We start from the raw sequence: 72,089 nt of genomic DNA on the forward strand, positions 1-72,089 counted from the left end.
AGTAACATGTTGTTACATGTTATGGAGTCCGTTCCACGTTAGAGAATACAAAGTATTGTTTGTTGTTAGGAGCCCTGGAGTAGGTTCCCACTCACTGGAACCCTATGTACAACAGAATGAAACACACTGCCTGGTACTGCGCCATGCTCACAACTGTTACGTTTGAGCCCATTGTTGCAGCCACTGTGTCCATCCACCTTGTCAAAGGTCTTACTCTTTTTTACTGACCCTCTACCTCAAAAAATTTTTTTTTTTTTTTCACCTTACCAAGCATGATGTCTTTCCCTGGGAACTCGTTCCTCCTGATAACATGTCCAAAGCATGTGAGACAAAGTGTCGCCATCCTGGCTTCCAAAGAGTACTCTGGCTGTATTTGTTCCTTTTTCTGGCAGTCCACGGTATATTCAATATTTTTTGCCCACACCCTAATTCAAAGGCATCAACTCTTCTGCAGTCTCCCTTATTCATGTCCAGCCTTTCACATGCATATAAGGAGATTAAAAATACCTTGGCTCTCGGGTCCTCGCTTCACAGATGACTAAGAAAAGGAGGAACAACGGTCGTGCCAAAAAGGGCCGCGGCCATGTACAGCCTATTCGTTGCACGAACTGCGCCCGCTTCGTGCCCAAAGACAAGGCCATTAAGAAGTTCGTAATTCGAAACATAGTAGAGGCCGCTGCCGTCAGAGACATTTCCGGAGCGAGTGTCTTCGACGCATAGGTGCTTCCCAAGCTGTACGTGAAACTACATTATTGTGTGAGTTGTGCCATTCACAGCAAGGTGGTCAGGAACCGTTCTCCTGAAGCCCGGAAGGACAGGACCCCCCCACCCCGATTTAGACCTGCAGCTGCTGCCCCACGTCCTCCACCAAAGCCCACGTAAGGATTTGAGTCCTTAAAGGCTGAGGAAAAACAAACCTGAAAGAAAATAAAATAGAGATTATACTTTAAAAAAAAAAAAACCTTGGCTTGGGTTAGGCGCACCTAAGTCCTCGAAGTAACATCTTTGCTTTTCTACCCCCTGAAGAGGTCTTTTGCGGCACATTTGCCCCATGCAATACATCTTTTGATTTCTTGGCTGCTGCGTTGTACATGGGCATTGGTAGTGGATCCAAATAAAATGAAATCCTTTACAACTTCGATCTTTTCTCTATTTAACATGATGTTGTTTATTGGTGCAGTTGTGAGGATTTTGTTTTCTTTATGTTGAGATATAATCCATACTGAAGGCTGTGGTCTTTGATCTTCAGTGCCTCAAACTCTTTGCTTTCAGCAAACAAAGTTGTTGGTTGTTAATAAGTCTTACTCTATTCATGATGCCTCGGTTCTTCATCATATACTCCAGCTTCTCAGGTTATTTGCTCAGCGTACAGATTGAATAAGTATGGTGAAAGGAAACAACCCTGACATACATCTTTCCTGATTTTAAATCGCACAGTATCCCCTTGTTCTGTTTGAACAACTGTCTCTTGATTTATGTACAGGTTCCACATAAGCACAATTAAGTGTTCTGGAATTCCCATTCTTCGCAAAGTTATCCATAAGTTTTTATGATCCACACAGTCGAATGGCTTTGCATAGTGAACAAAACACAGGTAAACATCTTTCTGGTAGTCTCTGCTTTTAGCCAAGATCTGTCTAACGTTAGCAATGATATCCCTGGTTCCAAGTCCTCTTCTGTATCCAGCTTGAATTTCTGGCAGTTCTCTGTTGATGTACTGCCACAACCACTTTTGAATTATCTTCAGCAAAGTTTTACTTGTGTGTGATATTAATGATATTGTTCAATAAGTTTGGCATTCGGTTGGATTACCTTTCTTTGGAATGGGCACAAATATGAATCTCTTCCAGTCGATTGGCCAGAAAGCTAGCTGTCTTCCAAATTTCTTAACATAGATGAGTGAGTGCTTCCAGCGCTGCATCTATTTGTGGAAATATCTTAGTTGTTATTCTGTCAATTCACGGAGTCTTGTTTTTTTGCCAATGCTTCACTGCAGCTTGGAATTCCCTCTTCAATACCGTGGGTTCTTGATCATATGCTACCCCCTGAAATGGCTGAACATCTACCAGTTCCTTTTGGTATAGTGACTCTGCACATTCCTTCCATCTTCTTTTGATGCTTCCTGCGTTGTTCAATACTTGCCTACAGAATCCTTCAGTATTGCAACTCCAGGCTTGAATTTTTTCGTTAGTTGTTTCAGCTAGAGAAATGCTGAGTGTGTTCTTCTCTTTTGGTTTTCTAACTCTAGGTCTTTTCACATTTCATTATAATACTTTGTCTTCTCGAACCACCTTTTGAAATCTTCTGTACAGCTCTTTTAGTTCATATCTTCCTTTTTCTTTAGCTACTCAACTTTCAAGAGCAGGTTTCAGAGTCTCTTCTAACATCCATTTTGGCCTTTTCTTTCTTTCCTGTCTTTTTAGTGACCTCTTGCTTTCTTCATGTATGATGCCCTTGATGTCATCACAAACTTGTCTGGTCACTGGTCATTAGCGTTCAATGTGTCAAATCTATTCTTGAGATGGGCTCTAAATTCAGGTGGGATATACTTAAAATTGTCTTTTGTCTCTCATGGACATGTTCTAATTTTCTTCAGCTTCAACTTGAACTTGCATATGAGCAAATGATGGTCTATTCCACAGTTGGCCCCTGGCCTTGTTCTGACTGATCATATTCAGGCTTTCCATTGTCTCTTTCCATATGTAGTCAATTTGATTCCTGTGTATTCCATCCAGTAAAGTCCATGTGTATACTCACTGTTTATACTGTTGAAAGAAGGTATTTGCAACGAATAAGTCATTGGTCTTGCAAAATTCCATCATGGGATCTCCAGTGTGGTTTTTAATCTCTAAAGCCGTGTTTTCCAAATACCGATCCTTCTTGTTTCTAACTTTCCCATTCTAACCACCAGTAATTATCAATGCATCTTGATAGCATGTTTGATCACTTTCAGCTACAGAAGTTGGTAAAAGTCTTTAATTTCTTCATTTTTGGCATTAGTAGCTAGTGTGTAAATTTGAATAATAGTTGTACTAACTGGTCTTCCTTGCAGACATATGAATATTATTCTATCACTGACAGCGTTGTACTTCAGGATAGATCTTGATATGTTCTTTTTGATGATGAATGACGATCAACTTGTTGTTCCCAGGATAGTAGACCATCTGATTGTCTAACTTAAAATGGCCAATAGCAGGCCATTTTACCTCAGTTTTTTTTTTTTTAATGCCTACGATACCGATCTTTATGCACTCCATTTCATTTTTGATGACTTCTAATTTTCCTAGATTCACACTTTGTACATTCCACATTTACAGCTCTTTCTTCTCGTTTTGAGTCACGCTGCATCAGCAGATGAAGGTCCTGAAAGCTTCACTCCATCCACATCATTAAGGCTGACTCTACTTTGAGGAGGCAGCCCTTTCCCAGTTGTATTTTGAGTGCCTTCCAACTTGAGGGGCTCATATTCTGGCACTATACCAGACAATGTTCTGCTGCTATTCATAAAGTTTTCACTGGCCAATTTTTTTCAGAAATAGACTGCCAGGTCCTTTTTCCTAGTCTGTCTTAGCCTGGAACCTGTGCACCAAGAGTGACCATACTGCTATTTGAAATACTGGTGCCATAGCTTCCAGCATCACAGCAACACACAAGCCATCACAGTAAAACAAACTGATAGACAAGTGGTGTAAAGTATTAAACATAACTATTTTTCTGGTATCTCAACCACATTTTAGTGACAAATATTCCTGGGTAAGGATTCACTATTTACTCTTTTTTAGGATTACAGTGTTTATAGCATTAGAAGTACTTACATGGATAAATAAGTAAAATAATCTCTTGACTATTTACCATATTTTATTTCTATTGGATGATGTCGTGGTAAATATTTAATAGTCTGAGATGTAGTAATGGACAAATGACTTAATGTTATCTTCAGAAACTATCCAGAAGACAATAATCCTAGGCATCTGTTCAGGGTATAATTCGAAGCAAAAATGTACATATTATTGGGGCAAATGGCAGTATGTGAAATATGCTACCATAGACTTGGTTACTGAAAGTTTGATATAATGGATTAAATCTAATGAATGAGAAACTTAGGAACTTTGTGTTTTAGGATAAAGCTGCCCTAAAAGAAAAACAGAACAGATTTGCAGTTTGTGAATTGTTGGAGCTGTGCAAAAGCAAGGGCAGAATAATTACACAGCCTCAAATAAGCATAAATCCAGTGGAGGTGCTAACTGTTTTCTGCTAGGATGCTTCCACATTAAGAAAAAAATTTTTAATGCTTAATTTCAGGATTTTATCCGTATATTTTACTTGTTAGTAGCAGTTTTATTAGCAAGATACAGCTTAAGGGAAAAACAATAATTCCTTGCATTTGTTTGTATAGTATTAGAGATTTTTCAAAAAATATTTTACATGTTATTTTCTCCCCAGGACAACAGTGTACAGTGTGGAAAGCATCTTATTCCCATTGTAAAGAGGAATAAACAGAGTAGGCTGTTCTGAGTTGTTTTTCTAGGTATTTACGCGGATCCAGACTCCTTCATCTGGTCTGTAGTTTTCTTTTTTGGACTTTGTGTTATTTTTGTTTATTGGTCTTGGTTTTTGATACAAGGCAAGGGATCCTGATGATCCCACATTGGAGAAGCCTGTAGAGGTCATAAAGTAAGTGATGTCAACAACAACAAAAATCCAAGAAGGAACAGAAGTTGGCCTGATTAGATTTAGCTTCCAGTGAGCAGGTGAAATGCAAGTGATTGGGGTTCAGTGGCTTCCTAGTTCTGTGCTCTTGATCAAGGGCTGCATTCAGAGGCAGAGGAAGTTGTTTGCTTCCATTTCTGACTTTGGTGTCAAAAGCCACCCAATCTTAAAAGAAAATTATTGTTGCCTTTTTAGCATATTTTTTTTCTTGTTATTACTCATTCTTTTGATTGATTCAGTAAGGGTTAATGTCAAAATAACCCTTAGGAGTGAGATGAAAAACATTAAATTGTCCATCAGCTTTAACACTTTGGCTGGAATGACATTCAACATCAGAGCTGCATTAGTTTACCTCATTATATAATCAGTCACTTATCAGAGGCCAAATAGAATGGGACATGAGGTGGGTATGTTTTGAAAAAGGTGGAGGCAAAAATTTGAAGAATGGGGCAGGACGGGGTAGACCCACTTAGGAAGTTTGGACAGCTTACTGGCATGTCAGTTAGAAAGTGCCAAGCAAGATTATTTAAAATCTGATATAAAACAAACGTGAAGTTCCACTAATACCATTTGTGCTTTTCTCAAAAGTTATCATTTTCTTCTGTTTTCTGATAAGGTGAGAAGTAGGAAGTTTGTATCCATAAATAAAGTCTAGGGCTTAATTTTTTAATTTGAAGGAATGTCATGGATCGAATTGTACCCCCCAAAATATCTGTCAACTTGATTATGCCATGATTCCCAGTAATGTATGATTGTTCATCATTTTGTCATCTGATGAGATTTCCCTGTGTGATGTAAATACTATCACTATGATATTAGCCAGATGGATTAAGTGGCAGTTATATTGATGAGATCTACAAGATTAGGTAGTAGCTTAAGCCAGTGTCTATTGAGATATAAAAGAGAAGCAAGCTGAGAAAGAGGGGGACCCATACCACCAAGAAAGCAGTGTCGGAATCAGAGTGCATGTATCCTTTGGACTTGGTGTTCCTGTGCAGAGAAGCTCCCAGACCAAGGGATTGATTAGAAGGACCTTCCTCCGAAGCTGGCAGAGAGAAAGCCTTCCTCTGGAGCTGGCGCCCTGAATTTGGACTCGTAGCCTACTAGACTGTGAGAAAATAAATTTCTCTTTGTTAAAGCCATCCACTTGTGATATTTCTATTATAGCAGCACTGGATAACTAAGACATGTTGTAAATCCTGCCATGATGTTAATAAGGCAGGATTAGATGTAGTTATGTTAATTAGGCAGAACTCAATCTACAAGATTAGGTTGTATCTTAAGCCAATCTCTTTTGAGATATAAAAGAGACAAGGGGACCTCATACCACCAAGAAAGAAGCACCTGGAGCATAGCATGCCTTTTGGACCTGGGGTCCCTGCTTGAGAAGTTCCTCGACTAGGGGAAGATTGATGACAAGGACCATCACTCAGAGCTGAGAAGGGAGAAAGCCTTCCCCTGGAGCTGGTGCCCTGAATTAGGACTTCTAGCCTCCTAGACTGTGAGAGAACAAATTTCTCTTTGTTAAAGCCATCCACTTGTGGTATTTGTTATAGCAGCACTAGATAACTAAGGAGTATGCTTCGTCTTGTTGTAGTTGTATTTAAAGAACTGTAGTTTATAGTTATATATAACTAAGTGATAAGCAAATATTTAGAAGTACAAATAATTTTGATATTTTAGAGTCATACTTATAGAGGTATTTGTTTTTAATCAAACTTTTCAGCCGCCGCTGCTGCCGCCACCGCCATGTCTGTTCCAACTCAAAGCAACCCTATGTATAAAGGAACGAAACACTGCCCAGTCCTACGCCATCCTCACAATTGTTATGCTTAAGCCCATTGTTGCAGCCGCTGTGTCAATCCATCTCACTGAGGGTCTTCTTTTTCGCTGACCCTCTGCTTAATCAAGCAATATGTCCTTCTCCAGAGACTGATCCCTCCTGACAACTTGTCCCAAGTATGTGAGACTAGTCTTGCCATCCTTGCTTATGAGGAACATTCTGGTTGTACTTCTCCCAAGACAGATTTGTTCTTTTGGCAGTCCATGGTATATTCAATATTCTTCTCCAACAGCACAACTTAAAGGCATCATTTTTTCTTCAGTCTTCTTTATTCATCATCCAGCTTTCACATGCATAGAAGGTGATCGAAAACACCATGGTTTAGGTCAGGTGCACCTTGGTCTTCAAGGTGGCGTCTTTGCTTTTCAACACTTTAAAGAGGTCTTTTACAGCAGATTTGCCCAATACAATGTGTCTTTTGATTTCTTGACTGCTGCTTCTATGTGCGTTGATTGTGGACCCAAGTAAAATGAAATCTTTGACAACTTCAATCTTTTCCCCATTTATCATGATGTTGCTTATTGATCCAGTTGTGAGGATTTTTATTTTATTTATGTTCAGGTATAGCCCATACTGAAGGCTGTGATCTTTGATCTTCATCAGTAAGTGCTTCAAGTCCTCTTCACTTTCAGCAAACAAGGTTGTTTCATCTGCATATTACAGGTTGTTAATGAGTCTTCCTCCAATCCTGATGCCCTGTTCTTCATATAGTCCAGCTTCTCAGATTATTTGCTCAGCATACAGATTGAATAAGTATAGTGAAAGGATACAATGCTGCAACACACCTTTCCTGACTTTAAACCACGCAGTATCCCCTTGTTCTGTCCGAATGACTGCCTCTTGATCTATGTAAAGGTTCCTCACGAGTACAATTAAGTGTCTCACAGTACTATTCTAAAAGACAACCACATGATACCATATACTTTTATACATTTCTTAAAATGTCCACCAACAAATGAGACAGTATTTAGAATTAGTACATGAACAAATTGAAAGGACAATTTAATATGTTTACTATAGAACTAAAGTGTTTCTGGGAAGCGAGACATTACTGGCAGCCCCTGGGTTAAGAATGAGATCTGTTTCTAACTGTCTTTATGTCTTTGAGTGGAATTTGTAGGTAAGTTGAACATATGGTCCTTATTTAGCCTTACCCACTACCCACTGCTTTTGAGTCAGTTGTGACTTATAGCAACCCCTTAGGGTTTTTGAGGCTATAGATCTCTACAGAAGCAGACTGCCACATCTTTCTCCTGCAGCGCTACTGGTGGTTTCGAACCGCCTACCTTTCAGTTAGCAGTTGATTGCTTTAACCACTGGGCCACCAAGGCTCTTTCAGCCTGACTTCAGTGCAAGTAAAGGCTCAAAGCCTTTTCAATGATTTAAAAGCTGCATGTGCAGCAAGTGAAGTGAATAATTTGTTGTAAGTAGGGGTTGGTTCAATCGTTTCAAAGCTAGGGCAAATTTACATAACACTCAAGGGCAAGTAAGAGTTGTCTGTAAATCTGTGTTGAGAACCCAGGAACTGCCTGTACTAGGACAAGGGTGGAGATGGTAAAACTGTGAGAGGAGATAGGAAAGAGAGAGGACGACAAGGATGCTATTTTTCACCTGACCGCTAGGTCCTTTGGTGTTGATTTGCTGGAACGTTGATGTGACCCATGGAGAAACATCCCTTTGTATAATTTAGGAGATACAGTTGAAGGAACTACGTTCATTTGTATTACCTGAAAGAGTTTGAGTTAATTTATGAAGCTATTGCTAACAGATTTTGCAGCTTAACTCTTGATAGGTTGATTTAGAGCCAATGATTTAATTCTTCTGCATGGCAAATTAAATAAAGCTAGCACAGGTCTGAGCTGTGATTTCTCAAGCTACTGTATCGTCTTTAGCAGAGACAATCATTTGTTAAGCTAATGGGAAATAATTGCCCAAGTACATTAGAAGAGACATAATTTCTTTCAGAGTTAATACTTTCCTCAGGATTAAATTTTCTTTCGCAAACCTAGCTATCAAGAACTCAGTAGAGGAAAGACCAGAAGGGGAAGCTATATACTAGAAAAAATAGACCTTCCGAATAGAACCAATATGTTATTGATAATGATTTTGGTTAATATAGTCCTATATCATCTTCATATCAGCTTTCTTGAGAAAATTCTTTGGCTTGGGTTATACTTCACATAGAAAACACCACCTTTTTTGGAAAAGTCCCCTGTTTAACCCAACAAATATGATAGCAAAGTAGGCAAGAACTGGAGAAAGAAGATAGGTTATTCAGCTGAAACGATTCTTGAATAGACTGGTATTTGATGTTTGAAAATGCTGCTCACAAACTGGGATCAATGTATACTTAGAATATATCGATCATTTTATTTCCCAAAACCTAATCTATAATGCAAGGAGCCCTGGTGGCACACAGTTAAGTACTAGGTTGCTAATCAAAAGGTTGGAGGTCCAAACCCAGGCAGTGGATCCAGTGGAGAAAGACCTGGCAATTGCTTCTGTAAAGATTACAGCCTAGAAAGCCCTAGGGGCAGTTCTAATCTCATATGGGGTTGCTATGAGTCAGAATCAATTTGACAGCCGTAATGACAACAATCTATAATGCACTTATGGTATCAAACCAGTCCAGAGAAATGTCAGCTTCCTTTCCTTTTTAGTTCAGATCCCAGCTGCCAGTGCAGCTATTTCTTTCTTACCTCCATCACCCAGGGCCAGGTCAGGGAGTACCAGTCCCTTCTCCCTCTCATCTCCATTCACCTGGGGCTGGGTCAGCAGGCACAGGTCCTGTCTCTACTTCTTAGGTTGATAATCTGTTGGAACAACTCACAAACTGCAGGGAAGGGGCTATCTTTAACCTAGAAGGAAAAGAACACAAAAACAAAAGGGAGTCCCAGAAGGGGACTTGGCACAGGGCCTTGATGTTCCCGGGAGCTGCACTCCCCTCTTGAGAGCAGAACATTCACTTTCTCCAATCTGGAAGCTCCAGTGAGCCTCAGTCTTCTAAGGCCTTTCATTGGCCTCACCACATGGCCATGATAGAGTACCTCATGCCTCCTGAGGTTTGGGCAGCATCGGGCCCCCAGGTGGTCCCTCTTGATCTAGTAACCCATCAAAACCCATTGCTACCAAGTCAATTCCAGTGGCCTCAGGTATGGTCCTGCTCTTGGGAACCACTAGGACCAAAGGCTGAATTGTTAACTCTGAAGGCTTTCACATCTCACAGCATTCTTTCCACTATTTCTATACAGATACAAATTATGTTATGGGTACTCAAGAAGAAAGAAAAATAATTCTTTATGTTTCTTAGAAGAACAGTTAAAAATGTCTGTGAATTTCAGTGAAGAAAAAGAAATGAGTGATGTAACTTGGGGTGAGTGGTGAAGGGCTAGAGGGTTCACAGGCTAGACTCTGGGACACATAGAAGGGAAGTCAGACACTCAGGCCAATGTTTCAGTGTTTTCTTGTCAGCAGGAGACCTGAGGTCAGTCTTCAATAAAAAAAAAAAAAAATTTTTTTTTTTTTTTAAAAAGTCTTCAATACTTCCCCTTAATACAGGAAGCTTGCTGTTGCCCACACACGACTTATGCTCTCTTGTATGGCACTTGTGGTTATGGTGTTCGCTATACCTAGCAGAGTTCTGGGCACTCAATTTGTTAAAATGTTGACCAGTTTTTACCACAAAGATGAAAGGCTGCCTCTTTCACAAAGTCTTCCCTAAGAACCCAGCCAGAAGGAGTTGTTTCTTTCTCTGAGCAACTGGTTGTTTACACTTTTAGGTTACTTACTGTAGTTCTCCTTGTGTTGAAGATATTTGGTTGTCCATGTTGGCTGTCCTATTCTGAGAGTTTTCCAGGGTAATTTTATTCTGTATGGGTAAGGAGACAGAGGACAGGTACTTTCCTAGAATGTTTGTGAGACCTAAATTACAGCATCCTTTTTGGAAAGCAATTTTGTACTAGTCATCAAAATTTTTAGCAAATGTCCACTTTGATCCAGTATGTGGAACAGCTGGGGCTTGGAATTCTTAAGTATTATCCTAATTTGGTTTCTACCACCCCATGCTGCCCATATTCTTTGCTCCTGTTTTCTGGGGGTAAGTTTTTCACATTTAACAAATAAAAACATATACAACATTTGGGACATACTTACACTAAAATATTATTTGTTTATATCTAAAATTCAAATTTTATATTATACTGGGCATCATGTATACTACCTGGTAACCTTATCTGGGGAGTGGGAAACAACCTAAGATGTAATGAGCACTTGCTTTTCTTTATTCCACTGTGTCTTCACAGCAACCCCGCAAAGCTGGTGGTTTTGTTATTTCTGTGGATGAAGAAATTGAAGCTTGGAGAGATCACATTCTCAGCGGCAAGGGTGGAGCACAGAAATTAAATTCTGGAGCAAGAACAGATGAATTTAAATGTTTGTGATTTCCTTTGAATATTTCTGAATTCTTTTGAGTGCCTTTTGTTTACATGATTTATCTCATTTCCTTGCCTTGGGGTGGATGGACACAACCATTCCTTAAAGAAAATCCTGAATTTTAAACAGAAACTCCAGATGGAAGCTAAAGCTCCTGTAATAGGACATGGTGGAGTTTGCAAAATGGTGGGGTGAGATGATCAGCAGGAGGTGACTGACAGGTTACCTGGGCAGGCCATGAGGATACCGAGTCAAATCAAATGTTCCCTTCCTCTTTTTCTCCCCTTTCCATTGATTGTTCTTTCCTGATTTCAGTAGGTATTCCCCAACTTCCACCAGCCTGAGCAAATAAAAGCCTAGTTATATTGGTCATAATGGTAAAAATAAATTGTTCTCTCCTCTTTCCTTCAAGGATTTGGGAAGTAATATTGTCCCTTTTTGCTTTTCTTCAGTGAAAACTAAATCTCTTTCTCCTGCTTTTCAGGTGATGAACTTTCTTCCTCTCACTGTGTGCACCGTATTTGCTTCTTGGAACGGCCCACTGCTCAGTCAATCCCCAGGAACTTTTTCACCTAACTCCCTTCTAACCCGTGAATGAAGTGGGTATGTGATTCCTGCCCTTTGGAAACATTAAGGCTAGGCTTATTGAACTCCAAATTTTTCCAGATGCTTCTCTCTCTCTGATCAGTAAGTACCAGTCAGATGATTTATACTGTGAAAAGAACAACTTTCTTGCTAAGAAAGAAGCTCCTTCTAGCCAACAATTATTGCCCTACAGGGCCAGTTTACAGCCCCCACCATGATGCTGCAGAGTTTGAGGGGTCCCTAGGGTATAACTGAATCTGTACACTGAGGTTTGGTTTTCAGAGCCAGTTCTGTTTCCAAAAGCCATTGTTTGGAGCTTGGGCTGAAACTCTGAACTCTCCCTGTTCCTGAGTCTGTGGAGGAGAGTACCTTCTGGTTTTGCTTAATATAAAGGTAAAATTAAACTCTTAAGGACTCATCTTTGCAGAAGGGCATTCACTTCTGCTCTTTGAATATATATCCTCCCTTTCTTAAAGTGAGGTGTCAGTTCCCAAATGTCCATCCTCTAGATGTCTTGCAGGTCATCTTATCTCGACACTTGCTTTTCCTTCTGCAGGAAAGGCACACTCTGATCCCTGAGGTCCCTGTAGGCTCTGTATCCTGGGAGTGGAGAGTTTGGAAGGCAACATTTCTTACCTAAAGACTGTTACAGCATAAAGCTTGGGAAGCAGAATGTTAACCAAATGATTTCAAGTGTACATCTAATCAATTAATTTTTTATCTTCCACAAAACCATTTTCTAATTCTCTTATGAATTGAGTTTTCTAGCTAAATACTCATTTCATGGGCAGGTGATTACTTTCTTCTTTTCTAATAAATTTCTTCCAACTATTTCCTGAAGTTATACCTTTCTTCCATTATTTATATTTGGAATAGGAGAACAGTCAGTTCACCAGCATTTACTAATCACACCCTGGGTGTAACGAGCACTATACTTGATCTGTAGAGTTTGGAAAATGGAAAAGCTACTTGAACTTCCTTAAATGACTTAGGAGTAGTGAGGAGTATAAAATCTCAAACTGAAAATGAAAACAAGCTGAGTGAGTCCTGGGCCTGGAGATGCCTACTATCAGGTTAAAGAAACCAAGCATGCTGCAAATGATCAAGAGAAACCTGCCCAGGTGGAACTAGGGAAGTGGAGGGAAGCATTTGGCACCATTCAGAGTCATAGCATCTTTTGATGTGACTTGGACAGGACTTTGATCAGAATCTACTTAAAAAATTTTTTTTTAAATTGTGTTTTAGGTAGAAGCTTACAGTGAGAATTAGTTTCTTATTCAAAAATTAATACACAAATTGTTTTCTGACATTGATTGCAATCACCACAATGTGTCAGCACTCTCCCCCTTTCCCTTTATACCCTGGGTTCCCCTTGTCCATTCATCCAGTTTTCCTGTCCCATTTTACCTTCTTGTCTTGTTTTAAGGTCTGTGTTGCCCATTTGATTGATTGAACTAAGAAGCACGTTTCTCACATGTGTTATTGTTTTATAGGCCTATCTAATCTTTGGTTGAAAGGTAGACTGTGGGAGTGGCTTCAGTTTTGAGTTAGAAGGGTGTCCAGGGGCCATAGTCTCGGGGATTCCTCTAGTCTCTGTCAGACCAGTAAGTCTGGTCTTTTTTTGTCAACTTGAATTTTCTACGTTTTTCTCCCCATCTGTCCTGAACCCTCTATTGTGATCTCTGTCAGAGCAGTTGGTGGTGGTAGCTGGGCACCATCTAGTTCTTACAGGTGAAACTCAGAGTGGTGGAGGCTGTGATTCATGTGGTCCATTAGTCCTTTGGACTGATATTTTCCTTGTATCTTTGTTTTTTTTTTAATTCTTCTTTGCTCTGAACAGGATGGGACCAATAGATGTATCTTAGACAGCCACTCACAAGCTTTTAAGACCCCAGATGCTACTCACCAAAGTAGGATGTAGAACATTTTCTTTATGAACTATGTTATGCCAATTGACCTAGGTGTCCCCTGAGACCATGGTCCCCAGCCCTCACTTGGTCCCGCAAGGTGTTTGGATGTGTCTAGGAAGCTTCTATGGCTTTTTGCCTTGGTCAAGTTGCACTGAATTCCTCTATATTGTTTGTTGTCTTTATATTCATCAAAGTAAACACTTGTCTATTATCTAGTGATTTCTTCTCCCCAACACCCCCACCCCATAACCATCAAAGATTGTTTTTTTCTGTGTGTAAACCTTTTCTTGAGTTTTGATAACAGTGGTCTCACACAATATTTCTCCATTTGTGACTGACTCATTTCACTCAGCATAATGCCCTCCAGGTTCCACGTTATGAGACGTTTTGTGTATTCTTCATTGTTTTTCATCATTGTATAGTGTTCCATTGTGTGTATGTACCATAGTTTATCCATTCATCTGTTGATGTGTACTTAGCTTGTTTCCATCTTTTTGCTATTGTGAATAAGCTGCAGTGAACATGGGTGTGCATATGGCTATTTGTGTGACAGCTCTTATTTCTCTAGGATGTATTCCTAGTGGTGGGATTCCTGGATTGTATATTTCTATTTCTAACCTTTTAAGAATGTCCTATATCGTTTTCCATAGTGGTTATACCATTTTACATTCTCACCAGCAGCACATAAGAGTTCCAATCTTCCTGCAAACTCTCCAACATTTGTTATTTTCTGTTTTTTTGATTAGTGCCAGTAATGTCAGGGTGAGATGATATCTCATTGTTTTGATTTGCATTTCTCTAATGGCTAATGAGCATGAGCATTTTCTCATGTGCCTGTTAGCTGCCTGAATGTCTTCTTTGATGATGTGTCTGTTTATATCCTTTGCCCATTTTTTAATTGGATTATTTGTCTTTTTGTTGTAGAGGTGTTGGATTTTCCTATATATTTTAGAGATTAGACCCTTGCTGGATATGTCTTAGCCAAAAAATTTTTCCTATTCCATAGGTTCTCTTTTTATTCTTTTGGTGAAGTTTTTTGATGAGCATAAGTGTTTAATTTTTAGGAGCTCCCAGTTACCTAGTTTATTTTCTAGTGTTTGTGCATTGTTAGTTATGGTTTGTATTGAATTTATGCCATGTATTAGGGCCCCTAGCGTCGTGCCTATTTTATCTTCCACAGAATCTACATTTTAACAAGATCCCCAGGTGATTCTTATGTATAATAAATTTTGAGAACATAGCTCTGCGGTCTCAGAATTAGTCCCTAACCAGCAGCAATGGCATCACCTGGAACTTGCTAGAAATGCAAATTCTGAGTAGGTGTTCAAACCAGAACAAACTGGTTCGAAGCCCTGGACTTGGAGAATATTTGAAAACAGTTTTTCAGAATGAAAAAAGTGGGAAATAGAAATAAATTTGCCAATATTAGAGGGAGGGCAAGTGGTGACCAGAATTTGAAATGTTTTCCTGATATTCTATTGGCTCGTCCAATACCTTCCTATTCAAACGTTCAAGGCCCAGGCTTCATGCTTCTTCATGACACTTCCTGACTTTGGATTCGTCTAGATATAGGAGCCTAAATTCAGTCTTTTCTCTTCTGTCTTAGTGGTTAGGATCAGGATTTGAAATTTAAACTGGTTATATAAAGAGATGGTGTCCTAGTTACCTAGTGCTGTTATAACAGAAATACCACAAGTGGATGGCTTTAACAAACAGAAATTTATTCTCTCACAATTTAGAAGGCTAGGGTTCTGAATTCAGGCCACCAGCACCAAGGGACGGCTTTCTCTCCATTTGCTCAGGGACAAGTCCTTGTCTTTTTCAATATCTGTGAGCCCAGCATCCCCTGGAGATCTCTCTGTGTCTTGGCATCAGTCTTCCCCTCGCTCTAGGAGGTCCTTAGCACAGGAAACCTGGGTCCAAAGGATGTGCTCCATTCCCAGCTCTTTTTTGGTGGTATTGAGGTCCCTCGTCTCTGTTGGCTTCTCTGTCCTTTTATCTCTTGTAAGATAAAGTTGTGACTCAAGGAAGGGTGGTGCATCCCACCCCGATCTTCATAAACATAACCCAATCATGCCTCATTAACCTAACTGACAACTCACTCCCAAATGGGACCATAATCACAGGCATAGAGGCTAGGATTTACAACACATAATTATATCAGATCACAAAATGGAGCACAACCACACAATACTGGGAATCATAGCCTAGTCAAGACGACATGAATTTTTTTGGGAAACAATTCAGTCCTTGACAGATGGCCAGAAACTTTTGGTGCAGTAAGTACTTTATTTGACTTTCAAAGCAACTTCTTTGAAACTTATTTTCTCACAACCACCTTTTAATATAGTAAATATTCCATTAAAAAAACCAAAAACCAAACCCACTGCCGTTGAGTCAATTCCGACTCATAGCTACCCTATAGAACAGAGTAGAACTGCCTGACAGAGTTTCCAAGGAGCGCCTGGTGGGTTTCAACTGCTGACCTCTTGGTTAGCAGCTGTAGCACTTAACCACAATGCCACCGGGGTTTCCAAGTGTTCCATTACCCACTCAGGGATTAATTCAAGCAGGGTCAATTGTAGTTACATTGTTTTAGAAGTGTGCTCAATATTTGGTTTATTTTGAGTGATTCTAAAAAATTCTTTTGACTTGAATGAGGTCTACTCTACTACTTGAATGGAAGTGGAAAATGGGATCCTGGAGTGGAAAAAAGGTAGTTGCTGAACATGGAACATATACATAAATTATATAACATGTTATATTACACATGGTTGCAAATTAACTTAAAATATCCAGGGAAGGTGAATTTTGGTGAAGTAATTGTGCATCTGTGATGCTAAAAGCATTATTTAACAAATAGTTATTGAATGTTTATTTTCATGGATGGATATGGATCTCTCTCTCCCTTCCGCCCTCTCCCTCTCTCCCTGCTCCTCTTTCTTTCTTCCTCCTTCCCTCCCTTTCACCCTCCCCCATTCCCCCTCTTTTTTTTTCTTCAAATTAAATCCATCATGTGTCTTTTATGTACTAGTTATTGAAAGAATGTAAATATATAAAGGAAAATGAAATGTGGTTGAGAACTATTAAGTATTTTGTGGGAAAGTATGCTGGGCCTCATCAAAGATGGTTTAGAAACAGTCATGAAAATAATTAAAAAATTTGCCATTTCCTAGTCAATTTATTCTGTGAGTTGTTGAAAAATCAAACCTTACAATGGAAACTCACATGAGATTATAGCACACTGTCTTCTCTCCTTCAAAAGCAATGCTTAAAACTTTATACAGCCTGTAAATGTCACTGCCAATACTTCATCATTCCAACACTCTAAAGAAATATGCTGTCTGAATATCTCTGGTATGTGTAGACATTCTAGAAAGCTCTCATAGCTAAGAACATAGATCGTTTGCAGGATACAGGGAAGCCGATGAATAGCACCATGGCAGTGGAGCAGATTCTACCCAAAACTGTTAATGGGCACAGAAATTACATGGAGAAAAGTTGGTAGGCAGGGCTGGAAGGAAACAGATGGTGTAAGTCTGTATGTGGCAGCCAACTGTTGGCATTTGATTTTCAGGACAGTTGTTCTAATATAGACTTGTCAGATATAAAATAATGCTTTATTTTGCTATTCACATTACATTGTAAATTCTGGTTCACCATGAAATGATTCTTTTTGGCATTAATTTCATAGACTTGGACACTGTTGATTCAGCACCCTTCAGAGAATATTGTGTTTATGGTACATTCTGTTTTTGTACCCTAGTTTCAACAGGAGAAATCTCACTATTAAGTGAGAGCCTCATCCTAGAGATCTTTCCTCTTTTGGTGAAATGTCTGCAGAATCCACCCAGCTGTTCTAACCCCAAAATAAAGATCATACTAACTCCCTTGCTCTTTCTTACTTCCCTTATCCACTTATCACTGTTGTTATTACTATTGTTTGCTGTTGAGTCGATTCCAACTCACAGCAGCCCTATATGACAGAGAAGAAGCGCCCCATAGGGTTTCCTAGCCTGTAATCTTTAAGGAAGCACATCATCAAGTCTTTTTTCCCACTGAGCCACTGGTGGGTTCGAACCGCTGACCTTTCAGTTAGCAGTCGAGCACTTAACCGTTGAGCAACCAGGGCTCCTTCTACTTATCACTAGGACAGCAACCAGGGCTCCTTCTACTTATCGATTGCCCCTGAATTCCCCCAATCCTCACCTGTACACTTCTCTGTCACTATCTCAACTCAGGTTATCCGTATACAGTCATGTGTTGCTTAATGTCCACGGCACCTTCTGTGAACTAGGACTCTATTTCATTTGGATGTTGTGCGAACACTGTATTACAGATCAAGGTCCTTTTAAGCATTTGCTTCCAGGATAAGGGGGTTTCGTCCATATTAAAAATTTGCTGGGGTAAATAACCTCCCTTTACAGTTGGTTTATCTAAGGTTTTAACAAATTCTTCTGCTGCCTTCACATCAGCACTCGCAGACTTACCACTCATTTCACATTGTGCAGCAAAAAACATTGTTTGAAGTGCTTCAACCACCCAAAGCTAGCACTAAACTCGATTTTGTAGCCTGGCCCTGCTTTTTCTTTAAGCATTTTGCACAAGTTTCATGGATTAGTCGTGATCGTCAATGTGCTGAGAGGGATTAGCTTTTGTGTTTGGTCCTCAATCCATGTCATTAGCATTTTCTCCGTATCTGATACAGGTCCCTCTTGCATTTTCATTAGCCTGTAGCTTTCAGTGGAGCTGACTCTTTAATAGCTTGGAGAATTTTTTCTTTGTTTTTGAGGATTGTCAGGATAGTTGAGTGCAACATGCCTAAATCTGCTACATCCTGTTCTTCAATCAGAATTTCCGAACTCTTTCATAACCATATAACCTTATGGGACCGTGAATGTATATGCTGTTGGATATTGCCTGAATGGATAAATGGATGTTTGCAGCACATGACTGCATATGTGGTGTATATCACTGTATGATGTGATGTATATCTGAATCTATCTCTATATAAATGGATATATATACCTGTTACCATCAAGTTGATTCTACCCTATAGGACAGAGTAGAACTGCCCCATAGAGTTTCCAAGGAGTGCCTGGTGGATTTGAACTGCCTACCTTTTGGTTAGCAGCTGTAACTCTTAACAGCTATGCCACCAGGGTTTCCATATATATATGTATATATATAAACAACCTGCGTTATGCAGATGGAGCAACTTTGCTTGCTGAAAGTGAAGAGGACTTGAAGCACTTACTGATGAAGATCAAAGACTACAGCCTTCAGCATGGATTATACTTCAACATAAATAGAACAAAAATCCTCACAACTGGCCCAATAAGCAGCATCGTGATTAACAGAGAAAAGATTGAAGTTGTCAAGGATTTCATTTTACTTGGATCCACAGTCAACACCCATGGAAGCAGCAGTCAAGAAATTAAATGACTCATTACATTGGGCAAATCTGCTGCAAAAGACCTCTTTAAAGTGTTAAAAATCAAAGACGCCACCTTGAAGACTGAGGTGTGCCTGACCCAAGCCATGGAGTTTTCAATCGCCTCATATGTATGCAAGAGCTGGACAATGAATAAGGAAGACCAAAGACAAATTGATGCCTCTGAATTATAGTGTTGGCGAAGAATATTGAACATACCATGGACTGCCAAAAGAGCAAACAGATTTGTTTTAGAAGAAATACAGCCAGCATGCTCCTTAGAAGCAAGGATGGGAGACTACATCTCCCATACTTTGGACATGTTATCAGGAGGGATCAGTCCCTGGAGAAGGACATCATGCTTGGTAAAGTAGAGGGTCATTGAGAAAGAGGAAGGCCCTCAATGAGATGGATTGACACAATGGCTGCAAGCATAACAATGATTGTGAGAACAGTGCAGGATCAGGCAGTGTTTTGTTCTGTTGTACATGGGGTTGCTACGAGTTGGAACCAACTTGATAGCACCTAACAACAACAACAATCTGTATATCTATGTGTGAGTTTCTGTGTACATTTGTTCCAAAACCTGCTTATGTCAGCTATCATTATTTAGATATTATATTTTTAAATTAAGATTACATAAACTAACCTAATGTAAGTTTCAAAAGCAAGGGAGTTATCATTTCTGTGAATATTAATTTGACTGCTTTAGAAAGATGTAATGAAAGAGAATTGCTAAAAAATACTTCTTTGGAATTAGCTTTAGGCAAAAGGTTGGGGGGAATATGTACTCACATAGCTTCAAATATACTTTTAAATTCTAGCCCCATTTATTTTATTTTTTTAAATTTATTTTGTTGTTGAGAATATACACAGCAAAACATGCAACAATTCAACCATTTCTACATGTGCAATTCAGCGACATTGATTACATTCTTCAAGCTGTGCAGCCATTCTCACCCTCCTTTTCTGAATTGTTCTCCCCCATTAACATAAACTCACTGTCCCCAACATTCATATCTTATCTTTCAAGTTACTGTTGTCACTTTGATTCCATATAGGTAGTTCTACAAGAAGCATAATGCTCAAGGCAGACATTTTTTACTAGTTAGGCTAGACTATTGTTTGGTTTTAAGAAGACTTCAGGGGATATTTTTGGTTTAAGGTTTAAAAATTATCTCAGGGCAATAGTTGGAGGGGTTTATCCAGCCTCCATGGTTCCAGAAAATCTGGATTCCAGGAGAATTTGAAATTCTGTTCTGCATTTTACCTCTTTCAATCAGTACTCTTCTATAGAATCTTTGATCAAAACGTTCGGTAACAGTAGCTGGGCACCATCCAGTTCTTCTGGTCTCATTGCAAAGGAGGCAGTTGGTCACGGAGACAATTAGCCACACGTTCCATATTCTTCTCCTATTCCTGACTCTCCTTCTTCCTCTGCTTCTCCAGGTAAATAGAGATCAATTGTTGTGCCTGGGGTGGCTGCTTACAAGCTTTAGGACCCCAGGCATTACGCAGTGAACTAGGAGGTAGAACAGGAGCACTAAAGTGACTGAAACAGATGCATTGTTAGTGTAAGGATGAGCAGAACTCCAACCAATGGATCCCTACCCAGCAGAAGTCCTAGTTTTATATTAGAAGATCAGCAAATGAGCACATTTCAATTCTCTAAATGGAAATAAAATATCCAAGGTAAATATGTACAATTTTTATGATGACTCACTTTGGGTTTTTTGATTATTTGCCCAGTGATTGGTCCTGGTTGCCTTGGATAAGATTACTTCTAATGTATTTCCAATCTACTTCTAAACTGCTGTATTTTCCTCCTAACAAAACAAAAACAAAAATCCAAACACCAAACACCATGCTGCCATTACCTTTAACCACTTTTTACTGGAAAATTTGAGTAGATTTTGGTGTCCCAACAACTACTTTCTAGTACCAAAGAGGAAAATCTCTTTATTATATAGCATAGGGTCCCAAGTACTTTTCTTTGCCCACTGGTAACTATCTTTAGTTACAGGCCCATGATGCTCATGGAAGCTCATGATTTTCATGGAAGCCATTCATAGTACTGTGAGCTGTGTGGCCTGAGTCCCATTGGTATAGAAGAATGCCTTAGCCTTCACTACCAAGCAAGTTAGGAAGGCTGACTGTGGACAGATGTGTAGGGTCTTGAATTAATGCTTTAAAAAGCACAACAAAAATGTTACTCTTTACCATCTCACCAAAGCAGTGATATAACCCTTTGAGTCCCAGCTGGTAGATAATGTAGTTATTATTTACTGGATTGCTTTGTATGGGAGTGTCTTTAAATCCCTGAACAAAAGCCCGAGATAATAATAAAACAATAACATAACCTTCAGACAGAGTGATTAGGAATAACTTCAAGTCCTTTAAGATTGTAAATTTAATTCCTTGAGGAAACATGACTTGGTCTCTCTTACACTGTAGCATGGAAATTAGAGGAAAAGAGGTACAGTCAGGGATAAGGTGTATTTATAGGTGTTGTATTTCCAGTGTGTGATACAAAAACAAGGAGGCCTGGAAGTGCAACAGTTAAGCACTTGGCTGCTAACCAAAAGGTTGGCAGTTCAAAGCCACCCAGAAACTCTGTGGGAATTCCTGTAAACATTCCCATAAAGATTCTAAAAACCAATTCAAACCATTGCCATCAAGTCGATTCTGACTCATAGCAACTCTGTAGGACAGAGTAGAACTGCCCCACATGGTTCCAAGGCTGTAATCTTTATGGAAGCAGACTACCGCATCTTTCTCCCTCAGAGCAGCTGGTGGGTTTGAACCACTAACATTTCAATTAGCAGCTGTGCTTAATCACTGTGCCACCAGAGCTCCTTCCTTAAAGATTACAGCTAGGAAACCCTGTGAGGCAGTTCTACTCTGTCACATAGAGTCGTTATGAGTCAAAATCGACTGGACAGCATCTAACGATATTGTCCATACAAAAACAACTTATATATATGCTTTTGAAAGATGTCTCTATTTGCAGAGGAAAAAGTCCAGGATGAAACAAATATACCAAAATATTATAAAGTTTTCTTCCCCCCGTGGGGTAGAAATTTTACATAGACTATGCAAATATAATAGCAATTAGCCATTTGTATATGCTGAGTATTGTGTGACTATATGAAAATAAATAAGAAAAAGAAGTATATCTGAGACAGTTGTCATCAGTAGACATTGTTATACAAATAGCACTTCTAAGCTGATGTAGAAATGGTCAGAAAAACTCCTTTGTGTTCCAGTGGCTGAAAGAAAAATTGCAATACTTTTTTTTTTTGTTGTTGTTCTGAGTGGAGAGAATAAATGAAGGACAGCTAGTATATGGAGCCACAGAACTTTCTGGCTAATATGGAGTCTAGAGAAACAAGAACAACAAAAAAATGAAACTCTTTTTACTTGTCTAATTGTTTAATTAGGGAGAGTAGTTCACAGGTGGATGATGGAGAGTAGGCTTCTGAAAGGCAAAACCCATTGCTGTTGAGTTGATTCTGACTCACAATGACCGTATAGGACAGGGTAGAACTGCCCCATTGGGTTTCCAAGGCTGTAAACTTTATGGAAGCAGACTACCACGTCTTTCTCCAGCAGAGCAGCTGGTAGGTTTGAACCACCAACCTTTTGGTTTGCAGCTGAGCACTTAACCCCTGTGCCACCAGTGTTCCTTCCCTGAAACACAGAGGGTGAGAATAAGAAGCTTCTGGAAGAGCTTTTCATTGTGAACTGGCCTGATGTCCAGCCAGACACCCAGAGTCAAGCTATGCTCAGCCACGTATTCAGAGCCGTTAGAAGTCTATCTGCATTTTACTTCTTTTAGGGCCCCATAACTGGACCTCATGTCCACGCCTTCCATTTCCTGTGTTTGCTTCACTTTAACGCCACTCACCGTGTGTGTGCTCTCTCCTAATAGGCTTCTTTGATGGCTGAGTGTTTTTGATATACCTTTGAAAACCTCACCAGAGCAATACATTGCTTGACCCATTAATAGAGAGCAAATAAATGTTTTTGCATCAGTGAAATTTTTAAGAATGCATGCAGACAGATTAGACCCAAGTTTGGCTAACTGTGCTGATACATAGTGGAATATTAATAATAAATATGTTTATTATTAGTAATACAAATGCCACATCATATATAAATGCTCATGTCTCTAAAATTGTCTTCTAAGATTTAATTTGGCAGTTTTAATAGAAACAGTGTTTTCTAAACATTTCCCAGTTTTTCTTTGTGAGGAGAAACCAACTGAATGCCCTTTATGGCACTGATTCTCCAGTTCTTAGAGAAAGACTGTAGAATCTTGAGTCCCTCAGGAATTGCAGATCAGTGAAAGACTGGGACATAGGCAACAAGTATGTAGCTTTTTTTTTCTTTTTTTTGAGATTTTTCGGGAGAAATGTCAGTGGATACTTAGATGGAAGGACTTTGTCACATCCATAAGTTAGGTCTCCCAAGCTCAGTAAGTAGGAAGTAGGTAGGTGTTTGTAATGGTTAGGATTGTGTGTCAGCTTGGCTGGGCCATGACTCTCAGTGTTCATATGTGATCACCCCCGTGATGGGATCTGCTGTGAGTAGCCAATCAGTTGAAAGGAAGTTTCCTTGGGCATTTGGCCTGCATTTGGATATAAGTGGACATCCTGTCTTTTGTCTGCTCTGGATCCTGCAGCTGCCTCCTGTTTGTCTGACCTCTGATACTTGGGACTTGAGCTAGCAACTTACCTGCTGACCTAGGGTTCGCCAGCCCCTGCAGCTATGTGAATCAGGAGAAGCCTTGCGGTCTTGCCTGCTGATCTTGGGATTCGTGGATCTTCACAGCCCATGAACAAGAGCTCTGTTCTCTGTCCTGTCAATCTTGAGTTTGCCCCTGTGGCTATGTGAATCAAAAGAAACCTCTATCCTGATCCACACTTGGGACATTCCAGCCTTTACAATTGAGTTAGCCATTTCCTTGATATAAATCTCTATATATATTTATATGCTTTACTGGTTTTGCTTCTCTAGAGAACCCAGCCTAAGACAGTGTTCCAGATCGAAATCCCATAGTTTGGGATTCTATAATCTAATAGGCATGGCCACATCAAAGGAAAAATATAAGAGTGGTCAAGCTTATTTGAGTTTTTAAGTTATTAGTCACATATGTAAGATTCTTAGTAATAATAGGTCTCTTCTGAAAACACTTCAGAAAAAACATGAAAAATCAAGAGCCTTATTAAAATCATAGTTCATAGTCATCAAATTCCGTGGACTATTAAATATACTGCAATAAGTTAGAGGAAGGTATAAAAATGCTATACAGCAATTCATAAGCTAAAACCTTAAGAAAAGGAAAAAGAAGAAACAAAAATAAATTCAAATTTCATAAGTCGTTATCCCCCAAAGGTCTTCTGAGTTTATGGTCCAATATATCCTTTTTTTTCCCCTGAAGTTTATGACAAATGTATTCATAGAAATGTATTGTTCTTAGTGAATATTTTGATCCTTAAGTTACAAAATGTTTGTAATAAACCGTTAAGCTCTACAAGGGTGGGTTAGTAGATTTGGGTGAGTGCGCACAGCCTTCTTGTGTGCCTCTTCATGGAAGGAGATGAGTACTCCCCTTCACCAGCATCAGGTCCTTCTCACCACATCCTGGGCACTCCACAGGGGGAGGAGGAAGCCCACAGCTGTCACAAGTGGTGAAATCATTGAAGCAGTGCTGGGAGAATTCTTCCAGTCAGAAGCAACTCCACTGGAAGGTTCAACACAGGGGAAATGGCTATCCTCCAACAGAGCTGTCAATGCCTCTTACATTGGCCTGCATTTGAATATAAGTGGAATACAGTCATTGCCTCTTCCTTCTACCCAGAAAAAGGTCAGAGAGGAAGAAAGTATCCCAGAGAAGGAAAAACCCTACAGGCTTGGTTGTTATCCCCCAAAGGTCTGCTGGAAGAATGGTATAAGTCAAGCTGCTTTCCAGGATCAAAAACCAAACCAATCCACTTGCCATCAAGTCAATTCCAACTCATAGTGACCCCAAGTATGTCAAAGTAGAACTGTGCTCCACAGGGTTTCAATGGCTGATTTTTCAGAAGTAGATCACCAAGTCTTCCCTCTGGGGTACCTCTAGTTGGATTCAAACAATCAACTTTTTAGTTAGCAGCTAGGAGCATTAACTGTTTGTACCACCCAGGGACTCTTCCCAGTGATTAACTGCATAATAATTTTGATAATGGCTTGTTCAATTTTAAACCTGTTACTTAAGAGACAAACATAGCTACGGTATAATACACTCAATCACAATCAACTTTTCTACCACCTCAGAATCCAAATCTTTCTTCCCTCCACTCTGCTAATCAGATATGCATGCATACACAAAATGCAATCTGTTCATAAACCCAGCCCACCAGTCACCAATCATATTGATGGAAGGTCTGTTCTCACTTAATGGAGGGTGAAAATGTCCTATTTATTTCTCTGGAGATAGATGCCAAGACTAAAACCCAATTAAAAAAAATGTATTAATTCAAATAGTAGCCAGCTGTTTGGGGCATCTTAACAGAAGAAATACACTAGCAGAAAACCAATAAGAACCAGCTGGCTCTCAAACAGTCACCGGGAATCTCTGCCCTTACCCACCCTGCCCTATCTAACAAAACTAAAATACCTCTGATGATTCTCTTGAGTAGTTAGCAATTACTTTCTGAAGCCACTTGTACCAAAAGGAGGATGTAGAAATCCTATCAGAATTTGGCATGTTAATTTAATAACCGTGTATAACATATTGTTCTGGTCTCAGAAATCATTGCTGAATAAATCATACAGATGAGGATAACAGGAATTTTTATTGTCTACCATCTTGAAAGATTTTCTTAGTTTTTTCATAACAGACTTCATCTCAAATTTTTAAAATAACTTGAATAACTGATCAGATAACTAAGGAACTAAAAAATAATAATACTGTACCTGAATTAATAAAGGAATCTAGAACAAGTCATGGTTCCCCAGGCAATATCTGCTGTTTATGGCTGGCTATAAATTTAAGAAAACATTGCAAAAGAAATAATGATGCTTCCACTGTGTAAAAATTGGTAAGAGTAGAATAAATTGCCAGCTGCCTATTTTGTTCCAGACATTGTACATTAATGATTTTGATTTTGTTCCAGACATTGTACATTAATGATTTTGATTAATGTATGTTCTCCCTAAAGCCTAAATTCTGGGTGCTGCAGCATTGACCAAATGGCCTCAAAATGGAAAGGTTGTTAGATGAACAAGTAACAAGTTAATAGTCGCTCCAATCTTTATTATTTTTTGAAAGGCCCCTTGAAATGACCTTGAGGCTGGCAGTACATTTTCTGGTAGCATTTTTCCATCTTTTGAGTGTAGACTGATTTTTGGAAGCAGCCAGAAATCATTCAGAGCCAAGTCTAAGGAATAAAGTGAGTGATCAAGCTGGTAAAGCACTTTTTTTGGGCCCAAAATGAGTTGTAACTATATAACAATGAGAATGAATTTCTGTGCAGCTCATAAACTTTCTAAAAGCAATTTCTAAATAGGTATTCCTCAAGTATTCTGAGCCAATGACTGCTCCATGGGTAAAAGTACAATACTCAGCTGAAAGAGAAGAGGCTCAACTCAGATACTTCCAGTCTGGTATGTGTGTTATGTGCATTAATATATATGGATTTAAAAAATATATTTCAGTCATGTTTAATGTAGAGATGATTATTTATAAGTTGCCACAAATAGGTAATCTCAGCTTTTGTACTTTCTTCTTTCATTTCTTCCTTTCTTTCTCCTTTCCTTTCCTCCCTCCTTCTTCCCTCCCTCCCTCCCTTCCTTTTTTTTTTTTTTTCCTTTCTCTTTTTCTTCTTTATTCCTCATATACTTCAGATCAGTCCCTGGAGAAGGGCATCATGCTTGGTAGAGTAGAGGGTCAGTGAAAAAAGGGAGACCCTCAGTGAGATGGATTGACATAGTGGCTGCAACAATGGGCTTAAGTATGATTGTGAGGATGGGGCAGGACCCGGCAGTGTTTTGTTCTGTTGTACATAGGGTTGCTATGAGTCGGAATTGACTCAATGGCACCAACAACTTCAAACCCCCCAAAACTTCCAGTTTTTTAAAAAATTAAAATCCATTTATCTTAGGTTTAAGTAATGCCACTTATTTAGGAGGTAGAATTCTTCTAGTCAACTGTGGCTTTGAAACATTTTAATTCTCCACTCACAGAATAGGTATGGTAGAGATTTATATTCTTATAAAATGACTAATTTTACATGGATCAGCATGTGAGTTTCAATAATTCTGAACAAGGAGATCAGTTGTAGTGAGAAATGTATTTTCTTAATTTTAAAGATTAGAAAGTTGAGGGGTTTGTCTTAAACTACAAAGCCAGCAAGTGACAGAACCAGAATTAGGCTTCAGGTCTTTGGATTTCTTTGCCAGGATTCTTTACATTATACCATATGACATTGATATACATCAATATGAAAGCTGTGTAAAGAGGCTCCAAAGTAATACTTGGAAATTGTAGACTCATTATAGAGTCTGAGGTCCTAGCTCAGGAAATGGGACATTTTACAGAAAGGTCAGGGAAGAGCCGTGGAACTATTAAATGATTGGATATTGGACTTTGTGGAAAAGACTAGAAGACATGATCAGATTAATAGTCTGCCAAACTATGATTATGCTTCTGACAGTGCCTCCAAGGCACATTATGTGTGTGGACATGTTTGTGCTCTGACATTTAGCTCAAAAGGTTATGGTTGTAGCTGAAAAGATTTCTAGCTTCCCTTAGTTGATTTGTGAAATCATCTATGAATTCAACAAGGCTCTTCATAGGATCTACTTTTTTTTTTGGTCTGCAATATCTTTGGGAGAAATGGATTTCACAAGTATATGTGTAAAGTAATATGTTTTTATGCCTCCTAAAAATACCCTTTAAAACTTAATTATGGTATGAAAATATTCTGTCACTGTGTCATAGTAAATTATGATGTACAAACTTAACACACAAATGTTAGGTCAAAATTTACCTGCTACAGTCAGGCAAAAAATAGTTACCCGTAACCCTGCCTATAACTGAGCTTATCTTGCTCAGGAGTCTCAATTTATGTTGAAGATAGACTGGGAGTGTCTATCAGTGGAACTACACATTCCAATTGGGGCAACCCGGTTCTTCTTCCATTCAAGATAGAGTCTCTCAGATTAATTCAGAATTACTTGAATAAATAGGTAATTAAGAGTTTAATTCCCTGACAGGTAAAGTTTTTACCTTTCTTGAGGTTCCTCTCTTTTCCCTCTTCCTTCCCAAGATGGCATCCGTCGACAAGAGAATCCACATGACATTAGGGGGAATGAATGTTATACTCTAGTAGAGCAGTCTCATCCTGCTTGTCTTGGTACAAAGGTCTCTGATGTCACCGTTGAGTTTGCTCTGTCTTGTGCTTCATTCCCAGGGCATGGGCAATATGCAATGACTGCCCCAGGGATTTATCCCAGCCACCACCTCGACTGTCAGCAACTCTGCCCATTCACATAGGTTTGACTGTGACTCTCAGGTGATTGCTGGTTCGGTTGATCTTCCCTGCATCACCTGGCTAGTGTGTCAGCTCATCTTGTTGAGAGAACACTGTCTTTGGGTTGCTGGCATTTCTGTACATCTTGTGAGCACGGTATTGATTGCTCTTTGTTTCCAACTTTGTTTCAAGTGTATTTAGATACTGAGCAGCCTTGGAAGACAGAGATACTGCCTCTCTCTGAGCGAAGAGCTCATATGTTTTCTGCCCATTATGAATGATTTGGCTTCCTTAGGCTGTGTGTAGTTGTCATTTAGTCCTCTTTGTATTGATCTATGGGAACTAGGGCTTGGAGAACCAGCACAAGAAATGCTGATATTCTGGCTACTGCTATAGCTGTGACTCGTAAACTGTCCTTCATCTCTGTCCCCTGAGTCTCGTGTTTTCTACCAAGATTCATGAAATTGTGGCAGTTTAACCTATTAGTTTGCAGTAGGTAAAATCTATGACTCATCTCAGTTCTTAACACACCCCTCATGAGAAGGCCCTTGGCAAGGTCACAGCCAGGACCTTCAATATTCTTCTGAGTCTTCACACGGGAGAAACACTTGGAAAATTCATGATCCCTTCCATACCATCAACTGGTTGTGAGGGACTATTGTCTCAGGTCCCCTCCCTGTGTAAAGACTCTATCGTTTCTATTATACCACGAGTGACTGCCATGTGTGGGCTCAGGGGCACCCCATGGGAGGGTCTTGTCTGACAGATCCAAACAGGAAGAAGAGCTTCTGGCTTCCTCATTGATTTTGACTCTTGATTTATAAAGGGACATTTTATCATTAGAAAATCCATTTTCCTTTCAACAAAGCCTGTTTTTTCAAAATTATAGTCTCTACTTTGTACCTCAGGACACTATGTTATAAGTCAAAAACCGTACATGGACTCGTTTTCTGCCTATTGTTGCTCAATCGATCTCAATTCTCCTGAGGCTGTGTGTCCCTCCAGCTAGATATCAGGAAAAAAGAATCACATTCATATGTTTCAAAATATTATTCCTGGAACACATACACATATTTGCATAAATAGATAGCAAATATACACATACAGGCTTCCTTGTCTTGGTACATTAATTTCAAAATACCATATTGATCTGAAATATGTTGCTGTTGTGTGCTGTTGAGTCGATTCTGACTAACATTAAAAAAACCAAACCCGCTGCTGTGGAGTCAATTCCAACTCATAGCGACCCTATTGGACAAAGTAGAACTGCCCCATAGGGTTTCCAAGGAGCACCTGGTGGATTTGAACTGCTGACCTTTTGGTTAGCAGCCATAGCTCTTAACCATGACACCACCAGGGTTTCCCTGACTAATACAGAAGGTTCTAAATATCTATGATTTGCTTATAGTGTCCTTTTCAATCCAAGGGTAGGACTATAGATTAATCTGTCACTCATATTGGACTAGCACTAGGCCAGTACGTAACATCTGTGAATTTTGATTTCTCTAAACTGTTCGCTTCACTTAGAAGCTAGGGATTTGCTGGTGTTTTCTAATTTCTCAGAATTTCCCATCATCCTACCTTTCTCATTCTCTAAAAATTTCTCCTGATCTTCTGCTTTCACCCTACCAAAACCAAACCCGTTGCAACTGAGTCGATTCTAACTCATAGTGACCCTGTAGGACAGAGTAGAACTGCCCCGTAGGGTTTCCAAGGAGCGACTGGTAGATTTGAACTGCTGACCTTTTGGTTAGCAGCTGAGCTCTTAACCACTGTGCCACCAGGATCCTGCCTCCCTCTAAAACATATACCTGTCCTGATTTTCAGGATCTTCTCCGTGGTCATCAAATGAGTTAGTTTTTAGTGACTGCTAATGATCAAGACATTAATGGTAGTCCAAGATAATAATGAGGGAAACCCTTAACGAGATGGATTGACACCAAGGCCAAAACAGTGGACTCAAATATAACAGTAATAATGAAGATGGCACGGGTTGAGACAAAGTTTTGTTCTGTTATACATAAGTTTGCTATGAGTTGGAGCTGATTTGACTCAACTAACAGCAGGAAACCCTGGTTGCATAGTGGTTAAGTGCTAACCAAAAGATCAGCAGTTCAAATCCATCAGGTGCTCCTTGGAAACCATATGGGGCAGTTCTACTCTGTCCTATAGGGTCACTATGATTTGGAGTTGACTCGATGGCAACGGGTTTAGTTTGGTTTTAACAAGATAATGTATTTATATCTTAAAAAGGAACCTTTAGCAAACACTACCTTACTCTAAGTAACTTAACTGTTGCTACAGGTGGCAATTTCAGGCACCTGTAAGTGGGGAACACAAAGGCTTTCGGTTTCGTACCATTTACATCATTCACACCATTAGAGTCCTGCTTTGCCTGTTCATAGCTGCAACCCTAGACTTCTGTTGGGTCAGTATGTTCACATTAAAAAATGAAATTATAAACAGGGTTTTTCTAGTCAGGCCTTAATGAAAAGTGAACAGTGCCTTGGTTATTTTAATGCACTGTTGAGAAATGCCAGCCAAATTGTCAAGATGGCTAAATCAAAGGATTAAGCATGAACAGAAACTTTCAAAACCATGTGAGGGAAGACTTTCCTTGACCTAGCAGACATTGAAAAGTTTCTACTATCATAATAAAGATTGTCATTAAAGTATTTACTAATATGGAGGAATTTTCTGGCACCCAAGAACTCAAGGATGTTTTGAACTTTTGCTCTTCTAGCTACTGATTTGTATAGCTTGTGTGTGAAATGATGATGTTGAAATTTCCTTGATATAGTGCTAACCCTACGAATTTTTTATGATTAGGCTTTGTTAAAATAATAATGATAATTGGCTTTCAACCCTGCCTGTGGATCTGTTCAGAATGTAGTTTTGCTCGTAGAAGAGTATTAGATCGAGCTTGTAATTTTGAACCTCCAACTTTTTCAAAAAGGGTTTCCCCTACCTCGGAATCAATGAGTAACAACACCTGGGACTCCAGACAAACCCAATATATTTCTCACAAACAAAGCCAACTAGCAATATCTTACTTGGAAGAAAGGCACTGATGATTGCTCCCTCCCAGCATCTGGAGAGGCCTATTTGTGAGCACCATGTTTCTATTCATTGTAAGTGCATTACAGTCTCCTGTTCACCCAAATCATTGTCATAGGACCCTTACCATTATTGTTGGATTTCATGGGTCTCCTGGGCCAGATGGAAAGAGTTAATTCTTGAACAAATAGAAAATTTCAATGCAATCGATGTATTCTTACACAGTCAAGAAAAGCCTTGATGACTTTGCTAAAACCACTTGGGCGATTTGAGGCAGATAGTATTTTCCTAGTGGCTCTAAGAGCTGGATTGTATTGGGGGTAAAGGAAAGTTTACTGAGACTTTATAACACACTCAGGGGATTCTGTTTCATGTAGCCTCAGTAGGGGACCACCCTAGGTGCTTCATAAAATTGACTTCCACCACCACAAGAATAAATTTTGGTTAAATCCAGAGCTTGTATGAGAACTTTCTTATTTGCTGACTCAGATATAATAGATTAGTACCAGTAACACTTGCCAATCCTTTCCATACAAACAGCTAACACACTGCTAATTTTATAGGTCTTAAGACTAAAGGCCACCGCTTGTCTGTCAGTTTATTGTACAGTGGTGGCTTGTGTGTTGCTGTAATGCTGGAATCTATGTCACTAGTATTTAAAAAACCAGCAGGGTCACCCATGGTGGACAGATTTCAGCAGAGCTTCCAAACTAAGACTAGGAAGAAACAGCTAGTGATCTACTCCCAAATATTAACCAATAGAAACCTAATGGATCACGACAGAACATTGTCCAATTCATTTTTGGTGGACACATCACCAGGGATCAATAGCTGGAGGAGGACATAATGTTTGGTGAAGTAGAGGGCCAGTAGAGGGCTGTATGTTAGCGTTGACTCAACAGCAGCTATCTGTCTATTGATCTAAGAATAAAGAGGATTATTAGGAATGAAAAGGAATGTTCCTAGGCACCCTTGGAAGCTGTAGACTCCTACCATTCCTCTGAAGGACTCTAACAATTTAGAAAGATAAAAGAAAGCCAGCTTGTTATATGCGTTATTTACCTGAATGACACCTGCCAGAAAGAGGCTTTGGCTCTTATGATGTGCATCTATTTGATTTCTTTCTGTGTTTTAATTCTGGCCTAAAGGTTTTATTTGCTGCTATCTATAATGTTATTTTTATAGAAATTTACACTGATAACTACTGCGAGGCATTGTATTTGGAAGTAAGGAAAAAAACACACGCACACAAAACTGGCCTGAAACTTCAAGATGAGGCACGGGAGAAAAGTCTGTTTGGAAATCTTAATCTGTTCTCTTAACATACTGTTCTGTTCTTTCTCTGTGGAAGTTAAAAAAACAGATAGGCACATGGCTTTTTAATTTCTTGCATTTCAGCTCAAATCTTCCAAAATTTCCCAGAACCATTAATCTTGAACCTTGCATGAGCCAAATAGATTTTTCAGGCTGTACACTTCAATTGTCTTTGTCAAAACATGCATTTTCATTGTAATAGGGAAAGATATTGAATTATATTTGTTGGCACTTTGCAGAGTCTGATTTTATTTTCAGAAGAAGCACTGTGTCATTCCTAGTCAGGGCAAGTGAGTTTATTCAATTTATTTCTAAATAGCATTGCTTAGGCCCTTGAGTATATAGGGTATATTATTGAGAATGCTCTTAACTACAAGTAATAGGATATCTGACTAAAAATTACTTAAACGATATGTTATTTGTTGTTAGCTGCCGCTGAGTCGACTCCAACTCATGGTGGCCTTACATAGACCAGAACAAAACATTGCCTGGTCCTGCATCGTTCTCACAATTGCCAGTATGTTCAAGTCCACCGCTGTGGCTATTGTGTCAATCCATCATACGGAGGGTCTCCCATACCCTTGTTGGCCATCTACTTCACCAAACATCCAGTGATTGATCTGTCCTGATGACACATCCAAAGCAAGTGAGTCAGACAGTGTTCTGTTGTGATCCATAATGTTTTCATTGGCCATTTTTCAGAACTAGATCACCAGGCCTTTCTTCCTAGTCTGCCTTAGTCTGATAGCTCTGCTGAAACCTGTCCGCCATTGTTAACCCTCTTGGTATTTGAAATACTGTCGGCATAGCTTCCAGCACTATAGCAACATGAAAACCACCAGAGTATGACAAACCGGCAGATGGCTGGTGGTTAAAAAATATGGGTTGATTATTTTCTCTCATAACAAGAAGTCCAGAGGTGAGTGCTTTTAGGTTTGTTTTAAGCATCCGATAATGTTATCCAGGATCCAATTTCCTTCAGTTTGTAAGCTCTGCTATCCTCAGTATATCAGCGATGTCTACATTTATGGATACGAGATGGCTGTAGCAGCTTCCTGTATCATATCCTCATAAAATTGTCTTCGAACTCAGGAAAAGAGCAGGGTTGACAGGAGTGGAACGGGAGTTGCATCCAAGAGGGCACCTTGCGCTTGCCTCTTCTTTCTTTCCTCAGTAGAAAATAGTTTTCAAAAGACCCCTCCCATTACTTTCCTTTATGCTTATTGACCATAAAACCCCCAAACCAAACCCATTGCGATCGAGTCAACTCCAACTCACAGTGACCCTATAGGACAGAGCAGAACTGCCCCATAAAGTTTCTAAGACTATAAATCTTTATGGAAGCAGGCTGCCACATCCTGCTGGAGAGGCTGGTGGGTTTGAACTGCTGACATTTCGGTTAGCAGGCAAAGATTTAACCACTGCACCACCACGGCTCCTTTTTATTCACAATAACAGTGTTGTATTTCTGTCCCTAGTTGAAATAAAAGCTAGGAAAGTGAGTATCAAGCATTTTAGCCTGTCCCTGGAATCTAGCTCTTCCTATAAGGAAGAAGGGTTGAGGCGATAGCCTCAGGAGAGTGAGTCGACATCGCCTGGCTCTCAGGAAAAATTGTCTGACTCCCTCGTGCTGATTTCTTTTCTTGGTATTTACCCTAATGAAACCCAGGCAACAACTCCATGTCCACCATCCAAAGGAAAGAGCAACGATATAACACCCATACTTTCTATTGTATTCAATAATCTTAGGGAAGACATTTAGTTCTTTGTATTTCTTAAAGAAATACAAATTTGTCATTGTTGATTAATTACTACTTTCTTCTTGGAAGTCAAGTGAGGAGAGTTTTTTGGCAACATGTTCTTTTGGTTTCCTTCCAATTTCCTTGGCTGTTTCTTCAAAATTGTTTCTTAGCCTTTTCTTTCTTGTCTGTCCTTTAAATATTACTTGAAATACCGCTCTTCTCACACTGCTCATTGTTGCTGTGTAATCTCAGGTCCTCATTTGGCAGCAATTACAGGCTAAATGACTTGTTGACTTCCAGATCTTGATCTCTAGCTTGTATTTCTGTAATGAGCTCTAGATTCGTATATCCAACTATTACTGGGTGAGCATTTTTATTGGTTGTCTCATTAATACTTCAAAGTCAGATGTTCCAGATGGAATTCATCTTTCCTTCTCTTTGCACCAAGCCTCGCCCGGTATGCTTCACATCCTTTATTCAGCAAATGTCTCCCCAGATCTTCCCTGTTGTCCAAGCTACCTCTTTCATCTCTCGTATCTAATCATCCCAAAGTCCTGTCGATTGTGCCTCCTAGATATTTCCCTTAACTCATTTATGTAGACACTGCCTGAGGTCAACCACTTCTAAAGTTTTGCCTTGAATATTCATCATACACCCTCTTAATTGCATTTTGGGCCACCATCATTCTCCGCTCAAATCCGTACTCTTTCCTGCTGTAGCCCAAAGTCAGGACACTTGTACTGAAATTCACATCTGATTAAGAGGTTTCCCTTGTTTAAAACTGGCTTCACACAACCCTCAGGATGGAAATCCAGACCCTTAGTATGTCAGCACGGGGTCTTCAGTGGCCTTTAACCTTTTTTGGTCCACAGACCTCTTTCCGTTTCTGAGGAGGGCTGTTACGCCTCTCCCAGGAGAAAAGCACAGTTATATACATGTCCTTTATACACAGTGAAGGGGACACTTGAAACTCGGGAACTTGTGGACCTGAAGCTAATAACTGCTGATGCCGTTCCAGTCTTTTTCGAGCTCCTTTAAGATTATATGCCTATGTGTATTAAAGTATGTTTAATGCCATGTGCTGATTTTCTGTTCATATGTCTGTCTTCACATTTTTCTGTAAGAATTTGAAAACATGATCTAGGTCTTTGTAGCTACAGAACCTAATGTGTCTGATGCATAACCACCATCTAAAAGTATTTGCTGAAGTAATAATTGAAAATGTCTTTCTTCTGTCAATGTCTGTGTTTGTGGTCAATATAGTATATGATTTTAATCTATCTAGTTGTCTTTGCATTGACTTATAGTGACCCATATGTTTCAGAGTAGAACTGTGCTCCACAGGGTTTTCAGTGGCTGATTTTTTGGCAGTAGGTTGCCAGGTCTTTCTTCCGAGGAGCCTCTGGATGGACGCCAAAGTCCATCCTTTCAGTTAGCAGCCAAGCACAGTAACCATTTGCACCATCCAGGGACTCCTCTTTTTTTTTTTTTTTTTTTAATTTACTTCTTTTTCTCTTGTTGTTGTTGAGAATACACATAGCAGAACATACACCAATTCAATAGTTTCCACATGTGCAATTCAGTGACATTGATTATATTCTTTGAGTTGTGCAACCATTCTCATCCTCCTTATCTGAGTTGGTTCTCCCCCATTGGCATAAACTCACAGCCCCCCAAGTTTCCTGTCTGATCTTTTGAGCTGCTGTTGTCAGTTTGATCCCATAGTGATAGATCTTAAAAGAGTACAATACTCCAGGCAGACATTCTTTACCAGTTAAGCTAAACTGTTTGGTTTTAAGAAGACTTCAAGGGATATTTTTGGTTTCAGGTTTAAGATTTAAAGCTTAGGGCAATAGTTTCAGGGGTTCTATAGCTCCAGAAAGCCTGGATTCCATGAGAATTTGAAATTCTCTTCTGCATTTTTTTCCCTTTTGGATCAGGATTCTTCCATAGAACCTTTGATCAAAATGTTCAGTAATGGTAGCTGAGCACCATCCTATTCTTCTGGTCCCATAGCAAAGGAGGCAGTTGTTCCTGGAGGCAATTAGCCACACGTTCCACACAGTCCCTATTCTAAGGGCTCTTCTTAACATGTAAACCAAACTCGCTGCCGTTGAGTCGATTCCAACTCCTGGCGACCCTACAGGACAGAGTAGAACTGCCCCATAGAGTTTCCAGGGAGCGCCTGGTGGATTTGAACTGCCGACCTCTTGGTTAGCAGCCTTAGCACTTAACCACTACGCCACCAGGGTTTCCTCTTAACATATAAACAGGTTACTTTAAAGCCTATATCTGTATCTGTATTTTAATGATATCACATTTTCATCATGTGATAGAGATTCTTATCACATATTTTCCCTTTCAGTGGAAGTATCTGAGGACCTGGCAGAATTGCAGTCAGACCCTACTATTCAAACTTATTGTTACAAATCTCTCCAAATGTGGTAGTAATCACTTGGTGTTGGCGGAGTAAATGCCCGGAAGAGGATCACACATACTCTCAGCTCTTGATAATGCTCTGTAAGAGGGAGTAAGTTCACCTCCATCCAATTCTGTACTTACTCTCTTTTATCCTTAAAAAATTTTTTTCATATAAAAGATGTCTCCAGAAATCCTCTCCCTCTCTTAACAAGGTAATTCATTGACTATATATTTTATATTGTGAAGGCAACTCCATGGTTTTAAATCATTTTGGACTATCTGGAAAATTACCTAAGAAATTTCCCTAACATTCAGCATCAAGCTGAACTAGACACTTAAACGAAAATAACATGAACGATATTCAAAGAACACTCCGTGTAAACAGTCAAATTGCAAACATAGTTTTAAAGAAGATTATAAATGCACTGCATTCAAACAACTGCATGGAAATTTATGTCTTAAATATGACAGAACAAAAAATGAATGGATGGATGCTCACACAGGGAAAGGCTGATGTGGAGGCCTTTCCTAAGCACAGAAGATCTTTCTGGCCTAGGTAACAGCTATGGTTTTTTAGAATGGTCATCATACATGTCGGTTTAAGTTAACAGGGCAGGTACTTTTCTGTTGCGTATGGGAGAGTGACCTGCTTTTTAAAAAACTACAAGAATGGCTGGAGTGAAATTATTAAGCACCTGCACTCTGGAGTTAGAATGCCAGGATCCAAAGCCCAGTTCTCCAATGTAGCAGCTGTGTGAGTCTGGGAAGGCCATTCAATCTCCCTGCACCCACTTTCCTCATCTGTAAATTGGGAATAATAATAGTACTTACTTGAAAAGGATGATGTCATGGATTGAATTGTGTCCCGCAAAAATATCTGTCACCTTCCTAGGTCATGAATTCCTTGTATGATTGTCTACCATTTTATCTTCTGATGTGATTTTTCTATGTGTTGTAAATCCTATCAGTATGATATAATAAGATGGATTAGTGGAAGTTATACTGACGAGGTCTATAAGATTAGATAGTGTCTTAAGCCAATCTCTTTTGAGATACAAAAGAGAGAAGCGAGCAGAGACAAGGGAACCTCATACCACCAAGGAAGTAGTGCTGGGAGCAGAGCGCATCCTTTGGACCTGAGGCTCCAGTGCTGAGATACTCCCAGACCAAGGGAAGACTGATGACAAGGACCTTCCTCCAGAGCCAACAGAGAAAGAAAGCCTTCCTCTGGAGCCAGTAATGCCCTGAATTTGGACTTCTAGCCTACTAGACTGTGAGAGAATAAACTTCTCTTTGTTAAAGCCATCCACTTGTGGTATTGCTATTATAGCAGCACTAGGTGACTGAGACAGATGATATGAGGGCTCAACGAGTTAGTATTAGTCAAATGCTCAGAACTACCCAGCACTATGTACGTGGCTATGTATAAGAGGTAGAAGGCGGTCATTATTATCAAGAAGAGCTGATACTCTTTGGGCACAGTCAAGTTGCCAGCACAGAGCACCTATATTGTATGTATCCTAATAATTTTATCCTAAAACAACCCTTTAAAGTAGGCATTTTTTAACTTGAATTGTATAGATGAGGAAACTGAGGCTTTATGGCTAAATGGCTTGTCTCAGGTTATTAAATGACCAAGCTGGGACCTGATCATTGTCCTACTGTAATAGGACTCTAAGAAATTTGCAGAAGAAAATGGCTCATTTCAACATCTGAAGATTAAAGTTTTTTTTTTTTTTTTTAAACAAAGTAATTCAGGTTATTATAAAAATGAGTTCTGGTGAAAGACACTTTCAGAGATCATGGTAAGATAGTAAAAGAAGGGATTCATTTGTACTCAAGCATATTCCTTCTATCGTCACCTATCTTTGATATGAAAAAATATACATGTAAACAGCTTAATTAGAAAGTTCCATTTTACTTTGCAATCGGCACATATACAGTTTTCTGAGTCCAATAAAAGAGAATAAAAGGATTATCGTGAGGCAGCTATGATTGAAGTGACCTTTAATAGATGCAACTAAACAAGAAAAAGATGAGTCATTATTCACGAATTTAAGATAATAGAGAAACAGCGAAAGATAAATATAATTTACACTCTGGTCTTTCAGATAAATGCTATACTAAACATGCCTGTAGTGTTAGTTTCAGATTTTTAGCACATATGCAAATCATTCATGATGACCGCGTTACCGATTGGAGCTAGCAATTCCAAGATAAGCGCTGGTGATGGGCTACTCCTCCCCCAGTACTTTGTAAGTTATGTTCTTACCATCAGTGATTCTTGCTTTATTAATACATTTACGCATCTGTGATATGTGAGTGCCTACTATGTGTTGGGCTGGACTGCATGGGCTCAGGAGAGCATGGTGAACTGAGTAGGCTTCCATGGTTCCCACCGATATGGAGTGTATAGTGTAATGAGGAAGAATAATTAAATGAGTCAAGTATATAAATATAAATCAATTTATATTTAGTTAATGATGACATCACAGTTTCACCCTAGAATGTGTGAATACTTTACATTCGTTCAACTGAAGAGCCTATTTTTTTTTTTAATTTGAGTTGTTTTCTCTGAATTAAGGACTATCTGCCTCAAAGGCAGGAACCCTGGTGGTGCAGTTTGAGCCCACCAGTTGGTCTGTGGGAGAAAGATGTGGCAGTCTGCTTCTGTAAAGATTACAGCCTTGGGAACCCTATGGGGCAGTTCGACTCTGTCCTGTAGGGTGACTGAGTTGGCATCAACTCAACAACACTAGGTTTGGTTTTTGGTTTTTACTTTGAAGGCAAATTTATTTCTCCCTTCCCAGGAAAACAAAAACCCACTTTACACATTCAAGATATAATTTTTCCAGATTTTACCCCTAAATCTGAGGTCTCGTAAGGGCATCCCATTTCACTTTTCTTTTCTTATATCATCTTTGTTATAAATTTTATGCATTTGTAATTCCTCATCAGTGCTCCATTTCTTTTTAAGAACTTGAATTTTTCTACTTTTTCATATTTATATCTAGATTGCATCACCCTTCTCATCAGTTTCGTACTCCCTTAAGACACCATTTCACTTAGGTGTTTTCTACCTGAGCCAACGTGTGGTTCGTGGAAGAAAAGCTGTAATACTTTTAGTGCTGACTTTCACTTTCCTCAGCCATGACTTCACTTGGGCCTCTCCAGCCCACTCCCTCTTAAGGAGGAGGAAGAGGAGCCCTAGGGTTAGCTGAGTGGTCAAGCAGCAGCAGTAGACTGGTGACCTGTAAAAAAAAAAAAACACTGTCGTTGGGTCGATTCTGACTCATAGTGACCCTATAGGGCAGGGTAGAATTGCCCCATAAAGTTTCCAAGGAGTGCCTGGTGGATTTGAACTGTCCACCTTTTGGTTAGCAGCTGTAGCACTTAACCACTACACCACCCGGGTTTCCAGACTGGTGACAACAGATGGAAAAGGAGACTGGAAGCAGGTAGCAATGGAAAATTCTTGGGATAGTAGAATTGAGTGTTTTCCAGCCTTTCCCCTAGTGGCAGCAGAGAAACTGTGAAGCTGTGAGGATGGCTGACTCCTGTTTCCTCCACAGAAGCAGACACAAAAGTCATGGAGCTACTGCCCTCTTTACATTATTTATCAGGTTACTTATGGTGCTTATATGTGTTGAGAGTAACATGCTCCCTTTATTCTCTTCCTCTAAGCTAGAAGCATCACTGAGGGCAACATTTCCCCAAGATATTTGACCAGGGAACATCTTTGTAAGTGGTAGTGAATCAAAGGAACACCAGTAAGAGCTGTGGAGGTCAAGAGCCAAGAAAATTCAACGAATATTACAACTATCTATTGTGACTAGAAAAAAAAAAAAGCACAGCATTTACCCAAGCCAATCTTATAAATGTCTTGCAAAAATGAAAGAATGCTTGATAAATATTGTTTATGAATCAATATTCAGAATGAATGTCTTGAGCTTGTACTATTGCCTGCACTAATTTCTATGCTTTCCCACCTCATAAAGCAGATTGTCATATAAGAAAAATTACAATTGAACGTAGGTGTCTAGTAATTGCTCTACACATAAAAAACGTGGGGTTTTTTTTTTTTTACTTTTTTGGGAAACCGTGGTGGCGTAGTGATTAAGAGCTATGGCTTGTTCAAATCCACCAGTCACTCCTTGGAAATCCTATGGGGCAAGTTCTACTCTGTCCTTTAGGGTCGCTATGAGTCAGAATTGACCCCATGGCAATAAAGAAGAGAAATAATTTTTTTTTCACATATACACCCACATATACTTATCAGTATAACATATCTTAAAATATTTATCCATAATATTCCTAACATTTAATTTTTTTAACAAATTTCTTTTAGTATCTCATAGAACACCTGCTTTTCATGAAATACACCTTGAATCATGTTAATATAGTGAAACCTGTGAGAACCGGAACTCTATGCGAATGCCTTGTTTTTCTGGGTCTTGCAAGTTTTCCACCTTTGACAGGGTGCAGTTTTACCATTTTTGTATCACTCACTATTAGTGGAAGATATTTGAGTTTTTCTTCGCTGGCAGGTTTCTGCCTTTCACAGATTCCAGCTTTTGCAAGTTTTACTGTATAGAGAAAAGGGCAATTATATTTATGCTCTTTTCTTGTCTTAAAGATATTAACTTGTTAATGTGTAGTTGAATGAAAATTACATTTTTGGCTATAATTTCGGAAAATTAAGAAGGCCCGAGTTCTAGCCATGACTCTACCAGAGATCAGCAATGAAGCTCCATGGGCCATGCCAATGAACTTGTCAGCCTTTCCCCACTTTCCTTTCTTGTGTGAATTGCCTGAGCCATGCTCCCTGCTCAGAGAAACAGTACCAGGCTATTGTTAGCCCAGAGGTAGCTTCTTGAGTGGACCACAGATAGCCTCAAAATCAGAGTGGACTGTAGTGGGTTGGTCTATTACCTATGTTGTCATCTCACACAGAAGAGATGAGGTATTCATCAATCCCATCAGCTACCTCTGTTGATATGGAAAGCAAAGTTACAGAAAGATTTTTTCCATTGACAGTAGAGCAGGAAGTAGCAGACATGCAGAATGTAGCCAAGTACCTCACAGGGTTTGTCTTGAGATAATTCTTACCAACTTCCTTTTAAGAATTGCATCTTTGAAGTCTATATTTTTAACATAACCAAATTAAATAGTCCTTATTTTCTACTTTTTTGGTTGCTCTTTTGAATTCTTTTCATACTTTTTTCTAACACCCACATGCTTTTCTATGATGTTTTGTATGTTGCGGTTATTTTAAAGAAAGCAGTTTTCACATTCCATATATAATTTTTTTTTTTTTAATATAATTACTAGGGAAAAAGCCACCATAAAACTGGAAACCCTTAAATTGTATGCCCCTTTTGTTAAAATGAAGCCTTGGTGGCGTAGTGGTTAAGTGCTACAGATGGTAACCATAGGGTAGGCAGTTTGAATCTGCCAGGCTCTCTTTGGAAGCTCTATGGGGCAGTTCTGCTCTGTCCTACAGGGTCATTATGAGTCGGAATCGACAGTACTGGGTTTGGTTTTTGGTTTGGTTTGGCTAAAAAGGAACCCTGGTGGCACACTGGTTAAGAGCTCAGCTGTTAACCAAGAGGTCAGCAGTCTGCATCCACCAGCCGCTCCTTGGAAACTCTATGGGGCAGTTCTACTCTGTCCTATAGGGTCACTATGGATCGAAATCAACTCAATGGTAACGGGTTTGTTAAAAATGGGAACCCATAGTCTGTAAATGTTCACTGTGGTTGTTCTCTTATAGTTTTATACTAACTTTTTCTCTTAATTCAAAAACATTTCAAGAAGTTATTTTTTAGAGCTTTCTCTCTCTCTCTCTTTTTTTTTTTGTAGCAATTGTCATTCAAAAGAAATGGAGGAGACTACCCTTTTACCGCCTACCCACCCATGGCTGACCCTGAAAAGTCTCTTCTGCTGTTATGCAATTTCCTTGAAGGAAAGAACCCAAAAGAGGATGAGGGGGAAAAAAAAAAAAGATCAAGCATGGATTTAAAAGCTTTTTATCAACTTTTTGTTTTTCTGTCTTTCTTTAAACCCAAACATAATCAGTTCACAGCTAGCCTGAGGCCAATGTCTTAATGCTATTTTACTGAGTGTTCCCTTGCCAACTCATGTCTGAGCAGCCAGTTTAAGTTTCAAACTTTTAGAAAAAGAACTGTTCCAAATCAAGCCATTTGCTACTATTCAATTTTACATAAAGAATCAACTTTAAGGAAGTCTGGTTAAGACAATCTTTGAGTTTAAGGGCTCAAACCTCTTGGTTTAACTTCAGATTATATAGTCCATTAAAATATTTAAATGGGGAAGATTGCAGAAATGGTAAATATTTTTACTACAGAGCCCTGGTGGTGCAGTGGTTGACAGCTCAGCTGCTAACCACAAGGTTGCCAGTTTGAATTCACCAGCTGCTCCTTGGTAGCCCTATGGGGCAGTCCTACTCTGTCCTACAAGGTTGCTATGAGTTGGAATCAACTTGATAGCAAAGGGTTTTTTTTTTTTTTTTAATTTACTATAATAAAATAAATTAAAGACAAATATCCGATCGGGGAAAAAATCTGACAATAGCAAAAACTTACATTAAAAAATGAACAGATGAAATCTAAAACAATAAAGATCATGGAAGAAAAAATAGGAACAATGCTAGGGGCCCTAATACATAGAGTAAATATAACACAAATCATAACAATGCACAAATACCAGAAGATAAACTAGGTAAAGGGGGACTCCTAAAAATCAAACACTTACGCTCATCAAAAGACTTCACCAAAAGAGTGAAAAGAGAACCTACAGACTGGGAAAAAATTTTTGGCTACAACATATCCGACAGGGTCTAACCTCTAAAATCTGTAAAATACTTCAACAACAAAAAGACAAACAACCCAATTAAAAAGTGTATGAACAGACACTTCACCGAAGAAGACATTCAGGCAGCTAATAGCCACAGGAGGAAATGCATCTTGATCACTAACCATTAAAGAAATGCAAATCAAACCTATAATGAGATGCCACCTCATCCCGACACTACTGGCATTAATAAAAAACTAGGAAATAACAAATGTTGGAGAGGTTGCAGGGAGATTGGAACTTTTACACACTGCTGGTGGGAATGTAAAATGGTGCAACCACCGTGGAAAATGATATGGCACATCCTTAAAAAATTAGAAATAGAAATACCATACAATCCAACAATCCCACTCCTAGGAATATATCTGAGAGAAATAAGGGCTGTGACACGAATAGATGTATGTACACTCACGTTCATTGTAGCATTATCCACAGTAGCACAAAGATGGAAACAATATAAGTGCCCATCAACAGATGAATGAATAAACAAATTATGGTATATACACACAATGGAATACTATGCAACAATAAAGAACAATGATGAATCTGTGAAACCTCTCACAACATGGATGAATCTGGAGGGCAATATGCTGAGTGAAATGTCAATCACGAAAGGAAAAATATTATAGGAGACTACTATTATAAAAACTCAAGGGAATCTTTATGCACTGAAAAAAGAACAATCTTTGATGGCTCTGAGGGAGGGGAGTGGCGGGGAGGGGAAATTACCAACTAAATAGTAGACAATTGCTAACTTTGGTAAAGTGAAAGACAGCATACAATATAAGGGAAGTCAGCGCAATTTGACCAAGGCAATGTCATACAAACTTCCTAGACACATCTAAGCATTTTGAGGGACCAAGTTGCTGAGGCTGGGGACCATGGTTTCTGGGGACATCTAGGTCAATTGCCATAACATAGTTCATAAAGAAAATGTTCTACATCCTACTTTGGTGAGTAGCACCTGGGGTCTTAAAAGCTTGTGAGTGGCCGTCTAAGATGTATCTATTGGTCCCATCCTGTTCAGAGCAAAGAAGAATGAAAAAAACCAAAGACACAAGGAAAATACCGGTCCAAAGGACTAACGGGCCACAGGAACCACAGCCTCCACCAAACTAAGCTTCATCTAGAAGAACTAGATAGTACCCACCTACCACCACCAACTGCTCTTGAAGGGAATCACAATAGAGGGTCCTGGACAGAGTGGGAGTAAAAGGTAGAACAATATTCAAATTAACAAAAAAAGACCAGACTTGCTGGTCTGACAGAGACTAGAGGAACCCCCGAGACTATGGCCCCTAAATACCCTGCTAACTCAGATATGAGCCACTCCCATAGTCCACCTTGCAGTCAAAGATTAGACAGGCGTATAAAACAAACGATAACACATGTAAGCAATGTGCTCAAGTATATGAGACCAAATGGGCAACACCTGCCCAAAAGCAAAGAGGAGAAGTCAGAAAGGGACAGGAAAACTGGGCAAATGGACACAGCAAACCCAGGTGGAAAGGGGGAGAATGTTGATACATTGTTGGGATTGCATCCAATGTCACAAAACAATTTGTGTATAAATTTTTGAACTAGGAACTAATTTGCACTGTAAAATTCACCCAAGGCACAGTTTTTTTTTTTTTTTTTTAAATGAGCAGATGTAGGTATCAGATCTGAGTTTTTATGGATAATGCTGAAAACAGAGGGTTAAGAAACAGCACTGGCTGTTTTCTTAAGCCAAGTTTCAGGAATGAGATGTTCCTTTTGTCATTCCGTGCTGTGGAACTTTAAAATCTGAAAAAACTTTAATGTATTAATAGCAGTTAGCAGTGGCTCTTAACATTATTGTGCATCTGAATCACATGGTGGTTGTTAGTTGCCATCAAATCCATTCTGAGTCATGGCGACTCCATGTCTGCAGACAACTACTCCATAGGGTTTTCGTAGCTGTGACCATGTGGCTAGTAGCTGGGTGCTTAGCCTTTTGCGCCACCCAGGGCCTCTGAACCACTTGCGGGGCTTGCTAAAATGTGGATTTCTGGACTCTATGCCAGAATTTCTAATGCAGTGGGGGTGGGGATGCATAATTTGCAGTTCTAACAAGTTCCCAAACAATGCTGAGGCTACTGGCTTGGGGCCAAGTTTTGAGAACTACATATTAGAAGGCTCCGCCCCTCTGTGGCGGCTGAGATGAAATTAAGGAAAATTAGGAAGGTACCTTAGGTCAGTGTTTCTCCACCTAGGCTGTTTTTAGAATCACTTGGGGAGCATTTAAAACTACTGATATCAGACTTTCTGAGCTGGGACTGGGCACTGAGAGTTTGTAAATGTCCCCAGGTGTTTCTAAGGTATACACAGGGCTGAGGACCCTTTGTCATTTCCCACTTTTGATGTAAAGCAAGCTCAGGTACCCAGATGGACATAATTGGTGGTACCTGTGGGAGGGTGAGTTGGTGACCAACCCTCTCAAACTTCTGATTCTGGGGCTTTGAGTAGCCATTCCATTGCTGCTGAGTTGATCCCAACTCACAGCGACCCTGTAGGACTTCCAAGGCTGTAATCTTTATGGAAGCAGACCAACACTTCTTTCTCCCATGGATCCCTAATGGGTTCAAACCCTCAACCTTTTGGTCAGCAACCAAGCACTTAACCATTGTACCACCAGGGTTCCTTTTGAATAAGTAAGCACTGATAAACCACGCTCTGACTCACACTCTTGTCGTCTTCTTTTTTTTTTTCTTCCATCATTTGGGGCTTTGGGGGAAGTCGTTTTCTACTCAGAGGGTAGGGATGGAGCCACATACTTAAAAAGGAAATAGAAATTTTCTAAGGCCTTCTATTTCTCGGGGAATATCCTGGGCGTTTTATGTTATAGTATATCCTCCAGCATCTTTACTAAGAGGCCGGCTTGTCTGAAAGCAGGGAAATTTGTGAACTCTCTCTGTAACCTAACAGTGTGCCTGGCTAAATTGCATTCTGCTCAAGGACAAGTCAACTGGGAAAATCGGATCAAAGCTCAAAAAAAGCCTGCAGCCCAAAGAGGAGAACATTTCTCTAAGTGCTCCATGGAACATCCTTCCCACCAAATAGAATTACCATGTGACACAGGCAAGAAATAAACATTTAAAATGCCTGTCTGATAGCCCCATATGTTTTGGGAGAAGATTATTTATAATAATAAATAGGCCAAGATAAGTAGGTAAGTTTGTGATAAGAAGAGAGTGGAAGGAATTCAAACAGTCCCAAGAAGCAATAAAAGGAAAGACATTGCATCACAAGAAATGGAATCATGACACTATATTTTTATCTGTATTTGAAAAAATTACCCTAATGAAAATAGGTTAGCTTAGAGTTTTTTTTTTTTTTTTTTGGAGTAATGAGAAGGATATACTCCTCCATAAATAAAAATAGGAAGAAGAGTCTTCTGTAGAACAGTGATACAGGAGTTTGATGTAGTGGCAAATGACTTAAAAACCCAAACCAAACCTGTTGCTGTTGAGTCAATTCTGACTCATGGTGACCCTAAAGGACAGGGTAGAACTGCCCGATAGAACTTCCAAGGAGCACCTGGTGAATTAGAACTGCTGGCCTTTTGGTTAGTAGCTGTAGCTCTTAACCACTACACCACCAGGGATTCTTAAGGCAGGTTTGTCATTATACTCTGTAAAGATTATACTGGGTGTGTCCTTTCCTCTGCACTGCTCTTAGATTTTAATGTCATTTACTCTTTCTTTGAGAACTTCCCTTATGCCTCTTTTTCTTCCCATACCCTAGCTCTGACTATTGAGCCAGGGTCAGGATTCTCACGTCTTCCTTTTGTGTTATCTACAACGCAGGTCCTGTGTTAGTTCTGTGGTGAAGACCACAGGACCCAGCATCAGGAAGACCAGGGTTTGAGTCCTGGAGAGCACCAGGGAAATGCTGTGACAGGTGAAGGCTTTATTCACAAGCAGGGCATCTGCCCCAACTCCCTGTCAGCATTTCTGCCCTGCAGGCAGGATAAAAGGAAAACCTTCAGCTTTCCTTGGCCTCATTTCTGGTTGATCCAGACCTAGAACCAGCTTCACACTGCTGTCTAAAGGTTTTGAGCACTAACCCCTAACCTGCTCCCTCTTAGCTTTTGAGAGACAGGGCCCCAGAAACATCAAGAGAAACAAAAGCTTCCAAAAGAACTCAGTCAAAAAGAATAATTGTTCCAAATAATTCTGAGCGAGAGACAAAACATTTACTTTTTTAGGGTGCTCTTCATAACAAAGGGCCTCTTTATAATCCTTTTATTTTCATTTCAGATCTCTTACAAAATTTCTTAGCTCCTAATCCTTTGATGTTCTCACTTAAGGAGAGAGGGCAGGAAAAGGAAAACGAAAGCAACTGTCTCTGCTCCCAGACTGTGGCAATGTCCTTCTTAAGGAGTGAAGTGTTCATTTCAATGGTGTCCTTTTTATTGCCAATAAAGATTTATTTATTCATCTCAATCACATCAAAGATTTTCTTTCCTGTGGATTTCAATAGTTCTCTGTTTATACTAGTCATTTTTTTTCCCACCAAATTTCAGACTACTTTTTTTTTTTTTTAACCAAAATTGTTAATATTTAGAACCACAGTTTGGTGGAAAAAAAAAGGCAAAAACCAAACCCACTGCCTTCGAGTTAATTCCAACTCATAGTGACCCTATAGGACAGAGTGGAACTGCCCCATAGTGTTTCCAAGGAGCAGCTGGTGGATCCAGACTACTGACCTTTTGGTTATCAGCCAAGCTCTTAACCACTGCACCACCAGGGCTCCTTGGTGAACGAGAGCATCCAAATAAGGATCAGTCTTCCAGGGGACCAGGCGTCTTCAACTTAAATAGAAAAACCTGTTGCTGTCGAGTCGATTCCAACTTATAGTGTCCTTTTAGGACAGAATAGAACTGGCCCATAGGGTTTCCAAGGAACAGCTGGTAGATTTGAACTACTAACCTCTTGGGTAGCAGCCAAGTGCTTGAGCTTACAAGTTATTGTCCAATTCAACACACTTTTAAGAGGAGAAGGAAACACATTAAAATTACATTATAGCAGTGTTTTTTAACTAGGATTCCACACAAAATTTTTATTATTTTTTCTTTTTACTTTTAGATAAAAGGCTGGTGATCCAGTGTTTCTACTACCACTTACTTGTTATGTGGCTAATAATATATGTGACTATAAATAATATGAATAGAAAATAATGATAATAGTATCTTCCCTGCTAGAAAGCAGTAAACAGAAAATTAGAATCTCTCCAATTCCTTCTAATACCTGTGATTAGATCACATTGCCATGGTAACTGGAAAGAAAGTCTTAAATAATAGTAAATCTCCTGCTTAAAATTCTCTGTCTAATGTAGCCCTGGTCAACAAGATGTTTAGCAGACTGTTATCTGTGAGATAGACAAAAAAATTATCAATATGAATTCTAAAAGAAATATAATATCTTAAAGAAACAGTACTGTTTCAATTATTAAAATTTAGTTTGTGTTAAAAAATTCTTCACGGAGTACATAAATGTGGTCACTGTGACTCCTTTTGCCCGGAAACATTGCACTGCTAAAATTTGTCTTCATTATTCCAATACACTAAATGCCAATGAATTGCCTTTGAAGTTACCTTTATTGCCTTTAAGACCTGATATGCGATATCAGTGTGAATGCTCCATGATTGCCAATGTGGAAAATGGAAGTAATAATCACATATTTATTTATAAATTCTCCTTCGTACTTACTAATATTAATGATAAAATTGTGGATTCCTAACCCGGAGTCCTGGTGGTGCAGTGGTTAAGAGCTCAGGCTGCTAACCAAAAGGCCGGCAGTTCAAATCCACCAGCTGCTCCTTGGAAACGCTATGAAGCATTTCTACTTTGTCCTGTAGGGTTGCTATGAGTTGGAATCGACTCGACGGCAATAGGTTTTAATGTGGAACTAATATATGTATGGCATTCACTGGTTATCCCAATATATCTCATACTCTAAAATTAAAACCCTCATAGGTTGCTGGTGGGAATGTAAAATGGTTCAGCCACTGTGGAAAGGTTTGGCATTTCCTCAAAGATTAAAAATAGAATTATCACATGGCCCAGGAATTCTAGGACTAGGAATTTCTAGCCCCAGAGAATTGAAAATGGCTGTTTAAACAAAAACTTGCACACAAATGTTTATAGCAGCACCATTCATAACAGTTTAAAGTTAGAAACAGCCCACATAAATATCAACTGATGAACGCATAAACAAATGTGGTATATACATGTAATGGAATATTATTCAGCCATAAAAAAGAATGAAGTACTAATACATGGATGAAACTCAAAAACATTATGCTAAGTGAAATAAGCCAAAAGCACAAAAGACCACATATTGAATGATACCATTGATATGAAATACCCTAAACGGGCAAATCCATAGAGATAGAAATCAGATTGGTGTTGCCAGGGGCTGGGGGTAGGAGGGAATGAGGAGTGACTGCTGAATCGGGTACGGAATTTCCTTTTGGGGTGATTAAAATGTTCTGAAATTAAATAGTGGTGACCATTGTACAACATTGTGAATGTACTAAATGCCACTGAATTGGGTACTTTAAAATGGTTAAAAGGGTGAGTTTCGTGTTATGTGAATTATTTAACAATAAAAAAAGAAAATAAATCAAGGAAGATATTTCTACTTATTATTTCTACTTAAAAAAATTCAAATGGCCATGTTAAAAGTCTAAAATTTGAGTTGCAGTTTGAAAAAAAAAACTCTGATTTTATTCGTATTGTGCAAAATTTATCTATAAATCTCATTTTTTCAAATTTCTGTTTACTGTAGATTTTAGGTAAATGAAAAAGATCTGGGATGTTTATACCCTGAGCTGTTGTTAGGTGCCATCGAGTCAGTTCCAACTCATAATGACCCTATATAAAAAAAAAATTATATAATGACCCTATATACAACGGAACAAAACACTGCCCGGCCCTGTGCCAGTCTCACAATCATTGTTATGCTTGAGCCCGTTGTTATAGCTACTGTATCGATCCATCTCGTTGAGCATTTCCTCTTTTTTGAGGACGCTCTGCTTTACCAAGCATGACTTTCTCCAGGAACTGATCCCTTCTGGTAGCATGTCCAAAGTACAGGAGACTAGTCTCGCCATCCTCGCTTCTAAGGAGTATTCTGGTTGCATTTCTTCCAAGACAGATTTGTTTGTTCTTTTGGCAGTCCATGGTATATTCAATATTCTTTGCCAACATTGTCCATCTTTCACATGCGTTTGAGGCAATTGAAAACACCATGGCTTGGGTCAGGCTTACCTAAGTCTTCATACATTGACCTGTGGTGGTATGCAATGGTTATTCCTGTAACATCTGACGTTTCAGTTCCTTTTGGTTCTTAGATTAAGTGTTTGAGTGCCTGAATAGTGTAAAATTATGGTAGCTGTTTCTTCCAACTCATATTGGTATGTCGTTCACACAATGCGTATATAATAATGTTAATATAATTGAATCCAGGGAGCTTAGACTTTGTGAAAATTCCCCCTTGCTAATTATAAATACCCAGAATCTACACTGCTTTTTCAGACGTGTGACAGAAAAATTATTCTGTTACAGAGAAATTTTCCCAGCTCTGTGAAAGAAACATTAAACTTATTTTGTAACAGCATTTACAGATTAGTGGTTGGGAAGAATGTGGCTATTTCTATGTTATTTGAATTATCAAGGTGACCTGGTTGCCTTGAATATAATTTTTAAATAATTTTATATCCTTTAAACTTTGATTAGGTAATAGGACACATTGTTAAACTACAAAAATTACAAAAAAGGTACTTTGTAAAATCCGTCTGGGGATTTCAGTGCATATTTGAGCAAATAAGTGTGTTTTCCAGAAATGGCATCTATTATATGCTTTTCTGCACTCCTCTTTTTTTAATTTAATATGTATATTTTAAATTGTTGTTTTTTTATTTTTTGGTGGAAAAATTTTTTTTACTCTGCTTTAGCTGAAAGTTTACAGAGCAAATTAGTTTCTCATTAAACAATATACATATTGTTTTGTGACATTGGTTGCCAACCCCATGGCGTGTCAACATTCTTCCTTTCTCGACCTTGAGTTCCCCATTTCCATTTGCCCAACTTTCTTGTCCCTCTTGCCTTCTTGTCCTTACTCCTGGGTGGGTGTGCCTATTTAGTCTCATATATATTTTTGAACTATGTGTATTATTGTTTGTTTTATGGGCCTGTCTAATCTTTGGCTGAGGGGTGAACCTCAGGAGTGACTTCAGCACTGTGTTAAAAGGGTGTCTGGGGTCCATACTCTTGGGGTTTCTCCAGTCTCTGTCAGACCAGTAAGTCTGGTGTTTTTTTGTGTGTGAGTTTGAATTTTGTTCCACATTTATCTCTCTCTCTCCTGGGACCCTCTATTGTGATCTCTGTCAGAGTAGTTGGTGGTAGTAGCCGGGCACCATCTAGATGTGCTGGACTCAGTGTGGTAGAGGCTGTGTTAAGTTGTGGTTTATTAGTCCTTTGACTAATCTTTCCTTTGTGTCTTTGCTATTCTTCATTCTCCTTTGTTTCAGACGAAGTGGGACCAGTGGAGTATCTTAGATGGCTACTCACACGCTTTTAAGACCCCAGACACTACTGTCATGGGTTGGATTGTGTCCCCCAAAATACGTGTATCCATATGGTTAGACCATGATTCGCAGTATTGTGTGATTGTCCACCATTTTGTCATCTGATGTGATTTTCCTATGTGTTGTAAATCTGACCTCTATGATGTTAATGAGGTGGGATAGGCAGCAGTTATGTTAATGAGGCATGACTCAATCTGCAGGATTGAATTGTGTGTTGAGCCAATTTCTTTTGAGATATAAAAGAGCAAAGCAAGCAGAGAGACCAGGGGACCTCATTCCACTAAGAAAGCAGCACCAGGAACAGACAGTGTCCTTTGGACTCAGGGTTCCTGCACAGAGAAGCTCCTAGTCCAGGGGAAGATTGATGAGAAGGGCCTTCCTCCAGAGTTGGCAGAAAGGGAAAGCCTTCCCCTGGAGCTGATGACCTGAATTTGGACTTCTAGCCTACTGGACTGTGGAAAAATAATATTCTCTTTGTTAAAGCCATTCACTTGTGGTATTTCTGTTACAGCAGCACTAGATAACTAAGACGGCTACTCACCAAAGTGGGATGTAGGACATTTTCTTTATAAACTATGTTATGCTACTTGAGCTAGATGTCCCTGAGACTATGGTCCCCATCCCTCAACCCGGTAATTCAGTCCCTCAGGGAGTTTGGATGTGTCTGTGAGGCTTCTATGACTTTGCCTTGGTCAGGTTGTACTGACTTCCCCGGTATTGTGTACTGTCTTACCTGTCATCAAATATTTATCTTTTTTTATAGGTCTGCTCCATTAAACAAAAAAAAAAAAAGAGAGAGAGAGAGAAAGAAGAAGAAAAAAAAAAAAGAAATGGAGGGCAGCACAGTATCTGAATATTTGTTTTAATCACAGCAAATTCGAATTGATTTCCAATGTAAATCTTCCCTCTGAATTGGCAAGGACAGAGATCATTACATGTTATTCCTGTAATGTCTGACATTTTAGTATTTTTGGTTCTTAGATTGAATGTTTGAATGTGTCAGTAATTTAGTGTAAAATTAAGCAGCTGTTTCTTCTAACTCATATGGATATATTCTTTGCTTAATGATTACATGATATTGTGGTTTGAGATTCAGGCTCTGTGTCTATGAAGTCAAAATAAGATCTCACTTAGCCAACACATTCTCTTGTTTCTATGGTTCTGGTTAAGCAATGCGGACTTTTATTTTAAGTGATGGGCTTTTTGGCCTTGGTGGCACAGTGGTTAAAGCACTTGGCTGTTAACCAAAATGGCAGCTGTTCAAGCCCACAAGCTGCTTCGCAGGAGAAAGATGTGGCAGTCAGCTTCCATAAAGATTTACAGACTTGGAAACCCTATGGGGCAGTTCTACTCTGTCCTATAGGGTCACTGTGAGTCGGAATTGACTTGACAGCAGTGGGTTTTAGTCAGAGTCTTATGTATTTGGAGAAACTGAAAAAAGATATAGATAAAAATAAATCTTTTTAGTAAATTTATTAAAATAATGTGAGAACAACACTTTAAAAATTGCATATGATTCAAACACATTTCCCAGGACTTTCAGAAATCCTTCTAATTAACTCTGTTCTATCCTAAACTAATACTCATTTTTGAAGATTTTCATTGTAAATGAGATGACTGAATAGAATACTAATACATTTGCTTTGATCCAAGTGTTTAATTTTAATTTTTAAAACATTGGCTAAGAGCCAAAACCCATGAAATGAAAAAGTGGCAAAATGCCTTAAGCCATTTTTTTTTCCTCTAAAGAAATAATACTCAAAATTGAGGATAACTTAACTTTCTCATAAGGTTCTTAACTCAATCTGTGTTTTTATTTGTATCTATAGGAAAAAAAGACCAGAATTATACTTTGTAAAAAGTAAATAAAATGACAGAATTCCTGGGAGAAATTTAGTAAAGAGACGTAAATTAATATATAAAAGATTGCAGTTCTTCAGGGTGGAAAGTGTGTTCCTGAGAGTTATTCTGAGGCTGTTTTGTTGACTTATATATTAATCTTTTTTAACTGAATGTAACTTAGTTTACCATGCTTTCATTTTAAAAATACATGCAAGAAAATGGTTTAATTTAGAACTAAATGATAATTTTAAGAAATGCAATGTCCTAATTGCCATAATTCTGTGACAGTTCCTTAAACATAGAGAAATCATTTAGTCTCAGTAAAATGCATCAACAACATTGTACATCCTTGATTCTTCTTTTCCTTCCAAATTTGTGTTTCCTTTCTCCTGCTGAATACAAACAAACCTGCCAATAGAGGCAGGACCTGCTCCTGGGCTGGCTTCACCAGCTCCCACTGTATAGTTGCCCCAGATTGTGGGGTTGGCTAGGACCTTGAACACAAGACCTGATGGAAGAGTATGTGCTGGCTTTGATCAGCATTCTCTTATTACCCTCCCAGAATATCACCTCAACAGCCTATAAGATGAGGCTGAATAAATGCCAATGACTGTTTTGTTGAAGATGAAGATTGTTTTTGGGGTGGCACTTGCCAGGTACAAAAACTGGCCACTCAACGACATGAGAACCAATACTCCCAAACCGATCTGAACTTCTTTGGGAGAACCAAGTATCTTATGGGAACCTGAGAAGAGGAATCTAATTTATAACAATATTTTTAAGAAGGATAGTATCTGATCATCTTTTCTAAAATTATTATTTTGGTAACACTTGAAATAGTTTCTTTATGTATTATGAGTTATAGAATATTGAAAACTTGACCTTTAATCATGAAGGAAAAAAATTTCACAGTAATGAGTATCAAAGGTAATATTAATCTGTTTACTTCTGTTTCAGAAAAGTCAAGAATAGCTCTGGGCTACTGAACTGTGGATGACAAATGATTTGTGAATATTTGAGGAGTTGCCTATACTGTTGTTGTCTGTTCTCTTGGTTTCACCTTTAATCTGAGAAACTTTTATCTTTATGAGGTTTGTTGATGAACCAGAATAAGTTTAAATGAACATTTTACTTTCGACCTGAAGTTATTTGGTGATTTCCAACTTGATATATATTCAGCTTGGTTTATATTGAGTTGTTTAGTCAGAAAAGGAAAACTTATTTAGCTGATACATGACATTCATCACTAAACACTTGTTTTTGCAGTAAAACAATCAAGTTAAGATCAATTTATCAATTTTGTCTTATTTAGCAAAAGCACTCTGTTAATTGTTAATCTGATGCTTGAATCATAATTTCCAAACCATTTAAATATTACTATGTTTTATTACATTCATATTTTCTTTTAAGGTTCATTTTTTGGGTTCACTTTGAAGGCTGTCACAGATTTCTCCCCTAGTAAGCATTTCCTGTGTTCATTAGGATTTACTTTAAAATGATTTTTCCTTCATTGCTTTTATGCATGCTGGAGCAGTAATATAATCATCTCTGCAAGGCTGTCTCAGTATAGACTGGTTCAGTGGGCAACCTCTGAAACTATTTCCTAAATGAAGATCATGAAGATTCATAGTTATAGGGCATTAGTTAGAAAGACTCAAGAAATATTGGAAAATATTTTATATTGAGTTTTTACTTACTATAATTTTGTTTTCAGAGTAATAATAGATAAAGACCAGTTGCTGTCAGCCCAGACAAAGACCTGTTGACTGGTTCTGATTCACGGCGACCCCCTGTGTGTCAGAGTAGAACTGTGTTCCACAGGGTTTTCAATAACTAATCTTTCAGAAATAGATCACTAGGGCTTTCTTCTGAGGTGCCTTTGGGTCGACTGGAACTTCCAACCCTTTGGTTAGCAGCCGAGGATGTAGCTGTAACTGTATGTAATAGATATATTGAATAATGTATTTACTATATATTTCTCCATTCACTAATTTTTACCCACAGCACAGTGCTCACCACAATGGGAAATAATGAAAGATGTATACAATAATCCTACTGCCCTCAAAGTGTTTACAGCCTTGAATATGAAATAAGAAATGTTTGCCAGTAAGTGTAACCATGAAATAGAAAGTGATGAGTTCCCTTAGAAGGGATCATATACATTAGCTATGTTATGCTAAGATAACACACTGCCCCTAATCTTAGTGGCCAGTAGTGACATGTTTATTTTCAGTGCACATTCTATGCTCAGCATGGGCCCAGTGGAAGCTCTCCTCCATGTCTTCTCACTCTTTGGACCCAGCCTGAGACATGCTCCACTATCTGGAATGTCACTGGTGTGTGGCAGGGTAGGGAGGTAGGGATGGAGAACCATGAAAATCATGCGCTGGCTTTTAAAGTATACTGCCCTCATTCCACTGGATCAAAACAAGTCACGTGGCCAGCTTTCAAGGGGATGAGCAAGTACATTCCCACCGCGTGCTTGGAATCAAGAGGACTAGAACATTTGTGAGCATCCCTAATGAGTACAACATATTATCATAGTTTAGAGAGAGTGTTTCTTAATAGGAAGAACCTAGACAGCTTCATGGAGTAGGTGCCGTTTGAGTTAGATCATTTTTGGAGGGTAGAATTTTAGCATCTGGGTGTGGGGTAGGTAGCATTGTAAAAATCCTACAATTTTGTAGAACTAACCAGTATTTAAAAACAACTATTGCTTGAACATAGTTGCCTCTTTTTGTGAACTGTCTTAGCATGGTATTACAATGAAGGGAATCAGTAGTCCTACATCTAAAAAATATTGAAGCTTCTTGAATAACACAAGAATGGGAAATTCCTTTCAGACTGTACACAGACACACCTAAAGTTCTTCTATTCTCTCCCTCCCTTTCTCTCTCAGTAGCTCAAAAAGCATGAAAGCTGCCTTCAGAAGGTCTTTTGCCTCTCTCTCCCAAGCTCACCCCTTTTCTCCCCAAACCGATTCCACACTGGCTTCATTACTCTGCATGTCCCCTTTCAGGAAAAGAGAAATCCCATTTTCTTTCCTGATTTTTTTCCCTATCCTAATGTAGGTAAATTGAGCCTTCCTGTGCTTTTTTTTTTTTTTTTCCGGTTCTCTTCACTGCTCATTTTGCAGATCAACATGTCAGAAAAAGAGCTCATTAGTTCTAATGGGCTGATTTCTTAAACACAATCCTCTTTTTCTTTTGTTTTCATACCTGCCTGCAGTGATTCTAGCCAAATCAAAAAGTCATCTTCCTGTTTTTCTTATTCTTTATATTTATTTGGCATACAACAATCTTATTTCTTTAAGGATTAATTTTTTTGGTCACTTCTGGAAACTTAAAATATTGTCCAATATCTCTTCCTATCTCTGGAGTTACTCTTTCTTTGTTTATTCCTCTTTTTCTTTCCATGGTCTAACTCTGGCAGTAAGCCAGGGTCAGGGTTCTTTTGTCTTCCTTTTGCGTTATCTTTTTTTTTTTTTATAAAGCAGGTCATGTGATAGCTTTGTGGTGAAGACCACAGGACTCGTCCTCCGCAAGACCAGGGTTTGAGTCCTGGATCTATGACCTTGGGCAAGTTATTTGAGCTCTCCAGTCTTAGTTTCCCCATTTGCGAAACAGGCATGGGAATATCCATAGGTCATGATAGGTGTAAGGAGTAAATCAGACCTTGTATGCAGAGGGCTTGGCACAGGGCCTGGTCTGCAGTGAGAACTTAGTGAATGAGATTTACAAATTGTCCCTTGCTTCAAGTATCATCATTCCTGTAATAATTCCCAGAGCTGTTCCCAGACATCATCAGCCCCGATGTCTCACACTCAGTCCGAGAGCTTCAGCTGCCTACAGCAAACTCTATACAGGTGACTTCAAAACTCAAAACATGACCCAATCCAGCTGAACTAAGGACAATTTCAGAGGTAGAATAAGGAGTAGTCTTTGGTTCTGGTATAAAATACAAGAAAACCTTAAGCCTCAGTGAGGAGAAAAGAGAAGATTCCCTACTTTTATAGTTTTGCACTATCCCAGGCAGGGTACCAAACACAGTTTGTGAGGAGGAGATGGCAGAGTTAGTTGTTTTAGCAGTCAATGATTCCTCAAGGATACTTACGGAATCCTTTCTCTTCCAGTGAGTGAAGACAATGATTTTATCAGCCAGTCTTAGCATATAAAATGATAGTAGCACTGCCCATAGAAATCCCTTTATTTATTAGCTAACAGGTTTATAGCTCTGATTCTGATTGAGAGTGGTCAGGCATCAATAACCCACAGGTCTTTGAAAACCATAATATGGCTACTTTCGATTTTCGAATGTGGCCTTGACATCTAGACTCAGACAACTATCTTAGAATTGCAACAGTCAGCTTTATATTAAAGCATTCAAGCTTCCACTAATTTAGGGCACAGCCTATAACCAAAGAAAGACCATCTCATTATAAAGCAGTGTTTACATTAAAATGTCAGCATCCAAGAGGAGATTGTCCCAAGAATTCTTACTCAGATACTAAGAAATTTTACCTAAGAACCAACTTCACTTCCCAATTTTTACATTTGAAAGATTTGAGAATTCTTGACTTAAGCGTCTTTGTCAAATAATCTAATTTTCTGACATTTCCTCCAATGCCATTAGATGTCTTCACTCTAACAGACATGTATTAAGTAATTACTGTGTACCAGGCACTGGTGAGGCACTAGGGGTCCACATACAGATATGTACTCCAGGGCTCTCGGCACCTGATGCGGGAGTTGTTGAGATAAAACCATTCAATTTGATGTTACCTCTCCTGTGCCCTCTTCTGTTTGCTGTTTTAGGGATTGATTGCATGATTTAATCGTCCATCAGGAATCAGAATTCATTTGTACCTGATCGATCTGAACCATCCTTCCTCTTTCATGCTGATAGAGATTTGTCTGTGCGAGTGAGTTAACTCACGTATACATAGGTACTCATACACAACATTTACTTAACAGTCTAAATATGTAATCAGACTTGTAGAGTTTACTTGTACCTGGAGGAACATATAAATTTGTATTCATATGTATGACAGTATTATTGAAACAAAAAGTAAATTTGCTTGAATCAATTCAACAGCAAACATAAATTTTCATATACATGTTTCTATCCTAACTCTTCTTTCCACTCTCAAAGTCTACCAGTGCTTCATAAGCCTATACGACACCTACACAGGAGGAAATTCATTTTTAAATGAATGAATGCATACGATACTTTGGTTTAGAAATCTTTCTTAATCTATCTTTAAGGCTCTGAGAAGCTTTCCACTACCATTTCATGAGTCCAAACAGTGCCTTCCTAAGGGGCTAATTTGCAGAAGGACGAATGAGGAACAGCAGGGATATTGTGGACTGCAAAGATGATTTACTCATTTAACTACTGCTAAGGAGGGTGGGGAAAGTCAAGCCAAATAGTCTGTGCTTTTGCATAGCAACATGGAAATTAGGAATATGGGTCTGGCACCACAATTTGAAAACTGAGGAACAAATAAAACAGAGTTAATAGACAAGTAAAAGAAAAGCTGAAATTGAGTAGCATCATCAGGGCAATTATCAGCATAGAGCAGTTATTGACTAACTTGATATTTACTTTATTGCTTTTCCTTTAAAAAATGGCTGCTGTGATAAAATAATTAATTCTGCCCTCCCTTTAATATCTAGCTACCTGGTAATAAGCCCTTTTTTAATTAGGGGAAAATGATAGTACAAAAATGGATTCTTATATGCCAAGGCTCTGGTTCCTAGTGCTTCTCTCTTTTTCTTCTAAGGTAGTGTTGATACCACCAACCTGATACTTAGTAATGGCATCTTGTGAATGCTTGCAAGGGCCAGTGAAGGATTCAGTACTTATTAATGTAAAGCTCCTTTACATGCTATACTATCAGCAAGCATTTATTTCCATATCCTGGTGGATGACCCAAAGATTACACAACTACACAACTTTGTGTAGTAACAATAAATTCTCTACAATGGATAATTTTGGACAATACATTCTTTTTCTAGGTAAAAAAATCATGTAGCAGCTACAGCCTGTGCGTTAATATTTTAGTTTATTGTGACCTTAATGAGATGAAATATCTTACAATTTGTTTATGTCCTGCATTAAGCAATAGCGTTTAAATTTCTTATTGTTATCTGATGTCAAGCCAGCCTCCTGACTCATGGTGACCCCAAACACAATGGGATTGGGCCATTGTCCATATGGTTTTCATTGGCTGATTTTTGGAAGTAGATTGCTGGGCCTTTCTTCCTAGTCTTAGTCTGGAATTTCTACTGAAACTTGTTCAGCATCATAACAACACGCAAGCCTACCCTGACAGACCAGTGGTGGTTGCATTTGAGGTGCATTGGCTGAGAATCAAACCTGGGTCTATTGCATGGAAGGTGAGAATTCTACTACTGAACCACTAACCCCTACGCCCCCTCGCCCCCCGCCAAAAGCCATTGCTGTCAAGTCGATTCCGACTCATAGTGACCCTATAGGACAGAGCAGAACTGCCCCATAAGGCTTCCAAGGAGCAGCTGGGGGATTCAAACTGCTGACCTTTTGGTTAGCCGTTGTAGCTCTTAACCACTGCACCAACAGGGCTCCTACTAACCATCCCTGCCCCATAAATTTCTTAATTGTTTATTACTTCAAATAACTCAACCAGCCATCAAAAATGCTATTAAATTGAAAACTAATGCTTGGTGGAAGAAAGGAGATAGGAGTGGTATGTAGAAGACAACAAGTGACTCTCTCCTGGCAAGCTTATATATTCCTTTATTTTTTTTTTAAACTTTGAAGCCAGTTCTGCTTCAGCTTCTAAGGTCTTTTAGCTGAGAGTTTTTTTTTTTTTTTTTTAAATATATTCATCACTATAAAATTAAACTACAGAAAAGCTATTTGAAGGTTGTAATGAAATCCCTGTGGGTGCACATCTCAATCCACAATCTCAGCAGGAAAAGTATAGCACATGTTAAAAGTATATGTTAAAATATTCTTTAAATCAACTTAATTCTAGCTCTGGGCCCCTACTGCATTGGTTTGGTGGGAGTTTCAACCTCAGTACTTCTTGGGTTCCATTTCTCAGGGCTACGCTAAGGTCCTGGGGCTTAGAAAAAGCCAAACCTTCAGGGATGGCTCTGTGACCCTTCTGATTATTGACGAGACAACCATATTCCTGTCTGCTGGCTCTCTTTGAGTGGGTGGCCCTTCCTTATTTGGAATATGCTGCCACCTTCAGCATGTCTAGCACTGATTCCTAACAGGCTCCCCACAGATCCAAACCACTGAGGTTTCGCCACTCAGCTGGGAGGCTGCCCATGACTGGTCACAGGGCCGCGCAGCTCTCCAGCTCACAGACTCCGGCTCCCTCTGGTGCCTCAGGAAACATGTCCTCACGTCTCACAGGACCTCAGAGGTACCGCCCCCTCTCCTCTTCAAAGGACTTGGACTTTTAAAAAGACTTTTCAAAGGACTTTGACTTAAAAAAAAAAAGCATTCCAAAATCCTGGAGGCAGGACATGAAAAAGCCCAGCTACCTTGAAATGAGTAGAGAAGAGAGGACAAATAAATAATATTAAATTAATTCCCATCCCAATATTCATATTTCACTCCACTGATATTCATATAAATTATTCCGACAAAGGATTTTATCTACACTTTAAAAGTACAGAATTACGTTTGTGATTTTTTTCCGCAAGTCTAATGTCTCTCTTCTAGTTTCAGGTTTTTTTTTTCTTTCTTTCCTTAAGCTGTCAGAGCTGCCTGGCCAGATGAACCTGACTTGCTCCTAAAACGAGAGAGCAGCTTTTAGTGCATTAAGTAGACGTTTCTGTTCAAATGAAGAATTAAAGAAAGCAGGCACTAAAAACACAAATGAATAAATACACTAGGGATATAGAAGCCCTAAGGTACACCTGACAGGGACTGCAAAGTCCCCGACCCACAAGACTCAAGAAGAGAGAAGATAAAATGTTATTATCCTCATAACGTTGAGTGTGAGGAGTCATAGCAATAAAATAATGAGTGTGACAGCCAAGTATAGAGGAGGTTTGAGATTGCAGATTGTACTGCAATGTTTGGATACATGACTTGAAATATTCATGTTTTGGCTTCTTACCTGTCATTTTCCACTGCTTTTATTAATTCCAAACATATGTTACTAAGTACATCTTTAGGTATATTTCACTCATGTAAGGCACGCTCATATCTTCTCTCACATTTTGCTTTTAAGAACGGTTTGAGAGAATGGATAGTTACTAAGTGTTTATACTGAGCACTTGCCAGTAACTTCAAATAATTATCTTATTTCATCCTTACAATGACCATATGAGGAGGGTATGAATATCCTTCCATTACAGAAACGGAAACAAATCTTAAGTACCTTGCTAAGCTCACACAAATTGTATGTGACAGAATGTCACTTTAAGCTCAGCTAACGCTCAAAATGTAACATTTTGACTTTGATGGGTACTGAAGGTTTACAGGTTTTCAATCCTGCTGGCTCATTTGGAAAGTGAAAAACTGTTAAATTTAGGAGTGTGTTACTTATTTAATCTAGATGTTCAACACTTAATTTTAAAGTAATTTATTGATCTATAATCCTAGAACTAGACCAATGTTTTCAGTACATTCTGTTGTTTGCTACCCTCAAGTTGGCCCCTGACTCATGAAGACCCATGCACAATGGACACAATGGATGGTTGTGGCCCACTGGGCTTTCACTGGCTGATTTTCAAAAGTAGATCACTAGGCCTTTCTTCCTAGTCTATCTTAGTCTATAAGTTCCACTGAAACATGTTCAGTATCATAGCAACTCAAAAACTTTCACTGACAATGAGGCGAATTGGCTGGAAATTGAACCTGAGTCACCCCCATAGAAGGCAAGACCTGGTTGTAAATGTCATTCATATTGATTGTGGCATTTTCTTAGGGAGGAAGATGTGGCATTCTGCTTCTGTAAGGATTTACAACCTTGGAAATCCTATGGGGGTTGTTCTACTCTGTCCTATAGGGTCACTTTGAGTGGCAATCTACTTGACAGTAGTGGGTTTGCTTTACTTCTCTCTCTCTCTTTTTTTTTTTGGCATTTCTTAAGAATACAGACCCTGAAAAAATAAAGACTCAGCAAAAACGAAATCAACAACAAATAAGAAGAAAAGACAATATATAAAGATAAACTACTCTGCACAAAAAAACTAAGTGGGAAAAAGAAACTGTTAACAACACACAGAAAAAACATTGAAACGACAGCACTAAATTCATACCTATTCATAATTACACTGAATGTAAATGGACCAAATGCACCAACAAAGAGACAGAGAGTGGCAGGATGGATAAAAAAAACAGAATCCATCTATACGCTGCCTGTAAGAGAGACACCTTAGACTTAAAGACACAAACAAACTAAAACACAGGGGATGGAAAAAAATATATCAAGCAAACAACAATCAAAAAAGAGCAGGAGTGATAATATTAATTTCTGACAAAATAGACTTTAAAGTTAAATACACCACAAATGATAAGGAGGGACACTATATACTGATTAAAGGGACAGTATACCAGGAGAATATAACCATATCAAATATTTATGCACCCAATGACAGGGCTGCAAGATACATAAAACAAACTCTAACAACATTGAAAAGTGAGATAGACAGCTCCACAATAATAGTAATAGGCTTCAACACACCACTTTCAGTGAAGGACAGAATATCCAGGAAGAAGCTCAGTAAAGACACGGGAGATCTAAATGCCACAATCAACCAACTTGACCTCATAGACATATACAGAGCACTCCACCCAAAAGCAGCCAAGTATACTTTCTTTTCTAGTGCACATGGAACTTTCTCTAGAATAGACCACATATTAGGTCATAAAACAAGCCTTAACAGAATCCAAAACATCAAAATATTAAAAAGCACCTTCTCTGACCATAGGGCCATAAAAGTAGAAATCAACAACAGAAAAAGCAGGGAAAAGAAATCAAACACTTGAAAACTGAATGATACCTTGCTCAAAGGACTGGGTTATAGAACAAATTAAGGATAGAATCAAGAAATTCATAGAATCCAATAAGAATGAAAACACTTCCTATCAGAACCTTTGGGATACAGTGAAAGCAGTGCTCAGAGGTCAATTTACAGCAATAAACGCACACACAGAAAAAGAAGAAAGGGGTAAAAATCAAAGAATTACCTCTACAACTTAAATAACTGGAAAGAGAGCAACAAAAGAAACCTTCAGGCACCAGAAGAAAACAAATAATAAAAATTAGAGCAGAATTAAGTGAAATAGAGAATAGAAAAGCAATTGAAAGCGTTAACAAGACCAAAAACTGTTTTTTTGAAAAAACTAACAAAATCGATAAGCCATTGGCCAAACTGACAAAAGAAAAACAGGACAGGAAGCAAATAACCCGAATAAGAAATGAGATGGGAGATATCACAACAGACTCAACTGAAATTAAAAGATTCATATCAGATTACTATGAAAAATTGTACTGTAACAAATTTGAAAACCTACAAGAAATGGATTAATTTCTAGAAACACACTAATACAAACAGAGGAAGAACAACTTAATAAAACCATAACAAAAGAAGAGATTGAAAAGATAATTAACCCCGTCCCCCCCCCAAAAAAAGAAGCCCCAGCCCAGACGGCTTCACTGGAGAGTTCTACCAAACTTTCAGAGAAGAGTTAACACCACTACTACTAAAGGTATTTCAGAGCATAGGAAAAGATGGAACACTTCCAAACTCATTCTGTGAAGCCAGCATATCCCTGATACCAAAACCAGGTAAGAACACCACAAAAAAGGAAATTACAGACCTATATCCCTCATGAACTTAGATGCAAAAATCCTCAACAAAATTCTAGCCAATAGAATTCAACGACATATCAAAAAAATAATTCACCATGACCAAGTGGGATTCATACCAGGTATGCAGGGATGGTTCAACATTAGAAAAACGATTAATGTAATCCACCACATAAATAAAAGACATGAATCACATGATTTTATCAATTCATGCAGAAAAGGCATTTGACAAAGTTCAACACCCATTCATGATAAAAACTCTCAGCAAAATAAGAATAGAAGGAAAATTTCTCAACATAATAAAGGGATTTATACAAAGCCAACAGTCAACATCATCCTAAATGGAGAAAAAAGGAGAGAGTCTGAAATAATTCCCTTTGAGAACTGGAATCATACAAGGCTGCCCTTTATCACCACTCTTATTTAACATTGTGCTGGAGGTCCTAGCCAGACCAATTAGGCTAGATAAAGAAATAAAGGGCATCTAGATTGGTAAGAAAGAAGTAAAAGTATCTCTATTTGCAGATGACATGATCTTATACACAGAAAATCCTAAAGAGTTCAGCAGAGCATCACGATACAAGATAAACATACAAAAATCAGTTGGATTCCTCTACACCAACAAAGAGAACATCAAAGAGAAAATCACCAAATCAATACCATTTATAGTAGCCCCCAAGAAGATAAAATACTTAGGAATAAATCTAACCAGAGACTTAAAAGGCCTCTACAAAGAAAACTACAAGACACTACTGCAAGAAACCAAAAGAGACCTACATAAGTGAAAAAAACATACCTTGCTTATGGATAGGAAGACTCAACATTGTAAAAATGTCTATTCTACCAAAAGCAATCTATAGATACAATACAATTCTGATCCAAATTCCAATGACATTTTTTAATGAGATAGAGAAACAAATCACCAAATTTATACAGAAGGGAAAGAGGCCCCAGATAAGTAAAACATTACTGAAAAGAAGAACAAAGTGGGAGGCCTCATACTACTTGATTTTAGAACCTATTATACCACTATAGTAGTCAAAACAGCCTGGTACTGGTACAACAACAGATACATAAACCAATGGAACAGAATTGAAAATCCAGACATAAATCCATCCACATATGAGCAGCTGATATTTGACAAAGGCCCAAAATCAGTTAAATGGGGAAAAGACAGTCTCTTTAACAAATGGTGCTGGCATAACTGGATATCCATCTGCAAAAAAATGAAAGAAGATCCATACCTCACTCCATGCACAAAAACTGACTCAAAATGGATCAAAGACCTAAACATAAAATCTAGAATGATAAAGATCATGGAAGAAAAAATAGGGACAATGCTAGGAGCCCTAACACATGGCACGAACAGTGTACAAAACATTAGTAACAATGAGAAGAGAAACCAGATAACTGGGAGCTCCTAAAAATCAAACACCTATGCTCATCCAAAGACTTCACCAAAAGAGTAAAAAGATTTCCTACAGACTGGGAAAAAGTTTTTAGCTATGACATTTCTGATCAGCCTCTGATCTCTAAAAGCTATATGATACTGCAAAAACTAAACTACAAAAAGACAAAAAAAAAAAAAAATTAAAAAATGGGCAAAGGATATGAACAGACGCTTCACCAAAGAAGACATTCCGGCAGCTAACAGGTACAGGAGGAAATGCTCATGATCATCAGTCATTAGAGAAATGCAAATCAAAACTACAGTGAGATACCATCTCACTCCAACAACAACAACAAAAAAATAAGGCTGGCATTAATCCAAAAAAACACGAAATAATAAATGTTGCAGAGGTCGTGGAGAGACTGGAACACTTATACAGTGCTGGTGGGAATGTAAAATGGTACAATCACTTTGGAGATTGATTTGGCGCTTCCTTAAAAAGTTAGAGATAGAACTACCATATGATCCAGCAATCCCACTCCTTGGAATATATCCTAGTGAAATGAGAGCCCGCACACGAACAGATATGTGCACACCATGTTCATTGCAGCACTGTTTACAATAGCAAAAAGATGGAAGCAGCCAAGGTTTGCATAAATGGATGAATGGATAAATAAATTATGGAATAGTCACACAATGGAATACTACACATTGATAAAGAACAATGATGAATCCATGAAACATTTCATAAGTGGAGGAATCTGGAAGGCATTATGCTGAGTGAAATTAGTTGCAAAAGGACAAATATTGTATGAGACCACTATTATAAGAACTCAAGAAATAGTTTAAACAGAGAAGAAAATATTCTTAAATGGTTATGAGAGTAGGGAGGGAGGGAGGGAGAAGTGTATTCACTAATTAGATAGTAGACAAGAACTATTTTAGGAGAAGGAAAAGACAACACACAATACAGGAGAGGTCAGCACAACTGGACTAAACCAAAAGCAAAGAAGTTTCCTGAATAAACCAGTGTAGCAGGGGTGGGAATTTGGGGACCATGGTTTCAGGGGACATCTAGGTCAACTGGCACAATAAAATCATAGTAGGAAAACATTCTGCGTCCCACTTTGGAAAGTGGTGTCTGGGATCTTAAACACTAGCAAGTGGCCATCTAAGATGCATCAATTGGTCTCAACCCACCTGGAGCAAAGGAGAATGAAGAACACCAAAGACACAAGGTAATTATGAGCCCAAGAGAGAGAAAGGGCCACATAAACTAGAGACTACATTAGCCTGAGAACAGAGGAACTAGATGGTGCCCATCTACCACCCATCGCTGCCCTGACAGGGAACACAACAGAGAATCCCTGATGAAGCTGGAGAGCAGTGAGGTGCAGATCTCAAATTCTGGTAAAGAGACAAAACTTAATGGTCAGAGACTAGAAGGACCCTAGGGGTCATGGTCCCCAGACCTTCTGTTAGCCCAAGACAGGAACCATCGCCAAAGCCAACTCTTCAGACAGGGGTTGGACTGGACTTTAAGATAGAAAATGATACTGGTGAGGAGAGAGCTTCTCTGCTCAAGTAGACACATGAGACTATATGGGCAGCTCCTGTCTGGAGGGGAGATAAGAAGGCAGAGGGGGATAGAAGCTGGCTGAATGGACACAGGAATACAGGGTGGAGAGAAGGAGTGTGTTGTCTCATTAGGGGGAGGGCAACTAGGAGTACATAGCAAGGTGTATATAAATTTTTGTATGAGAGACTGACTTGATTTGTAGACTTTCACTTAAACTGAAATAAAAAAAAGAAGGGGGGAAAAAAAGAATACAGACTCTTGGGGAAGGCTCACTGAATCAGAATCTCCAGGTGATTCTTGTGATTGTCATGATCAGGCTAGTTTATAGGTGCTGTCTCATGGCTGATGGTGTCAGGCAAGGGCCAAGGGCCATGTTGTCATAAATCCTCTCACCTGAGTACTGCCACTACCCCCACACGCTGGACCTTTTGCATCCGTATTTGTCTAGAAAAGAGTCTCAGTTTCTCTCTCAACATATTGAGTCTGCAAATTTTGGCCTGGATAAGTAAAATCACAAAATCTAGAACCTCTAATGTTTGGTATCAGAAAGGATTTCTAGATAAGCCCAGAGCTTGGTGTTTTACCTTCCTTTTGGATTTCTTTTATTTCTCTGACCACTGCCACCACCTCTGTGGCTCCAAGGATATCACATGCTCCCATCATAGCAAGTGTGCAGGTAGCAAGACCTCCTTGCCACAGTTCTTTTTAGCTCAAGCAAGATAGACAGGGCTTTCAAAAAGCCTTTTCTAAATTCTAAGGGAGAACCAAAGATACAGGAGGAATCGTAAGAGGCTATAGGAATTAGAGAATGTAGCAGATAATGTCTTATTTCCATTGCGACCATAGCTGGGTCATTCCTGGACACGCAGGCCCCTTCCATCCCATGTGCTGACTGCAACTTGAGCATTAAAGAGTTATTGCAACTTCCTGGGTGTGGTTTCTTATTCTCTTAGCCCGACTTCCTGTGCCATTTCATGACCCTGGGGTTAGGAATGGAGTCAGTGCCCTTTGAGTTCACGGTCAAGGAGGGAAGAGGACTAGATCTCTGACCCTCACTTTGTTGAAGTCTTTAGACTGAGACATGTGTCTAGTCGTCAGGTAACTGCCATATGAATGGCCCCATTCTCTAAGGGCATGCCAGCCCCTTTCAACTAAGGGGTGGCTTCACTCTTACTGCATGCTCAGAAGTACAAAACCTTAAGGAAACCATAAATATGGAGTCCGTGGGTGGTGATAACGGTTAACACACTCAGCTGCTAACTGAAATTTGGAGGTTCCAGTCCACCCAGAGGTGCCTCAGAAGAAGGCCTGGTGATCTACTTCTGAAAAACCAGCCACTGAAAACCTTTTGGAGCAGTTATACTCTGACACACATGGGGTCACCAGGAGTCAGAACTGACTTGAAGGCAACTGGTTTAATATGCCACAGGATAGGGGAGAAGGGCCCCTCCCTGAGAGTCTGTCTTGTGTGGGAGCACCGCTCACCTCTTGATAATGGTGGTTATCATCCTGACCACATCACACCTGAAGATGAATGTGACAGCCTGGTTTACTAGAGAGAAATTACCCAGGTACTGCTGAGGCTCTGAAATCTGCTTTCTGGATCCTCTGTGAACTCTAAATATTTACTACTCTTGAATTCTTCTGCACATGTCTCTCAAAGCCACTTTCCCACCTTCTCAAGGCTGTGGGCTTGGAGATTTTCAATGCATTTTTCACTCTTGAGGCTCTCAAAAAGTTGTCTGTGCTTCTTGCCAGCTCTAGTCTTCCTAGATCGTTGACAAAGGCTACAAGTTGTGAGCTAACCATTAGCTGCTGCCCCTGCCCTGTGTGGCCACAGGAGAAAACCTCAGTGCCTCCTGAATCACTTCTATTAACACTGGAGGAAAAAGACTTTCTGGGAAGGAGTTACCATTGTTACTGCTTCTGCTGCTGCCTGGTCCCTTCCATGGTAACTGTGCCTGCCAGTGCTGTGGTCGCTGAAGCCTAGGACAGATTTATCTTTTAAGAAACCACCCCTAAGTAAATGGAATTACCCAAATCACACATCAGAGGAGTGGCACAGGGGTCCTTACGGCATACAAGGTTGTCATGGATTGACTTGTGCTCTCCCAAAATATGTATCAAGTTGGCTAGACCATGATTCCCAGTATCATGTGATTGTCCTCCATTTTATCATCTGATGTGATTTTCCTATATGTTATAAATCCTATGTCTATGATGTTAATGAGCCAGGATTAGAGGCAGTTATGTTAATGAGGCAGGAGTCAATCTACAAGATTAGGTTGTGTCTGAAATCAATCTCTTTTGCAACATAAAAGAGAGAAGCGAACAGAGAGATATGGGGATCTCATACCACCAAGAAAGAAGAGCCAGGAGAATAGTGTGTCCTTTGGACCCGAGGTCCTTGTGCTGAGAAGCTCCTCAGCTGGGGAAGATTGATGACAAGGACCTTACCCCAGAGCCAACTGGAACTGGCACCCTGAATTCACACTTCTAGTTTCCTAGACTGTGAGAGGATAAATTTCTCTTTGTTAAAGCCATCCACTTGTGGTATTTCTGTTACAGAAGCCCTAGATGACTAAGACAAAGGTTAACCTTGATCAGCTTTTATAACACATGTTCCTTGTACCCTCTGGCTCTGCAATACAGCTTTATCTCTCTGGTCACCCACTTGCTTTTGCCTTCCAGTTTTCAATTTATCAGTTTTCTTCTTCCTTTTTATTTTAATAGCCACCTAGTTGGTTTCCTAACTTCCACTCTTATTCCTTCCAGTCTATATTCCACACTCTGACTAGAATAATTTTTCTAAACTTTGAATTTCAAAATACTATCTCCTGCTCACAATATATATGCGACTCACTTGTGGCTCCAAGATGAAGCCAAAGCTCTTTTACATGATAGTCAAAGCCCTTCATGATCTGACCCCTCCCTGGTGCCTCTCCTCTCTCTTCCATACCGATGTCCAAGCCATCACAGGCTCTTGTTATTCTTGTATTATTGTAAAATAAAATGCTTACTCCCCAGAGTAACTCGGAACCACTTTTCCAGAGAAAATACACTTTAGTAAGTTAATATTCTTCCTTCCTAGAGAAAATTCTATGGCTTTGTTTTATATTCTTGTATTCCCACCATATACCATGCAATAGCACATATTCTCGTCTCGTCCTAGAATGTACATCTCCCTCCCATCTTTCTGGAAGGATCCTGCTGATCATTAAAACCCTGTTCAGGCATTACCTTCTGAGTGAAATGCTCCCTGTCCTCCAGACTGCATTAATACTTTCTCCACTGTACCACTTATGTATCTCACATAGACTTTGCTTCTTTTGTGCATTACCCAGCACAGATTTTGTTTACAAATCCGTCCTTCTTTCCAGACTATGTCTATAAAAGCAGAGACTGTCTCCTCCTTGGCATGGTATAGGGCAGAGAGCAGGCACTGAACTAGATGTTAGTACCTATCATTATGCACCATGGATAATATCGAATCCTGTCCCTCTTCCCTGCTAGGCTCTAGTGCTTTTCTGCCTCAGAAAATGTGTCCTTTTCTCTGTGCTTGAAGGCTCTTCCCTCCTGGCCAGAGTCTACTTATCCTTCACCTCTTTCTCTGATGTGAAGCTCCAGCCAGAAACATTTTATTTCTTACACTGAACTTCCTCTTGCTTTCTGAAGTGCATCTCACATTCTGCAGTGAACTAGTTATTTGAGCATTTCTCTTATCTTCTATTCACTCCCTGATGAGACTGGAGCTGCTGGACCATCTTTCTCTGTATCTCCATATCTCTTATTATACAGTCTTGCCAATAGAAAGCACTGTTTGTTTTACTTCAACAGATATTTACCACCTCATTTCCTTTTTGGTAGCTTAAATTTTGATTAAAGTTTATACCCTTACTTTAAGAAGGAGTTTAGTTTTCAGGAAAGGAAAATTAGCTTAGATGAGCTCCAAATGTCTCTTAGATGAATGAAAATGGGCTTAGATGAGTGAATGAATAGCCCCAAAG

The 72,089-nt window shown here is 39.1% G+C and overlaps 1 long non-coding RNA gene and 1 pseudogene across 1 annotated transcript; both read left to right on the forward strand.

Annotated features, from left to right (window-relative positions):
- The first annotated feature begins 520 nt into the window (after nt 1-520).
- On the forward strand, nt 521-897 carry LOC126085974 (40S ribosomal protein S26-like; annotated as a pseudogene).
- Nucleotides 898-11,527: 10,630 nt separating this feature from the next.
- LOC126085977 (uncharacterized) lies at nt 11,528-42,962 on the forward strand. Its single transcript, XR_007519375.1, has 3 exons — nt 11,528-11,587; nt 26,467-26,563; nt 42,828-42,962. It is a non-coding gene; the product is annotated as an uncharacterized LOC126085977 (long non-coding RNA).
- The last annotated feature ends 29,127 nt before the right edge of the window (nt 42,963-72,089 follow it).

This window comes from Elephas maximus, chromosome 11 (genome assembly GCF_024166365.1).
Source record: "Elephas maximus indicus isolate mEleMax1 chromosome 11, mEleMax1 primary haplotype, whole genome shotgun sequence".
Lineage (NCBI taxonomy): Eukaryota > Metazoa > Chordata > Mammalia > Proboscidea > Elephantidae > Elephas > Elephas maximus.